The sequence below is a fragment of the Hoplias malabaricus genome, chromosome 16 (assembly GCF_029633855.1).
Source record: "Hoplias malabaricus isolate fHopMal1 chromosome 16, fHopMal1.hap1, whole genome shotgun sequence".
Lineage (NCBI taxonomy): Eukaryota > Metazoa > Chordata > Actinopteri > Characiformes > Erythrinidae > Hoplias > Hoplias malabaricus.
The window spans coordinates 30,149,049-30,221,137 of NC_089815.1; the positions used below are offsets into that span (position 1 = coordinate 30,149,049).

The following is a 72,089-nucleotide window of genomic DNA, read 5'->3' on the forward strand; positions in this document are numbered from 1 at the left end:
TTTTCGTGCTCGGCCCATGTGCGACACAGTGGGAACATTAACTTTCTATTACAATGGTATGGTAAAACAGGGTGGAGTTTTCTTGGCGGATATACTGTTGCCTTGACTAGACCATAGTAATCCACTTCAACTTCTAGACCATATGCTCGAAAAAGCGTCTTCACCTTGGTATCAACCCGCTTTCGCAAATCACCATACAAGACCTTTGACATAGGATGGCTCTGGTTCAGGTTCTAATGACATTCATGACCATGATGCATGCAACCATTACATTCTAAAGGTCTCAGGTCTCTCTTTCTCTGCCTTTGGAGGCGTTTGGACACAGAGGGAAAGTGCTACAAAACTAAACAGCTCGAGTTACACATGAGTTTCGGTGGGAATTCAAACAGTGAATAATCACTTACAGACAATTTACACTTCAGACACCAACAAGATACAGTCACTTCTTACTCACACACACCACTCCACCTTAAAAGATGAGGAGCTTCTGAATGAACACAAGGGGATTTGATTTGCAAGGGTTTGTAAAGTCAGTGTAATGATGAGGGCACTGTGATGGTCATAATGTTTTGGTCAGTCTCCAGAACTCAGGTCTGTGGGGAGTTCCCAGTGTGCAGTGGTCAGAACTGACCCAGAGTCTGTCCGAGGGCCCTGAACACACCTGTTGATGCAGGTTGCCCTGTAGGAGGCGCTGAGAGACCACACTGACCACTTTACTCCCCTCACACATCATAATGTGTGGCTGGAGTATGTAAATTAGCCCTGCCCTGATTGGCTTCTCAGTACAGTGCAGAGAACCACAGAGAGCCTAAAAGAAGAATCCTATCTGTCCACAGCCCAGTATTTAAACCTGTTCCTGAGCTGTAGCGCCATCCTGTGTTCATTTAGTGTCAACAGAGACCTCAGTGTTCTCAGTCCAAGGCACAGGGCTCACTGAGCTGCTGCAGGAAGAACAGAGCCTCTGCTGTTGCTACTCTGGGCTCAGCACTGCAGAAACAGCACTATGTAATTTTTGGAAGAGAGTAGAAATGTATTGATTTGATTTATTTTAATTATATTTAATCATAACTCATAAGGTTTATACAAAATTAAACCTCACAATGTTTCATCCCACTCTCACTGGTGTAAACTCATAGTAATGTATTAATACTATGTCTTTTAAAACACATTTTGAATAATATTAACAGACATAGTAAAGTCAGACGCTAAGGGACCCTTCTCTCTCTCTCTCTCTGAAAGAAAGAGCACTAATTTCTGCCTTTTACGAGGCAGTTCCACCATCTAGTGGTGGCTGGATGTAATTACAAGTGCAGTATTCAGTGAAGCTGAGTGTGTTTACAGAAGGACGGCAAATCAAAGTGAGGGGCTTCATCATTTCAGAGACTTAGTGAAAACAAAGAGTTTAAGATTTAATGTGGGTATTTAAAGCATGAAATATGGTTTTAAGGGGATAAATTATGAACAAATGTCATTGTTTGATGTATGTGTACATTAATGTGTGAATCTGGAGGCCACCAACCCACACACTGTGAAACAAGACCCCAGTCAGTTTTCAGAAACACAGGATAAAACGAGTGGTTCTGATTCTGCTCCGCTTCTGACGTCAAGTGCAGAGACTTTAGAATGGCCCCGCCCCCTCATCCGAGTCTGTCCAATCACAGCGCTGGACCCGTGTTTATGTGAGAGCGCAAAGACGAGGTTAAACTCAGCGAAACAGACACAACGAGCGCGGAGAAATAAGAGCACTGAGTAAAAACGGAGAAGAAAGAGAACAGAGTGAAAACGGCTAAAACCAGAGCTTCTGCTCCTCGCTCCTCACTGCTGTGCGCTCGGGGTCGGGGTGAACAGCGAGCGGCTCGTTATCATTTAAAGGAACAGGTGCTGAAAGCGGGCGTTCTGAACAGGGCTGTTTACACAGGGGGAGAAATGTCCCTAACCAAACTCATTCATTCGGGGGACTCTTTAACAACGCCCCAATGCTGATTTCCAAACACTGCATTCAATCTGTAAATCAACACACTCAGTGGCCCAACCCCTCAAAACATCATGCAGTGCTCTCCTATTGCTCCCCTCTCTCTCTCTCATTTTTCCTCAGGCCCTGGCTCCTGTGTCTCAGGCAGGTGGAGGCAGGCTGGAGCAGTGAAGGAGCTGAAAGTAAAAGCCAAATATCCACAGAAGCCATTAGCCTTCAGCTTAATTAACCCATTTACCTAAGGGGCAGCCTACACTCGCCCAGACACTTCCTCCGTCCCTCCCTTTCTGTGCCAGAGCTCTCTTCCAGATAACCGCCTGGAATCACGGCCTGAGCTCACAGCTCGTAGCTTCAGGAGGTTTAGAGGAAGGAAGGATAAAGAGAAGCAGTGGTTTGACAGCTGTTTACACTGCGCTGATCAGTCCGTTCCCTCGAGGCAGCACCGAGAACAAACTGCCGTTCATCCGTCAGAGGTGTGTTCAGGACAGAGGGGAACCATGCTGAGTTCTGACAAGAATCTCCTGCAGAGGATGAATGTAATACTCCATTCATAACGGCTACACAACAGCTACCACAGCTTACACAACTACACACACACAAAGCGGATCACAGACGCACAGGAACAAAGAATTTCTCAAGGGTTCTTTAGAAAAGGCACTGATTCTGAGGCTGATTCATGCTTCTGTGTTGAATCAAGCCTGTGCATGTGTCCTACGCTGCTGTGAGCGTTTGTGTGGGTTTCCTCCGAATGACTGTCTGCGATGAGTGTGGTGTGTTCTCTCAGTGTCGGCGTGGGTTTCCTCCTGGTGCTCCCGTTTCCTCCCACGCTCCAAAAACACACATTGGTAGGTGGATTGGTGACTCAGAAAAGCTACTAAACATAAGCACCAAGCACCTGCACTTAAAGGCTGAGATTTTCTTTTCTGCCAGTAGGTGTCTCAAAGAATTTCCGAGGCTGGCCTGTGGACCAGTAGAGGGTGTTCAAGGCCAAGTCAGGTGACCTTGAAACATCCTCGGTACATCCACTACCACCTCTGCTTCCGAGGAATGAATTTTGTCGTTTTTTTTCTCAGAGAGCTTTCCGGAGCTCCGCACGCTATCTCCGAACGGGAAAAAGCAGACGCTGCAATATTCCGTGGGAAAAGGCCTGAGAGCAGCCTCTGTCCAGAACCGCTGTTTAAATATTATTTCAAAGGAGGCAAAGCGGAGCATCTCTGAGCACCACGATGCTCACCTCACTCACGAGGCTGAGGCTCAGGCCAAAGGCTGTACATGAACTGCTAATTTAGCTCCAGAGTGTGATATTACAGCTCCTTCCTTTCCCCGTCAACAGAAAGGAGAGACCTCCAACACAAACGCCGTCGGCTGCATGACCCTGATAATGAAACCGACAGAGGTGGTAAATAAATGATGTTCAGCCAAATGGTGTTTTCATTGAAACGCTGTAAGAAACGGAGCAGTCAGGCGAGGGGAGGACCTCTTCCTCTCACTCTCTTTCCCCCTCGCTGGGTTGGGGAGGATTGTCAGGAAGGCCTGTTATTAAAGAGATGTGTACCGGCCTCCCTCACACACACACACACACACACACTCTGAAGTTTAGAGGGTGGTGTGTGTAAGGACCAGAGAGAGAGAGAATCTGAAGCTAAGCAGAGAAACAGCACATTCCTAAATACAAAATACAACCTGTTAGAGGCTGGATTCTGGCTTCATTCACTCATTAATTTCTGTAAGTGCATCATCATTGTCAGTGTGTGGGGGTGTGTTTGGACTGTGGGAGGAAACCCACACAGACACAGAGAAAACACACCACACACACACACAGTGACGCAAGGAGAGGATCCCACCCAGGACCCCAAGACCCTGCAGTTGTGTGTAGGCTAGAGAGGTATAAATCTGTGGAACAGTGGAACTGTGTTCTCTGGAGTGATGGAGTTCCTCTGGTGTGTGGAACTGTGTTCTCTGGGGCGATGGGGTTCCTCTGGTGTGTGGAACTGTGTTCTCTGGGGCGATGGGGTTCCTCTGGTGTGTGGAACTGTGTTCTCTGGGGCGATGGGGTTCCTCTGGTGTGTGGAACTGTGTTCTCTGGAGCGATGGAGATCCTCTGGGGTGTGGAACAGTGGAACTGTGTTCTCTGGAGCGATGGGGTTCCTCTGGTGTGTGGAACAGTGGAACTGTGTTCTCTGGAGCGATGGGGTTCCTCTGGTGTGTGGAACTGTGTTCTCTGGGGCGATGGGGTTCCTCTGGTGTGTGGAACTGTGTTCTCTGGAGCGATGGAGATCCTCTGGGGTGTGGAACAGTGGAACTGTGTTCTCTGGAGCGATGGAGATCCTCTGGGGTGTGGAACAGTGGAACTGTGTTCTCTGGAGCGATGGGGTTCCTCTGGTGTGTGGAACAGTGGAACTGTGTTCTCTGGAGCGATGGGGTTCCTCTGGTGTGTGGAACTGTGTTCTCTGGGGCGATGGGGTTCCTCTGGTGTGTGGAACTGTGTTCTCTGGGGCGATGGAGATCCTCTGGGGTGTGGAACTGTGTTCTCTGGAGTGATGGGGTTCCTCTGGTGTGTGGAACAGTGGAACTGTGTTCTCTGGAGCGATGGAGATCCTCTGGTGTGTGGAACAGTGGAACTGTGTTCTCTGGAGTGATTGAGATCCTCTGGGGTGTGGAACTGTGTTCTCTGGAGTGATGGGGTTCCTCTGGGGTGTGGAACTGTGTTCTCTGGAGCGATGGGGTTCCAGGAAATTGAGTTCAGGAGAAATGTTGGAGCAGTGTTTGTCCATGCTCCTGGAAAGTGTGTTGACCGTTCACAGATGAAGATGCCGTGCAGATCATTTATGACAATGAGGCGAGAGAAACAGCAGAAGGAATTGTGTTCTCTTAAAATATTTCCCACTTAGAGCTTGACGCATATTTTCAGAGCTGTGTCATTGTGACGGTGTAATAGTGGTTTACTTTGTGACTCGACGTGACACACAGTGGTGGTCTGTGCTCATAAAACTGTAAATACATTAACAATAACACATGTTGATTTTAATGATGTTATTAGAATTAGAGTTACAACAATAACACAATACCAATGATAACAATACAACAAAACACACTAACAATAAATTACACAAATACAATTCCAGCAAAAACACTGAGAAAACATAATATTCATTCATTGTCTGTAACCCTTATCTAGTTCAGGGCGGCGGTGGGTCCGGAGCCTACCCAGACTCACTGTGCGCAAGGTGGGAACACACCCTGGAGGGGGCGCCAGTCCTTCAAAGAGCAACACACACTCACACCTACGGACACTTTTGAGTCTCCAACCCACCTACCAACGTGTGTTTTTGAAGCATGGGAGGAAACCGGAGCACCCGGAGGAAACCCACGCAGACACAGGGAGAACACACCACACTCCTCACAGACAGTCACACGGAGGAAACCCACACAGACACAGGGAGAACACACCACACTCCTCACAGACAGTCACCCGGAGGAAACCCACACATGGACACTCCAATACACCAAGAGTAAACACCAGTTAACGTCACCGCTGCTGTTTCCAAAGCCCCCTGTTCCCCTTAGACACAGAGTTTTGAGACGACACCTGATACAAACCAGTGAATAGAGCATCATGAATGACTCCTTGAAACACCAGTGGAATACAACACTTTCACCAGGTAAAGTCACTTACAGCAAGTAAAATCTGTGCAGAGAAGGTTTAATAACATTGCAACATTATTACCCCAGTCTCCCTGTAGGAATACGTACACTACAATGATTTCACCTCCTCTGATGTACAGCTTGCCGTGCAGAAACCAGCCTGGACCTGGCCCTGTGTGAACATCTGGATGAAGTAAATGCATGTGTTTTTCCTCAGGAGCTATTGGGGGCCCCTGGAGGTCCCATGGCCGAGAAAAGTGCTCCGAGCCCGGGGTGAAAGAGAACCGTGAACGCCGCGGTTAAAGACCTCAGATCTCGCAGTGGGCGGAATGAGACTTAAAGGAATGATGACGGAGCCAAGAGGGCCCCCCCCCCTGGAGGCCCCCTGGCCGAGAAAAGTGCTCCGATGCCCTCTGGGCTAAGGGTGGTGGTAAGCCCGGCCCCCCCTCTCTGGAGGTCTAGATTGACTTCCATGGACCCCGGTGAAGCGAATTTCATGCCCGAGGAGTGACGCCCTCTCGGCTAGGGTGGTGGTAAGTGCGGCCCCCCATCTGGATGTGTTCAAAACCTAAGTTGAGACATCCATAGACCCCGGTTATCCGAATTTCATGCCCGAGGAGTGACGCCCTCTGGGCTAAGGGTGGTGGTAAGCCCGGCCCCCCCTTTCTGGAGGTCTAAAATGACTTCCGTGGACCCCGGTGATGCGAATTTCAAGCCCGAGGAGTGACACACCTCTGGGCTAAGGGTGGTGGTAAGTCCGGCCCCACCCTCTGGATGTGTTCAAAAAAGTCGAGACATCCGTAGACCCCGGCGATGCGAAGTGACATGCCCGAAGAGTGGTGCCTTCTGGGCTAAGGCGGTGATAAGCCCGGTCTCTCCTCTGGAGGTCTGTGGTTTTCAAGTGAATTTTTTCCAAGTCCCGCACCTGAGATTAAGAAAAATCAGGACCCCCTCAAGCCTTGTAGTGAGGCCGAGGGAGGTTCATCGTTGTCGGCTATGCGAAAGGGGTTCAGATGCCTCGAATCCTGTGGGCATATGGTTTCTCAGCCTGGTGCCGTCGGGATATTAGGGAGGAATTAAATCAGACATAAGTTTGGGTAACAGCGATGCGAAACGCTATGCCCAAGGGAGTGGTTTCCCGATGGGCTTGAAATAATGGAAATGTCCCTCTGCTTCCCTGGATGTGTTCAAAACCTAAGTCGAGACATCCGTAGACCCCGGTGATGCGAAGTGACATGCCCGAAGAGTGATGCCTTCTGGGCTAAGTGAATATCGAAACCGGTACTTGGAACCGAGATGGGGGTATGCACGGAACGATCTTACATCTGAAGCCCGAAGGAAGTGGCGATCCTTCGGGTGAAATTTTGTAAGTTATAGTACGACTTACCCTCGGATGTCTCCAAGTGGAGACCTCCGTAGACCCCGGTGCGATGCGAAATTCATGCCGAAAGAGTGACACCTTGTTGGGCTAAGTGAAAATCGAAACCGGTTCTTGGAACCGAGATGGGGGTATGCACGGAACGATCTTACATCTGAAGCCCGAAGGAAGTGGCGATCCTTCGGGTGAAATTTTGTAAGTTATAGTACGACTTACCCTCGGATGTCTCCAAGTGGAGACCTCCGTAGACCCCGGTGCGATGCGAAATTCATGCCGAAAGAGTGACACCTTGTTGGGCTAAGTGAAAATCGAAACCGGTTCTTGGAACCGAGATGGGGGTATGCACGGAACGATCTTACATCTGAAGCCCGAAGGAAGTGGCGATCCTTCGGGTGAAATTTTGTAAGTTATAGTACGACTTACCCTCGTAGACCCCGGTGCGAGGCGAAATTCATGCCCAATGAGAGTGGTTCATTTCTAGGCTATGATTGATACATTTCTGCGGTAAAGAATGAATACAATTGGTTTAACGGCATTTTATTAAAAATGATGCGGTTCAATGGGGTGTCACGTCCGGCTTGAATCGAGTGCAGACAGCCGGTTCATCCGTGTATCCAACAGTTGAGGGCCGGTCAATCCATCGCGGTAGAACCTTTGGGCCGTTGCGGGATCATGGCACATGGCAGTGGTGATATTGGTCCGTTGGTCTAGCGGTAGTGACGAAATCTGTGGGGGAAATATAAGCAAATTTAGCCCCAGGAACTGAAACTGAGATTCGAATAGCCATTTAAGATACATTACCTGATTCGAAACAGCGGTCCTAATCAAATTGAAACCAATTCGGCCATTGAGCCTTGCCCTCCGCCAGGCTGCTCTCAGCATGGCGTTCGGTCGTCGTATTTGCCGCCCCCGGGTTTTGAAAACGTAGCGCGGCTTAACCTCGTAGGCTTGTACCAAACAGTTCATCCACGAAATCTCCTTAGGCGACAGAGCCAAAAGCGCGTCCCCGAATGCGGCGTTAGTTTTGTGGGTCCTAACATAAATGACGCACCCCGAATCCAAAATTTCCACATTTTCCAGTTCTTCCACTAACATGTTCGTAATCACAACCGATCTGTGGCCGCTTATAACGGCTATGGTTCCCATCAGAAAGCCCTGCAATAGGTTCATGGTGGAATGGCGTAGCGGCGTTTCCTTAGCCAATAGTCTCGGTATAATCTTGTCGGCCTTCGCTAAGAAAATTCTGAAATGATCGCATGGCGGAATGATTCCCAATTTGAACCGCTTAAAGCGCTGCCGATGGCCGGTTATGTTCCTAGCTATATCACGGTTCGCCTTGGTGAAACTTAACTTAATGCGTTCGAATTCCTTGGCCGTCAGTCCGGCACTGTCGGGTTTAAATGCGGACAGATACCCCATGTACGCCTTTGCGTCGTATAGCAGCATTTTAATCGAGGTATGAGCGTAACCAAGAGAAGTTAATTGTTCCAGCCAGCTCCGAACCTTACGGTGGTTCACAAAACTAACGTCCGAATATGCGCACAGTTTTGGGGCACAGTGAATTAGGAACCTGACCGTATGCGACTCCCGTTGCTTTCCGTTCTCAATGTCCTTAGCGGTCGGATTGGCCCTAAGCTGATATGAAGCGAACTCAGCGATTGACTTACCGACAAAGGTGTCCTTAAATCGGCTCGGGAGTATCAATCGCCCTATCAATCGGGGGAACATTGGTTAGCGGTGCGTCCGTGGCGGATTTGGAAGACACTTGGGTCGGGGTCGCAATGCGGCGATCACCTGTGTCGAGGCCAGAGGTTGATGGGTGTACGTCAGTATCGGTAGGGCCAGTCTCCCGAAATGTGTCTAAGAGAGACAGAGTTCTGGTGCGTTTTGCCGCGGATAAAGCCACATTCAAGGCCAGGCCTTGAAGCGAGTGCTTTGAGCCTAGGTGCGCCGCTAAGCTAACCGGTGTTTTCTCGTAACAAATCGGACAATCCCTGCCTTTCCGACCGTCCCCGGAGCGATCGAGACGAATTATAAACTGTACCTCATAGTTAGCCATAGTTAGTCTATGGAACGATTGTAAGTGATTGCGGTAGCCATAAACCGACTGTTCGCAGAGAGAGTACTCATTAAATCAGTTATGGTTCCTTTGATCGCTCCACATGTTACTTGGTATAACTGTGGTAATTCCGGATACGTGAATTTATCAGAACCGAAAAACCCCCTCCCGACTCAGGTCGGGTCCGCTTTGGTGACTAACCTAGATGATGATGATGTTGGTGATTAACCTAGATAACCTTTGGCCGATCGCAGAGCCCTCCGGGGCGGCGACGTATCATTCGAGTGTCTGCCCTATCAACTTTCGACGGTAGACTACGGGACTACGGTGGTGACCACGGGTAACGGGGAATCTGGGTTCGATTCCGGAGAGGGAGCCTGAGAAACGGCTACCACATCCAAGGAAGGCAGCAGGCGCGTAAATTACCCATTCCCGACACGGGGAGGTAGTGACAAAAAATAGCGGTGCGAGGCCCCGTTTGAAGGTTTCGCGACCGAAATGAACTCAATCTACGTCCGTGGGTTAGGACCCATTGGAGGGCAAGTCTGGTGCCAGCAGCCGCGGTAATTACAACTCCAATAGCGTATGTTAACTTTGCTGCAGTTAAAAAGCTCGTAGTTGGATCCGGGGACGTGTCCCGGCTGCCGGGCTTCTGCTCGTCCGGATCCTCGCGGTGGGAAGCCGTCCGCTCTCTTGGTCCTATTTCGTGGGTTTGATGGACCAAAGGTCATGATTAAGAGGGACGGCCGGGGGCATTCGTACCGCACCGAGAGAGGTGAAATTCGTAGACCGGTGCGGGACGGACGAGAGCGAAGGCATTTGCCAAGAATGTTTTCATTAATCAAGAACGACAGTCGGAGGATCGAAGACGATCAGGTACCGTCATAGTTCCGACCGTAAACTATGCCGACCCGCGATCCGGCGGCGTTGGGCTAACGACTATGACCCGCCGGGCAGCGTCCGGGAAACCACGAGTCTTTGGGCTCTGGGGGGAGTACGGTTGCAAAGCTGAAACTTAAAGGAATTGACGGAAGGGCACCACCAGGAGTGGAGCTTGCGGCTTAATTTGACTCAACACGGGGAACCTAACCCGGCCCGGACACGGTAAGGATTGACAGATTGAAGGCTCTTTCTCGATTCTGGGGGTGGTGGTGCATGGCCGTTGGTAGTTTGTGGAGCGATTCGTCTGGTCAATTCCGGTAACGAACGAGATCCCATCCTTTAAGTAGTTACACGGCCCCTCTCCTGGGTCGGCCTCTTCCCCGAAGGTCCCCGTTCGCGGGGGGTCCCCATCGGGGGTTTGGCGGAGGTCCGGTTCTACCCCGGATCGGTTCGGGGGGTGATGCGATTGACGGGGGTTCAGTTCTGCGTCGAGTGGGTCGCTCCGGCCTCTCCCCTTCGCGTTCGGTTCCCTTCCCCGATGCCGTCCGCACCTCGTTCCGCTCTCTGGGTGTGGGTTGTCCGTCCTTCGCCTTCCCCGGTGCCCTCCCGCTTACCGCGGGCCTGAAGGTTGGTGTGCGGTCGGTGGCTAAACTTCTTAGAGCGATTTGTGGCGCAGAAGCCACTTGAGAAATTGAGCAATAACAGGTCTGTGATGCCCTTAGAAGTCCGGGGTCGCACGTGAGCTACAATGGCTGGTTCAACATGTGTATTAACCTACGCCGAGAGGCACGGGCAATCCTATGAACGCCATTCCCCGCTGGGGACAGGGGATTGCAACTATTCCCCTCGAACGAGGAATTCCAAGTAGGCGCGGGTCACCAGCCCGCGTCGATTAAGTCCCTGCCCTTTGTACACACCGCCCGTCGCTACTACCGATCGGATGCCTCGGTGAGGTCCTCGGACCGTCCCCGGGGTGGCCCTCGAACGGGGGTCGCCTCTGGGTGATGGAAAGTCGATCAAACCCAGACATCTAGAGGGAGTAAAAGTCGTAACAAGGTTTTCGTAGGGGAACCTGCGGAAGGATCAATAACGGTGACCTGGCCGCGGTCGGTGCCCGCCGTCCGTGCCGGTTGTCGAGTCGAGTCTCGAGAGGCCGAATCCCCCCCGGTGGGTACCTTCAAGGTATGGACCGCAGAAGCCTCGTACCTTTCGTCGTGGGCCGACGTGAGTCTCTCCCCCTCCGGGTGGGTGGACGTAGCGAGCCGGCCTCGGAACTCGGGGTTATGCGAGGACCGCCTTAGGTGCATAGATACCCCGGTCCACCACCCCCACTCGCGGGGGGAAGAGTGGTGCCGGAGCCGCCCGCCGGGTCGTTAAACCCAAAAAAAACATTGATCGTTGAAGGCTGTCAAAGGGGCTTTACTGACCCCCAGGGCGTTGGCCCTGAACCCATTCCCCCGGCACAGGGGGGGTGGTGGACGAGAGCGTACCGCCGGGCGAAACTCTTTCCCCTCACGGGGTTAGAGCGGAGCTTAAGAGCGCATGCAATATCCCCGATGTTGGCTTCGCAGAGACGGACCGTATAGTAGTCTAAGGCCGGTGCGCGAGTTGAAGGGGCCCTCACGAACCCCGGATGCGTTAAACACCCGAAGGAGACGGCCGGTGCCCGCTGGTCCGGACTAGGTGGGATCTACCCAGCGCTTCCCCTAAGCGGGGACTTGGGAGCGTACCACCGGGCCTCGCTCATACCCTCCAGGGTGGAGAGCGTGGCTTTGAGCGCACACGCCTGAATGCCTTAGACCGGGACCCGTAACGCAGCGAACCAAACCCTGGGCCTCGCCCGGAACGTAACCACGTAAGGGGCCGTTGCTCGCAACGCGCCCCGAAGTCTCAGGCACCTACTCGGGCGATCGTCCCGGGCCGTAACTCGGTCCGGTGGTGACGCCCAGGTTCCCCGGGGGGAAGGCACCCGGCTTGAAATATTGGCAAAAATTGTCTCGTTGTTCGAATGGCTTCCTTCGCCCGGCCTGTAACGGACCGGGCACAAACCTCATACAACTCTTAGCGGTGGATCACTCGGCTCATGCTTCAATGAAGAACGCAGCCAACTGCGTTAACTGATGTGAATTGCAGGACACAGATCATCGAAATTTCGAACGCACATTGCGGCCGCGGGGGTCCATCCCGCGGCCACGCCTGTCTGTGGGTTGCTTTACCCATCGATCGGTCTCCGCGCCCCCACTGAGAGAGACCGCGGCTGGAAGCTCTCAGGGCCTTTCCCCCCATCAGGAAAACGGTCCTTCGTCTTCCTAAATGCAGACTCGGTTCCGAGCCAGTCCACGCACCCCCGTGTTGCGAGAGAGCTCCGTACCAGTGACGGAGGGAGAGCCGAGTAGGTCCGGGTCCACCCGGCGAACGGGCGAGCGAGCGGCCGGGGTGGGGGAGGGTGCGCGGAATTTGGTCTAGTACCGGGCCTTCGCCCCTCGGCCCTCACCCTGGGAAGAGCCCAGTGCTGAATCCCACTTTCCCCTGACCGGGGTTGGCCGGGAAATGTAGCGTACGGAAGTCCGGAGATCCGTCTCGGTGCGGACGCGGGACCAAGTCCTCGCGAACGTGGCTTCTTCCCATAGATGGTGAAAGCCCGGTAGTGAGTCCCGCGTTCCCGCCCGGGTAGGTCGGGCTTCTCGGAGTTGGGTTGCTTGGGAATGCAGCCCAAAGCGGGTGGTTAACTCCATCTAAGGCTAAATACCGGCACGAGACCGATAGCGAACCAAGTACCGTGAGGGAAAGTTGAAACAGGACTTTGGAGAGAGAGTTCAACAGAGCGTGAAACCGTTGAGAGGTAAACATTCGGGGACCAAGAAGGCTGCCCCGGGGGATTCAGCCGGTGCGGACGGCCCCGCGCTCGTCGGGTTCCACGGCCGGGGGTGCGAGTGCATCCGGGCGAGAGGGGTGGGGTGCCGACTCCACCGCTCCCCGCTTCGGCTCTGGACTTCGGGCCTGTCGGGCGTATGGAGGTCCGGCCCGCCCGGTGTACTTTCCCCGCGTGGTGGTGAGTCGCGACCGGCTCCGGTTAGGCTTGGAAGGGCCCGAGGGTGAAGGTAGGTCCGTCCGGAAAAGGGAGCCCCCCACGCGGGGTCCCCGGACACGGGTGTTCCGCTACAGCCCCTCGCTCCAACTTCGCCGATAATGCCGGGGCCGTGGAGCAATGTCCTTTCCGCGTTCTCCCCTCCCCTCCTCCGGGATGGGGATGTTCGGTCGAAAGCGGGCCGGCTGGGCTGTCCTCAGCCCCGGGCTAGGCCCGCTACGGCGATGCGGGGGGTGATCCAGGCCCACAGCACCCCGAACGCCTAAGGTCAGCGGACCCCGTCTAAGTTCGGACCCCGACCGACCCGTCTTGAAACACGGACCAAGGGGTCTAACGCGTATGCGAGTCGAAGGGGCCATAACCCCCGGAGGCGCAACGAAGGTGAAGGCTGGCGCGCATCGGCTGAGGTGGGATCCGTCCTAACCCTTTGAGGGGGCGGGAGGCGCACTGCCGGCCTGCTCTTCCCACGTGGAGAGCAGAGCCAGAGCATACGCGGTGTTACCCGAAAGATGGTGAACTATGCCTGGGCAGGGCGAAGCCAGGGGAAACCCTGAGTGGAGGCCCGCAGCGGTCCTGACGTGCAAATCGGTCGTCCGACCTGGGTATAAGGGCGAAAGACTAATCGAACCATCTAGTAGCTGGTTCCCTCCGAAGTTTCCCTCAGGATAGCCGGCACCGAAACTTCAAGTTTTATCCGGTAAAGAAATGACTGGAGGCCGCGGGGCCGAAGCGGGCCTCGCCCTACTCTCAAACTTTAAATGGTTAAGAGGCCCGGCTCGCAGGCTTGGAGCCGGGCATGGAATTGACGGTGCCGAGTGGGCCACTTTTGGTAAGCAGAACTGGTGCTGCGGGATGAACCGAACGCGCGGGTTAAGGCGCCCGACGCAGACGCTCATCAGACCCCAAGAAAGGTGTCGGTTGATATAGACAGCGGGGCGGTGGCCATGGAAGTCGGCATCCGCTAAGGAGTGTGTAACAACTCACCTGCCGAATCAACTGGCCCTGAAAATGGATGGCGCTTGAGCGTTGGGCCCATACCCGGCCGTCGCTGGCGGTACTCATCTCCCCCCCAACCCAAAGCCAATGAGAAATGAGTGAAGCCGAGACTCATGGGACCATATGCCGCGACGAGTAGGAGGGGCGCCGCGGTGGCGCAGAAGCCTTTGGCACGAGCCTGGGTCGAGCCGCCGCGGGTGCAGATCTTGGTGGTAGTAGCAAATATTCAGATGAGAACTTTGAAGGCCGAAGTGGAGAAGGGTTCCACGCCGACAGCGCTTGGCCGTGGGTTAGTCGATCCTAAGGGATAGGCGAGCGCCATTCGGAAAATGCTGGGGCGATGGTCTCGTCTGCCTCGTGCTGACCGAAAGGGGATCGGGCCAATATCCCCGTACCTGGGATTGGTGGAGATCGAGCCGCCGAGAGGCGCTCCCGTGGCGGTAACGCAAACGAACCCGGAGACGCCGGTGGGGACCCCGGGGAGGATTCTCTCTCCTTGCTAAAGCGCTGGAGCGCCCTGGAATGGGTTCGACCCCGAGATAGGGGCTCAACGCTCTGAAAGGCTCTCAGGCCGGGACGTTTCCCATCGGCCCTTGAAAATCCGGGGGAGGTATAGTGAATTTACCCTCAGGCCGTACCCATATCCGCATCAGGTCTCCAAGGTGAACAGCCTCTGGCGTGTTGGAACAATGTAGGTAAGGGAAGTCGGCAAGACGGATCCGTAACTTCGGGATAAGGATTGGCTCTAATGGCTGAGCTCGGCTGGGCCCGTGTCTGCTGATGCGGGGTCCGAAAGCCCGGTGCTGCCCGTGCGATGGGGAGCTGTTCCCGGTCCTCCTTCAGGCCCCCCGAGCGGGTCCTGCGTGCGAGGAAGCGCACGGCGAGAGATGCCCCCAGTATCCAACCCCCGTGAACAAGGCTCTGCGTCTGTTGGGGTCGATGAGAGTGGGTCGCGGCGAGCGAGACCTTAAGCGCTTAAGCGCGGTGGCGCTTAGGGGACTTGGTCAGGTCGACAGTAGGGAGGCCGGTCGTCGGTGGGATGCCGGCGGGGGAGCGTCCTTCGGGACTAACCTCCGTCGGATGACCACCTTCGGCCCCCTTCCCTTCCTAAGCCGGGCCGGGCTCCCCGACGCCCGTCGCCGGGTGGGCCGCCCCCGGCTAAGCTCGCGCGTCTGGCCCTTCGCTCTCCCCCGATGGGACGCGGAGGGACGCAATGGAATGTAGGTCCGTGGGGGGGGTCTCTCGTGCTTGTGTGGACTCGTAGCAGGCCGTCGGGGGGCTTCGGTGGGTCCGGGCGGTGTCCCTGGAGCCTCGCGCGCCGAGCCTAGGCTCCGTGGATCTCTCGGGCTTATGAGTCTCTCGCCTCGGGGGGAGACCTCCGGGGCCGGGTCTCTCGGCCGGCACCTAACAGCCGAATTAGAACTGCTGCGGACAAGGGGAATCCGACTGTTTAATTAAAACACAGCATCGTGAAGGCTCTTGGACCGGGTGATGACACGATGTGAATTCTGCCCAGTGCTCTGAATGTCAAAGTGAAGAAATTTACTGATATTCCCCGGATGGTCACTAAGTGCGGACTTAGTTGGGTGTGAATGCATATTGTGTGCCTCCACCTCCACGCGGTATCACCCGGGCAACGGACTTGAGAAATCAAGGACGGCTAAGAGAGGCAAACCAGCTTTCACTCAGTGAATTGACGGCTTTATCCCGCGGAGAAAGTTAAAGGTCACTCTCACCTCGGTGTTTGTGAACCGGAGACCTCTTTTCTGCACGGTCTCAGACCGGTTGACGCTAGGGAATGTCATCCGTAGACCCGGCCCCGAGCAGAGCGGGGGCTCACGGGCCTGACGTGCCCTGTGCAATAGCTCTGCACGATGTCATGAGATGCTCCTGCGTCTCATGTTCGTCCATTCGACCCCAGATGCCATCACCACCCAAAACGCGGAGAGGTTTGGCGAGGGTAACGATACCTTCTCCGCGGAGGGATGGCTCTGGTCCGTCTCGTGGCGTTAAGCGTAAGAGAGCCGGTACCGATGACACTCAAGTGGCAGCAATGCCCCGCCTTTTGATCAGGGAGCCACCTCCCTTGAAGAGCAGGATAATCTGGCTGGGGAGCCGGATCACTGCCTAAAGATAACACTTCCGACCCCGGTAGTGTTTTGCACACTGTGCAAAAAGGATGTCGGTTCGGTACTCGTGGCAGACAACCATTTCAAGTCCACCCATGGCGGATGGAAAATCACATATGTGTGTGACAAGTGTGGCAGGGCCTCCGATAGCCACCATTCCACCTCAAGTCATGTAGCCAAGTGCGGAGGTTTGAGGGTTCCCTCCAGCACTGTGGCCCACTCAGGGATCCGGTGCGAAGAGTGTGGCAAGGACTTTAGGTCTCGTAGGGCGATGAGTATGCACGGAAGACACCGACATCCAGCAGTGCGCAATAGGAAGCGTATCCTACTTGCCGCACAGCAAAAAGGCTCCACAAGGTGGACTGAGCATGAGGTTGAGCTCCTAATACGGCTTACCCTAGATTCATCCGATGATAGGGCTGCCGTGAGTAAAGCCAGAACACTTCTACCGAGTAGAAGTCAAGAGTCGCTTCGGTCCAAAATACGCTGGTTGAGAACTCGGAAGCTCATTACGTCTGCTGGAACTGCGTCTGAACCAGATCCCATTGCTCACCTGCTCTCGACTCCCCCACCTGAGATGTCCCAGTACGGTCTGGAGGAGAGGCTCAGGACCAGAGTTAGAGATGATTTGGAGGGCCTTGGAGTTTCTGATGATGCGCATGACCGCATTCTGAGCTCATGGCTAAGAGGTGCAGACCAGACCCCGATACTGGTCGAAACAGCGGCACAATCTGTGATCTCTGAGATTGGACGGAAAATACCAAATGTCGTTATACCCGGACAGACTGGTGCCCTACGCCGTAGACGGAAGTTCTACAGGCGGGGCTCTCGAACCACATCCAGAGCATACTGGCTTTATAAGCTCATGTATGCCAGGGATCGTAAGGCTCTAGCTGATAGGATCCTGGATGACACGATATCCTCCCGCTGCCCAGTACCACTTTCTGAAATTCAGAATGTGTTTAGTAGGAAATGGGAAAAGCAAGGAGAATACCATGGTTTGGGTAGCTTTACGGGTGCTGCCACCGCGGTGAGCGACCTGTTCTCTCGGAAAATCACGGCTAGAGAAATAACAGATACTCTTAAAGCCACTCGAACGCATGCGGCCAAAGGATCGGGAAACGGGCTCTTCTCGACTGGGACCCTAACGGCCAGAAACTCGAATGAATCCTGACTATGTGGTGGTCCACAGGGGTCATTCCCCAATGTGTAAAGCACTGTCGTACGGTACTGCTACCCAAGAGCAAGGAGGCGGCCCAGCTCCATGACATAACCATGTGGCGTCCGATTACAATAGGCTCCGGCCTATTAAAGCTCTACTCGCGCATCCTTACCAGTATGCTTACCGAGGCATGCCCGATCCATAATCGGCAGCGGGGGTTTATCCGCGCCCCAGGATGCGCCGAGAATATTGAGCTACTGAGAGCGGTCATGGAGCAAAGCAAATCCTTGCGCAAAACAGTGGCGGTAGTATTTATCGACTTTGCAAAAGCATTTGACTCCGTCTCGCACGAGCATATCCTGGATGTATTGCGTGCAAGAAAGGTGGACGATCACATTATCAGAGTCATCCGTAACTCCTATACGGATGTAACAACCACAGTGGAGGATGGACGGGGAGGTACAACCCCCGATATCCCCATGAAAGTAGTATGTTACGAGAAGGACTCGGATACTCTGGCGGTTGCGGCCCAAAAGAAAGTCACATACTACAGAAAGTATGAATCAGTCATAAAGCAGACATTGAACACGGTCGATGTAAGAGTCTTTGGGTTCCCTATTGGGGCTCGAGGGCTCTGGCACCCGGACAATGGCAAACTGCTCACTGAAATCGTGTTAACGGCTCACAGCAAACTCCGACTGGCCTCTCGACTATGCAAAGCGGCACTCTTAGGTTCGGTAAGCCCACTTACCTTAGCCCACTGCTAAGGTTTGACCGTAAGAGCGATGCCACCCTGGGGAGACAAAGCTCACATCAGGCTGGTAACCTACATGACAGTCTGATTGGTTGGCCTAAAGCGGACCCGACATGTTGTGGTCTAGCCTGAGTCAGACTCCCTACCTAGGGAGGGGTGGTGGTAAGCAGGTTCCGTCACGGCCCGTTCTCTTCTGTGAGTGGGAAGGTATCAAGGTATACAGTATCGGTTCCGATTTATGGCGTGCGGGCTCCCCCGCCCTACCTTTCTGTGGATACCAGGGAGAGGTCCCAAGGGCGGGGCCAGCCTGGTTGATCCATTCAGCTCCACTATTTGATGATGTTAACAAATACTGCCGGATTTGACCTGTGTTCAACCCCCTGCTTGTGTTCACAGGTAATCCACCGCGGACAAGGAAACCGGAGAGGGGCGGACAAGGATATTCTATCTCTAGGTCGGGCTGAGATGGATCAAGACATTCAACGGCGCTGCAGGGGGCAGCGTTAAAACCTCTGAATCAGAGTAGCCCGCTCTGTGCGATCTAGCGAAATGCCTCGTCATTTAATTGGTGACCTGCATGAATGGATGAACGAGATTCCCACTGTCCCTACCTACTATCTAGCGAAACCACAGCCAAGGGAACGGGCTTGGTGGAATCGGCAGGGAAAGAAGACCCTGTTGAGCTTGACTCTAGTCTGTCACTGTGAGGTGACTTAAGGGGTGTAGAATAAGTGGGAGGCCCGCCGCTCGCCAGCACCGGGACGGGCCGTCCGTGAAATACCACTACTCTTACACGTTACCTCACTAACCCGGTGAGGGTGTCGGTGGGAACCTTTGCCTTGCTGGGGGTTCCTTGTTCAAAGGTGCTAAGCCCGGGTGGTGGGGTCGCTCTGCGCTGAGTCCTCCTTCGGAGGCAAGCTCCCGCGGGGCTTGGCCCTTCCTCTCCCCGGGGCGAGTTCCTCCGGGGACAGTGACAGGTGGGGAGTTTGACTGGGGCGGTACACCTGTCAAAGAGTAACGCAGGTGTCCTAAGGCGGGCTCAGGGACGGACGGAAACCTCCCGTGGAGCATAAGGGCAAAAGCCCGCTTGATCCTGATTTTCAGTATGAATACGGACCGCGAAAGCGGGGCCTAACGATCCTTCCATCTGCTTTACGGGTTTTAAGCGGGAGGTGTCAGAAAATTTACCACAGGGATAACTGGCTTGTGGCGGCCAAGCGTTCATAGCGACGCCGCTGTTTGATCCTTCGATGTCGGCTCTTCCTATCATTGCGAAGCAGAATTCGCAAAGCGTTGGATTGTTCACCCACTAACAGGGAACGTGAGCTGGGTTTAGACCGTCGTGAGACAGGTTAGTTTTACCCTACTGATGTGGCGTTGCTCCGATAGAAATCCCACTCAGTACGAGAGGAACCGCGGGTTCGGATACTTGGTATTCACGCTTGGCTGTGGAGCCAATGGTGCAAGGCTACCATCCGAGGGCTTACGACTGAACGCCTCTAAGTCGGGCTCATAAATACACTGTTTACTCTCATCACCGTCACCCAGTCACAGTTTTCTTAAAGGGACTGTCTGTGAGTTTCTGTGAAGTGCTGTGTGCTGATGAGAAACTCCTGTGTAACTGTGTAACTGTTTTAATATCTAGAACAGTGGTTCTTAAACATTTTAGACCAAGCACCACCTATTATCAGCCCAAAGGTACCATCTATGAACCTAATCACAGAAGCATGGGCTCCCTGTCCTTCCTCCGTCCCGTCACCACTGAATCTCAGACGTAGATCACTGGTGTCGTAACGTCTGGGAAATGCTTCTTCAGAACTTATCGACACGAGCAGGTGAGTTTGATTATCAGGGTCTGACTCGTTGCTCCTTGTATCTGTCACTTTCTTTGGCGGCACGGTGGCTTGGTAGTTAGCACGTTTGCCTCCCAGCACTGGGATCTTGGGTTCAAGTCCCATCTGGGTGGAGTTTCCATGTTCTCCCCGTGTCTGTGTGGGTTTCCTCCGGGGGCTCTGGTTTCCTTCCACAGTCCAAAAACATGGAGGCTAGGTGAATTGGCTTCTGTAATAACTGTCCTGGTTTGTGAGTTAATGAGTGTGTATGTGTGAGTGAATGTGTGTGTGCCCAGATATGAATTGGCGCTCTGTCCTGGGTGAAATCCTAGTGCCCGATGCAGTCCTCCAGGTGGACGGTCGTTTCTGGTTGAGAGTACGCTGTGCGCGTTTGGCTGCCGCTTCTCTCCAGTGTGTGTGAATTGAGTGTTCTGAGCAGTGTAGATTGTAAAGCGTCCTTGGGTATCTAGAAAGGCGCTATATAAGTGTAACATTAACTAACTAACTAACTTTCTGCTGTGATACAGAGCGGCTTTATTTGAGTTCTTTTTAACCAATGTTTCTGACCGCTGTAAAAGACCTCCTGATAACGTTTGGGAAATTCTGGGATGTGGGAAACACTGAGCACAACTTGGAGACAGTGTACACGTGGCCCATGTAGTATTTTTTAAAAACAAACAAAAAATAAAATATTGAAACATGACATAATTCACACATGAAAACGATTATTTCAGGTTTGAATTATTTTCAGAGGTCATCTGGCAAACCACCTGCTGTTTGGGAACCACTGATTTACAGAAAGAAACTAGATACTAGATACTAGACAGATATATAGATAAATAGATAGATAGACAGACGAACAGACGGACAGACAGACAGATTGATAGACGGACGGACGGACAGACGGACGAACAGACAGACTGACAAACAGATAGATATAGATAGATAGATAGACAGACAGACAGATTGATAGACAGACAGACGGATGAACAGACAGACAGACAAACAGAAAGACAGACAGACAGGTAGACAGACATATAGATAGATAGACGGGCGGACGGACGGATGGACGAACAGACTGACAGACAGATAAACAGACAGAGACAGACAGACAGATAGACAGATTGATAGATGGACAGATGGACGAATAGACAGACAGAAAGACAGGTAGACAGACATATATATAGATAGACGGACGGACGGATAGATAGATACAGGGGTTGGACAATGAAAGTGAAACACCTGGTTTTAGACCACAGTAGTTTATTAGTGTGGTGTAGGGCCTCCTTTTGCGGCCGATACAGCGTCAGTTGGTCTTGGGAATGACATACACAAGTCCTGCACAGTGGGCAGAGGGATTTGAAGCCATTCTTCTTGCAGGAAAGTGGCCAGGTCTCTACGTGATGCTGGTGGAGGAAAACGTTTCCTGACTCGCTCCTCCAAAACACCCCAAAGTGGCTCAATAATATTTAGATCTGGTGACTGTGCAGGCCATGGGAGATGTTCAACTTCACTTTCATGTTCATCAAACCAGTCTTTCACCAGTCTCGCTGTGTGTATTGGTGCATTGTCGTCCTGATACACGGCACCGCCTTCAGGACACAATGTTTGAACCATTGGATGCACATGGTCCTCCAGAATGGTTCGGTAGTCCTTGGCAGTGACGCGCCCATCTAGCACAAGTATTGGGCCAAGGGAATGCCGTGATACGGCAGCCCAAACCATCACTGATCCACCCCCATGCTTCACTCTGGGCATGCAACAGTCTGGTGGTACGCTTCTTTGGGGCGTCTCCACACCGTAACTCTCCCGGATGTGGGGAAAACAGTAAAGGTGGACTCATCAGAGAACAATACATGTTTCACATTGTCCAGAGCCCTAGATTTGTGCTCCTTGAAACCGACGTTTGGCATTGGCATGAGTGACCAAAGGTTTGGCTACAGCAGCCCGACCGTGTGTATTGACCCTGTGGAGCTCCCGACCGACAGTTCTGGTGGAAACAGAAGAGTTGAGGTGCACAGTTAATTCTGCAGTGATTTTATGTTTTTTTGGACACAATCCGGGTCAGCACCAGAACATCCCTTTCAGACAGCGTCCTCTCGCGTCCACAGTGAATCCTGTTGGATGTGTTTGGTTCTTCTTGGCGGTGTGCTGACGTTACCCTGGATACCGTGGCTCTTGATACATCACAAAGACTTGCTGTCTTGGTCACAGATGCGTCAAATTTGTCCTCTTTTGAACTCTGGTGTGTCACCCATAATGTTGTGTACATTGCAGTATTTTGAGCAAAACTGTGCTCTTACCCTCTGCTAATTAACCCTTCACACTCTGCTCTTACTGGTGCAGTGTGCAGTTAATGAAGATTGGCCACCAGGCTGCTCCAATTTAGCCATGAAACCTCCCACAGTACAATGACAGGTGTTTCAGTCTTCATGTGTTCTACAGACTTCATTGTCCAACCCCTGTAGGTAGATAGATAGATATACAGACAGACAGATAGATAGACACTTTATTGGTCCTGAAGAAAATTTTGCAGTCAGTAGCAACAAGCACAACACAGTAGGAGTGTGGTAAAGGAGATATATACGAGCACAACAAAGTAAAATTAAATTAACGCAACGTGTAGCTGTAAGGGCAGAGAATAAAAAGGTATATGTAGAAGAAGAAGAAGAAGAAACACCTTAATTGATCCCCATTGGGAATTTGCATTTCACTGTGGTGTGAACACACAGACACACACTAGTGAACAATTCTTCACACACACACACACACTTGGGGCAGTGAACACACACACAGCCGGAGCAGGGGGCTGTGACCACCTCTGTGCCCAGGGAGCAGTTTGGGGGTTAGGCGCCTTGCTCAAGGGCACTTCAGTCATGGTGTCATGCCCTCGTCCTGTCAGGTCTGTTTTCCCTGCCATGTGCTCTCTCATGGCTCTGTTTGTTGTTGTCCATGTCTCCGCCTATGTCCCGCCTTTCCTCCTCCCCCTCGTTATCTGTCTCAGGTGCGTCTCGTCTGTGTTAAGTCTTTAAGTCCCCTTGTATCACTTCCTCTTGTCGGTCATTTGTACTGTTTCGGTCCCAGTTATCAAGTCTGTCTGTCTCTGCAGTTTCTCCGTCATTGTTTTCCACGTAGTCGTTTCATTTTGTCGTTTCTCTTTAGTCTGTCTGTCCCGTTTGCCCTGTTTAGCTCCCTGTGTCCAGTTTAGCCCGCTTGGCTCCCTGTTTGTTGTCTTTCTGTTAAAGTCTCTTTGTTTTGTTATATTTCGTTAATAAAGTACTGTGTTTTAGCGAGTGTGTCCGCCTCCGTCAGTCCGCCCCGTGATCCTGACACGTGGATTAATTTTTCCTTGAACCGGCGACCCTCCGGCCTCAAGCTCGCTTCTGTAACCTCTGCCCCCAAAGGTCATGGCTGCCCCATTTGGAAACTATAGAAGCAAGGGCTAGGGCGCTGTTGCTACAACTGCAAGAAGGTGCAACAAGAAAACAGGGCACTTACAGTGACAGAAGGTGCAAATGTAAAGGCTGTGAACGACACTACGATTACTACATCAACTGTGAATCATCAGCTGTGGACTTTAGTTTGGATTGAACTGAACTTGAACTACATTAAGGAGAGTGATTTTTGTGGGATCCTCGCAGCGATAGACAACAGGCAGTGCTCAGTTCACCACAGAGAGCGAGAGAGGTGTGAGCTCTTCAGGTTGGACTTGAATGGAGTGTCACCATCCCCATGTGTAAAGTAGAGGAGTTTAAAACCCCACAGCATGGGAGTATGGAGCAGTGGAACTGTGTTCTCTGGAGCGATGGCGCTCCGCCCGGTACCTCTGGGATGATTTGTGATCCAGAACTAATCATCGAACAAGCAGAGACTGTTTCTGTCGTAAAGAGGAACACACTCCAGATGAATGCCCCTCGTTTCAGGAGAAAAGCTGCGCAGACTTTTGGTCGTATGTTGTATTTGCATCAAACTCATTTTAAGGCGCGAGGTCCATTCATTTCCCTGTTATCTGTTCTCTGTGTACAGCATTACTGCCCCAGCTTGTTAATGGCAGTGGAATTGCCCCTGGACTCAATAATGTCCCTGGGCTTTATGGCTGAATTAGACTGAAACATTTGTGCCTAGGATTAAAGCTCCAAACTGCAGGGCATTATTTACGCGCTGTGAGTTTTATGGCTGTGTAAATGTAACGCTGTTTTGACTGTGTAATGCAATTATGCTCTGAGCTGTAGTACAGGAGAAAAAACAGCAGAGAGCTCAAACAAGATCAAGCACGGACACACACACACACACACACACAGACCAGTATGTGATGTTATTTGTTATATGTTATATGTGTTACTTCCTAAACACATCCTCTAGATGTAGCTGAGCCTTTCTGTGAAGATTTGAAGCTGTTCAGCCATTTAAACCCCACTCTGTCTTAGGGCTGGACACGTAGTCGAAAATGAATCGTTATTAAGAATGGATGTAAACGCACCTGTATCGATTATCAAGGTAAAATGTTCAGCTAATCGTGATACTGATTTGAGCTCATATCGCCCAGCACTCATCCCAGAGCCATTGTATGGAGCTGCTCTCTCCAGAGGACACTCCATAACCCAGTGCTGTGGCATTACACTATGGTACATTTCAGCTCATGTGCAGCTGCTCTGAAGCATCCTTCATTCTTGCATGTGCTGTAGAGAGCATTAGAGAAAGCAGAGACTACTCTCAGGCTGTAAAGTGTCTACAACTCCTGAGAAGTCCAATACACACACACACACATACACACACACTGCTGGGACCCATGACAAAACATTACAGGGCTTTGATTTTAAAACCCTGAATAACTGTCCAACGTGGAGGAAACAAGCATTAATTTGGCAGTGAAGCTTTGTTAATGTGTGTGTGTGTGTGTGTGTGTGTGTGTGAGTGAGTGAGAGACTCCTATTGTGTTGTGATGTCCTAATCTCTGTTTGTAAGAGGAGGGGGGCTGAGGGTGTGGGGTTTGTATGAAGCTGTTAATAAAAGTATGTAGAGCTTTATCTCTGGTTTCCAGCAGGTGACGTCCAGCCTGGGCTTTACTGAGCGCGCTCAGACGGACAAAGCTATATCTCCTACACAGTGCAGAGCCTCATTATTTCTGGACGTGAGTGAATTTGGCTGCAGAATTAATTGTATAATTCCTTTTAATGACTGAAGGCAACCGTAATGACTGGTATTAACCCAGCGGCCACATTGGCTCCGCCCCAGACAGTGATTTCTGCTCCTGTCGCTCTTTTCCACCAAAGAACTCTGGTTCTGTTCAAAGTTCTGGAAACATGGTGCTCTCCAGCAAACTGCCCCTGCGTTCCCCCAGTTTGGATGGGAACCAAGTATACATCACCAGCAGGGGGCGCTGTGGGACTGGGTTCCAGCGTTGTGTCTGAATTCTGCTCCAGAGCTAGAGATAAAGAGAGAGAGTCAGGACAGAGTCATGGTTAATCCACTGTTTACAGCGTGGTTAGGTCCCCGTTTCAGAAGGAGAACCTCCACAGATGCGTCTGGTTCTCTGGTCTCTACCCAGAACACCACCGAGGATGATATTACACACTGTGGTGTGTAAATAACCGTCCAGCTCCACTGCACCATCATTCTTTATTTCAGGCTCTGAGCTCTTTCTGGAGCTTCTTTATCTCACACCGCTATGGTTCCTGCTGAAAAACCCACTGTTCTTTGGTTCCCGCTCGGAATGAACTTCTCTGCTCAGGGGCTTTAAACCCCTCTGGCCTACACCTGGCATTAAACATAGTGAACGTAGGCTCATGTGCAGCTGCTCCAGAGCATCACAGTCCCTGAATGTAATGGATGGCGAAAATCAATAATATCCCACTGTTAGATTGGAACACTGGGAAATTCCAGCTCGTTTTCCCTGTTTTTCCGACTCTGGTGTGGTTTGTAATTCCGAGTGAATGCTCTCACCGGACGTTTGGGTCATGAGCAGTGTATTGTCATTTTTCATTCACGACTTCAAACGCTCTGGTTGTTAAAACCGGTGAGTTACACGGCCGCAGAGCCGGGGCAGAGCCGGGGGAAACTCGAGCTGTTTTCTCTGCAGCTCCCCTTCACTTCGCCCCATCCCTCCATCGAGGGAAGAGAGAAGTGTGGAAGGTCAAACTCACCTTGGATTAAACCCATAAACACACTCTCTCATGCTCTGTGGCTTCTGAGGCCAAGAGAAAAGACCAGAAGGAGAAAGACGAGCTTTAACCACAGGGTTTAGCAGCTGAGCTTTTCTGCCATTGGCACAGTATTAACACAATGGATAGCTCTGGTTCTACAATCAGACTTCACTGTGTGATATAAACAATCACTTACCCCTCTGAGTCTGAGGGCTTTATATCTATAATCATTTAGTACTGGGCTAGAGAGAGAGAGAGAGAGAGAGAGAGAGAGAGAAGAGGAGAAGGAAGAGAGAGAGTAGGAGGAGGAGAAGGAAGAGAGAGAGAGAGAGGAGAAGGAAGAGAGAGAGAGAGAGAGAGAGGAGAAGGAAGAGAGAGAGAGAGAGAGAGAGAGAGGAGAAGGAAGAGAGAGAGAGAGAGAGAGGAGAAGGAAGAGAGAGAGAGAGAGAGAGGAGAAGGAAGAGAGAGAGAGAGAGAGAGAGAGAGGAGAAGGAAGAGAGAGAGAGAGACAGGAGGAGAAGGAAGAGAGAGAGGGACAAGGGGAGAAGGAAGAGAGAGAGAGAGAGAGAGAGAGGAGGAGAAGGAAGAGAGTGAGAGACAAGAGTAGAAGGAAGAGAGAGAGAGAGAGCAGAGGAAAAGGAAGAGAGAGAGAGAGAGAGAGAGAGAGAAGAGGAGAAGGAAGAGAGAGAGAAGAGAAGAAGGAAGAGAGTGAGAGAGAGAGAAGAGGTGGAAGAGAGAGAGAGAGAGAGAGAGAGAGAGGAGAAGGAAGAGAGAAAGATAGAAAGATAGAGAGAGACAGGAGGAGGAGGAGGAGAGAGAGGGACAAGAGGAGAAGGAAGAGAGAGAGAGAGAGAGAGAAGAGTAGAAGGAAGAGAGAGAGAGAAGAGGAAAAGGAAGAGAGTGAGAGAGAGAGAAGAAATGAAAAGAGAAGAAACAGAAAGAGAGAGAGAGAAATACAATCAAAGGTGGTGGGAAGCAGATCTTCAGGAAAGCTATTAAGTCGTTGGGAATCACATTAAGACCCGCGTTCTTGCAGCTTTCCGAGGTTCGGAGCCGTTTATCGAGGCCTGGAGCAAACATTTCAGATGCAAATGAAATCCACTCCATTTCAGAGCATTTGTTCTCCGTCTGCTGTTCGTTTAATTCACATTCCTGGAACTCCAGCTTCTCCTTTACAGCTGCTTCTTTAAAGCAAGGAGTGTGATACAACCAGCAGCACACACACACACACACTCTGTGTAGCCCCTTTGCCCCTGTTCTTCAGCGCTCAGGACCCCCACAAAGCACAGGACTAGAGGACACACACTGTGCAGCGACAGATGAGCTACTGTCTCTGACTCTACATCTACAAGGTGGACCAACGAGGGAGGAGTGTCTCACAGAGTGGACAGAGAGTGGACACAGGGTTTAAAAACTCCAGCAGCACTGCTGTGTCTGATCCACTCTACACCAGCACAACACACAGTGAGTGAGGCTTATAAACGATGCTGCACTTCTGACTGTTGATTGCATTTCTGTAATTTCCATGGATGAGGATGCAGTCGTTGTGTCTCGGGGCTGTGTGCGAATCCCACTTAAAGGATCATGAGATAAACATGAGGAGTTAAGAGCTCTGACCTTTGTGTTAAAGATGTACTCAACCTTTAAACACACAGGTCCATGATAAGAGTTCGGAAATGACCCTCTATTAAAATGACTGTAAAAACAGGGCCAGCTTTAAGGACGACTGGACAAACACATTAAGAAACTTATTATCAAACACATGTTTGAGCCTCATACACAATTACATTAGACTCTGGCTCAGGTCTGACTCAAATCTCCTGTTTTGACCACGCACTCACCTCATGGAACGATGGCACTGGAGCCACATCGGAGCCATGTGTCACCAGAGGTTTGGGCCAGGATTTGTTTAGGGACATGTGGCTGAAGAAGGGTTTATAATATCTCTCCACAAAGTGGCCCATATCTGCACACTGGGGAGGACCAGGTCTGACATACAGCTCTGAAATAAGCACTTATCACCATGGTGATAGCACAGGAACTTGTGGTATTTCTCTAAATATTAAATGTTAGGAACCTTGTAGTGTGTAAGTGATAATTCAGTAGCTACAGCTTTAGCTCAGTGTGTAATATTAGAGTTATTACTTCCAACACAAAGCAGTAGTTCAGCTGAAATTCATTCATTCATTCATTATCTGTGGTGTGTTCTCCCTGTGTCTGCGTGGGTTTCCTCCGGGTGACTGTCTGTGAGGAGTGTGGTGTGTTCTCCCTGTGTCTGCGTGGGTTTCCTCCGGGTGACTGTCTGTGAGGAGTGTGGTGTGTTCTCTCTGTGTCTGCGAGGGTTTCCTCCGGGTGACTGTCTGTGAGGAGTGTGGTGTGTTCTCCCTGTGTCTGTGTGGGTTTCCTCCGGGTGACTGTCTGTGAGGAGTGTGGTGGTGTGTTCTCCCTGTGTCTGCGTGGGTTTCCTCCGGGTGACTGTCTGTGAGGAGTGTGGTGGTGTGTTCTCCCTGTGTCTGCGTGGGTTTCCTTCGGGTGACTGTCTGTGAGGAGTGTGGTGTGTTCTCCCTGTGTCTGTGTGGGTTTCCTCCGGGTGACTGTCTGTGAGGAGTGTGGTGTGTTCTCTCTGTGTCTGTGTGGGTTTCCTCCGGGTGACTGTCTGTAAGGAGTGTGGTGTGTTCTCCCTGTGTCTGCGTGGGTTTCCTCCGGGTGACTGTCTGTGAGGAGTGTGGTGTGTTCTCCCTGTGTCTGTGTGGGTTTCCTCCGGGTGATTGTCTGTGAGGAGTGTGGAGTGTTCTCCCTGTGTCTGTGTGGGTTTCCTCCGGGTGACTGTCTGTGAGGAGTGTGGTGTGTTCTCTCTGTGTCTGTGTGGGTTTCCTCCGGGTGACTGTCTGTGAGGAGTGTGGTGTGTTCTCCCCACAGCATTTGACTCCAACCACACACTTGCTTGGGGCAGAAAAACCTGCCTTTTTTAAGTGACACACCCCAAAGCAGCCAGCAGATGGCGAAGAAAGCTTTTCATTCGCCACAGTGTGAAGGCAATGTAAGAGATGGAGATATTGTTGCTGATGTAGTATGTAAACAAAGCACTTGTAAAGAAGCAGTTGTAAATTAAAGCCCATGTAACCATGAAAAAGTCATCTGAGAACATATTTTCTCAGTTTTTCTGGTGTCATCCATCCGAGACATCCTATACAGCCTCAGCAGTTTAGCCCCGCCCCCTCACACTGAGGTTACAAAGGGTGTTTCTAAGCTCCAGCTCACTGTAAATCTCCAAACAGAATGTGGGACTGAAGCACAAGGAAACAGAAGAGTGGAACGAGAATATTTTTAATTTCTCTTTTGTTTCTCCTTCGTGAAGAGAGTGTTTTACTGCTGTGAAACTTTCTGACAGGAGAACAGGAGCCAGCTGCCTTCCTCTGAAGGGTTCTTGGTCCAGGTTCAACCCTCAGAACAGTTTATTAATGCACCTCCAGGGAAATAACCTGCCAGATCTGTGTAATTACTGAAGATAAATATAAAAATAACAGGGGCAGCCCCCTCCTGTCAGCCTCCACCTGACATTAATCTCAGCACACAGCGCTAGCATTAGCATTTCAGCTAAAAACAGTGATGATGCTGCTGTTGTTCACAGGGGGTGCAGTAATCTTGACCTGGAGCACATGCCACGCGTGGACTAGAGGGGTGCAAATCTCCTGAGCATTGGTTGGTGAAGCAGTGGAGTGGGCGAGAGAGAGAGAGAGAGAGAGAGAGAGAGAGAGAGAGAGAGCTATATCCCATGTCTTTGGAACAACTTGGAGTGTTGTTTATGGTCCGTAACTAATCCATCATCAGTTTCTGTTCAGTCGCTACTGAATACCTTCAGATCCTCACAGAAATGTTCCAACTATGAGCTGTTAAGTTTTTCCAGAAAAGCAGAGAGTGTCTGTGCTGTACAGAGGAACACACTTGTGATCCGTACTGTTCCTGGAGGATGGACTGAGGATCGAGGTCAAAAGAAAAACATTGGTATGAAGGTGTGACCTGCTTCGAGTGTTTGAGAGTTTATTGCCAGTTTTGGGTGAAAAGCAGAGGAGTGTGTGGAGCATTTGTTTGTTCCAGAGGTGTGTGTGTGTGTGTGTGTTTGTGGGACGTTTTCTCTGTGTTTCAGAGCAGCAGGGGGAAGCTGACGGCTCCTTTCACTCCCTTTTGGCTGAAGCCACTCTTTCTCCTCCTTTCTGCTGCAGTGATTGATCTCTGCTGGTGATTGGTCACGGCCTGGACCACAGGGAGGTGAAGATTTAAAAAAGTACGAACAAAACGTCTGCGTTCTCTCTGGGAAAGTGAACGAGGGGCTGAGTCAGCCAGCAGTTAGCCAACGCAGCTAAAGAAAAGAAAGACTGCATATTAAATTTGACCGGTTTCCCGCCTTAAATTAAACACTGTACATTAGACGAGGCCCGATTAGTGTCCGGACTTTGCTTTTCTAGTTTTACACTGAAGCCACAGGGCTCATGGAGCTAACAAGGAACAGAAAAATACGCTCCCACAGCTGGCATCACACACTCGCCTACAACTCTCCAGAGCCAGGGTGGACAGAGGGTCGAATTAAGGCCAGAGAGGCAGTTCCCACTTCTCCATCGGGCACAGTGCCAGGACGGACTCTTAATAGACCTTCTTTTTAGAGTAAACTTGATAAACATTTCACTTTGGACTGGATTTATATTTTGTCAGTGTCATGTGATAAAGAAGTAAGTACAATTTATTTATAGAGCGCATTTCACATGAAGCTTCCAAATGAAGTGAGATACAAATTTCAACAAACATACAACGTGATTACAACAGAAGCAGCATGTGCTGCTCTGCAGTCGGTTTGCTCTGGAAACCGCTCTAATGTGTTTACGAAGCCCCAGTGTCTGTAAATGGGTAAAAAAACAAAGTGTCTGGGTCCGGTGCTAGGCTTTCTCTCTCTCTGCTCACGGCAGAGAAACGCCATCTGGAGGTTTTTAGACAACGGAGAGACTCCAAACGCTGAAAAGCACCAACCGAGATGAGGATATGGCTCTATTCCTGCTCCATAGGGGGGTAACACTGACTTATTTTTGCTGTTACAGTTATATTACTTAAGGTGGAACTGACTCTAAATTCAGGAGAGCGCTAACTGCATGAAAGTAAACACAGAGGGAAAGTGCTACAAAACTAAACAGCTCGAGTTACACATGAGTTTCTGTGGGAATTCAAACAGTGAATAAACACTTACAGACACCAACAAGATACAGTGGTTTTCTTCACTTTTAAACGAGGCAGAGCTTCTGAACATAAACAAACAAGAGAACAGTGTTTCCCCACAGTCGTAGACGTTTTAAAGACAGCGTATGTGCAGAGCAACTCCATGAAATATGATGGTGCTTCCCCGTGTAAAGCACTGTTTTCATTCTCGCTTTGATGATAAAATGAGAGAGGGTGAGGAATTGTGGAGAGGGATAATGGATTAATGGATGTGAAGATAAGGGGGGTATTGTTTTTATCCATGGCTCTGCTGGGTGTCTGTTGGCCTTTGAGGAGAGTGTTAAATATGATTCAGAAAGAAAGAGTGGTGACGGAGGCAGCTTTTGTCTGAGTATGATACACGTATCGAACTGAGTCTGGAAAGGTCAGTGCTCCGACCGGACAGAACAGAGATAAATAAATAAAAATAACCCCCTGCGTCTGTCTCTGTGTGTTTCCCTCTCTGTCTCCACACGTCTCCGCTGAGATCCCAGTGCTCACGTCACGAGAGAGAGAGAGATCAAAACACGTTCCATCACTTAACGTCTCATTTCTATCTCTATATAAAGTTAGTTTCAACCTCACAGTGCAATCAGCCAATCATCATTCAGTGTCCGTATGACTCCGCCCTTTTTTGTCTGCGTCTTAGCAACCACAAACAGACATTAATAAAGGTACCAGTCACACCCATTCATTTGTTAAGCAGGCCTCATGCCCATATAAGGAGATCTGGGTCTGTGTTTCAGTTACAGCACTGTATTGAAACCATTGGTGAGGCGAGAGGGAAGGGGTTGATCCCCTACCCTCCTCCACAAGTTACACAGTGCAGTTTCTTCAGTGCTAAGCCCAGTGTAGCAGTGACAGAGGCACTATTCTCCCTATTACAGACCAATGAAGTGTCACAAGGATTTTGAAGCTGTAATTTGAAGGTAAAAATATTATGTAGTGTTCCTTTAAGGTCAATATAAATAATGCTACGTTTTATCTATCTTTATTAAAATCCAATTCCAAACTGGTTTTATTCCATCCTGAACAGACTGCTGCCGTTAAGATAAAAAAACAAGATATAAATATAACATCATGCCTCTGTCTCTCTGCGTTTCTCTCTCTGTCTCAGCACATCTCCGCTGAGCTCATCCACGTGCCAGCACTCACCTCATGAGCTCAGGGATGTCTCGATAAAGTCGTATGTAAAATGTGTGTCTTGCTGAAATACAATAAGCTGAATGACTTCGTTAAATTAAATATAACTAAAGCTACAGGTGTGTGTTTGTGTCTCAGGGTGATCACTGAAGGTGTGGGAGGGTTTATTATGAAGAGTTCAATCAGATCCTACAGTATATTTTGGTGAGAATAATCCAGAGAACAGTCCTGTACTTCCTCTCATCATATCCTCTCACCACGGCGTTATTCACAGCTCTAGGTGCTCGTGCTGAAAAATCAGAGGAAGGACTAAGTGGATCTGAAGGATCTGGCAACCCGGCCTCTGGCAGCACTCCTTGAGTGTGAGTTGAAGAAGAAGAAGGAGGAAAGAGGAATGACAAGGAAGATGAATGCCACTCTGAGGACGTAGAGGAGGGTAATTTTAGCGTGGGATGCCGATCTGAATGTAGATCATTTCCACTCACGACGAGAGGAAGGCGTGACTAACACGATTAAAGCCCAAGCTCCAAACATTCAATCTGGCATCTGATACGGCGCGGATATGCCCACGTTTCAGACCCCAGCTACACACGGGCCACGATATCTTTAGCCGAAATAACGTAAAAACATCACGAACCAATCGGCGGCGTGTCTCCGAGCGGCCCCTGGACGAGGGAAGTGAGGACGAGTGTGAAAGAGCAGAATGAGGTCATGTGTAATGTCTAAATGGCTGTTTCTTTTTCCTTTCTCTCTTTCTCTCTGTCTCCCAGGCCCTGCGTCTCCGGAAAGGGCTCAGTGTGTAAACCTCAGCGGGAGCAGGAAGCAAGGACCCGGCCGCTGCCCAGTTCCACAGCTTCAGAAGAAAAGGCTCTTCAGAGTCAAGCCACCAACAGGGACGTGTTCAGAAACAAAACACAGCCCGAGGGAGGAGGGAGGACAAAGCCAGGCCGAGTCCAGGTGACCTCTTGACCTCTGGATGAATTCACGGTGGACAACACAGTGCTTCCCTCCCAAACCCAGTCACTCTCTGAGCTAGAACTCATCCCTTTAATCACTACTCCCTACATTTCAACATTATACACAGCACTATAGACCTGTAAAGTCAGGGGCACTCCCATATAAGGAGGTGTGGGTGTGGCTGGATACCCATATAGGGAGTTGTGGGCGTGGCTGTGTCCCAACGAGATGTACTTCACCACACCGGCTTTACCCAGAATCCACTGCATTACAACAACATTAAGGAGCCAGTATATAACTCCCATAATGCCCCACACACCAGTGCAGGGTCTGCAACTCCATATAAGGGCATGAAGCCACGCCCATACCTTCTTATATGAGCAGCAAGCCACACACACACACACACACACACACAAAACCCAGAAAAACACAACACCTGAATCTGACTAGCTCTTCAATAAAATCTGTCATTTTAACAGTGTGTGTGCGTGTGTGTGTGTGTGTAAAACATAAGCCCCACCCACTTTACTCTGATTGGCTGCAGGCAGATGCCTAATACTGATGACTGTCAGTGTCTTGTCTGAAGGTAAATTAGAGTCAGACGCTTCTTTGGAATGAAGCCGATGTGAAATAAAATTGTCTGATTGGTTGCCTTCAAAAACCCAGCCTCTTAAAAACTGTAATGAAAATAAACTGATTTAAGATTCACGTCACAGACGCACTGGATGTTCTGGAAAAAAGCGAATGTTTCTGTTGTACAGGTCAATGTCCACGTTGAGATTCCCCCTGTGCCTGAGCAGGACGTTTAAAGCCCTACGTAAGAAGTGACATTGAGAGCGTAGAGCACCGAGCTGAACTCAGAGACGCTCGGGACACGAGGACGCAGCACTAACGACCCATTCAGCTCCGCAGCCTGCATTAACGCTAATCACAGCCTTCTATTAGCACGCCGTGACTCAGGGGTGGACAAGACCCAGCAGAAAGATGGAGAAAGGACATTAATCCCCTCAGTTTTTCCCTTTTTCTTTTCCCAAGATGGCAGTGCCACTGCTGGAGCCCCCTCAGAGGGTCTGCACTCACACCAAAGACCAATAAATCTCAGAGTAAAGAGCACAAGTAACTACCAGTGAACTGCAATAACTCAGGTTTAATACGTAGAGGTGGAGCAGTAATAGTCGTTTGAGTAAAGCTTGTGGGGAGGGGTGTGAGGAGGCATTGCAAAGGAATCTAACTTCAAAGAAGTGGACCAGTGGGGTTGCCGTACAAACTGATGTCAGCAACTCTGCAGCTGCCTTCTCCTGCATTTAATTATTAATTTATTTTTTGTGTAACGGATAAATCATTCATTCATTGTCTGTAGCCCTTATCCAGTTCAGGGCGGAGGTGGGTAGGAACACACCCTGGAGGGGGCGCCAGTCCTTCACAGGGTGACACACACTCACACATTCACTCAAAACACTCACACCTACGGACACTTTTGAATCTCCAATCCACCTACCAACGTGTGTTTTTGGAGCGTGGGAGGAAACCGGAGCACCCGGAGGAAACCCACGCAGACACAGAGAAAACACATCACACTCCTCACAGACAGTCACCCGGAGGAAACCCACGCAGACACAGAGAGAACACACCACACTCCTCACAGACAGTCACCCGGAGGATACCCACGCAGACACAGAGAGAACACACCACACTCCTCACAGACAGTCACCCGGAGGAAACCCACGCAGACACAGAGAGAACACACCACACTCCTCACAGACAGTCACCCGGAGGAAACCCACGCAGACCTAGAGAGAACACACCACACTCCTCACAGACAGTCACCCGGAGCGGGACTCGAACCCACAACCTCCAGGACCCTTAAAACTAAATGTATGTTAACGCAGTGAGGTTTGTTTTCACAGTGTTTAACAGCAGCCAAAAAACAAGAAACCCATCCTGAACCTGTGAGAAACCCCAGGCAGTGGAATCTCCTCAGATTCTGGCGCTTTACCTGCTGAGCTTTTACAGCCAGAGTCCCATGTAAAGAAAAGGCCAGAACCTACAATCCCTCTATTTTTAGGAATCCAAATTACACTGGGATCGAAAAACCTGTGGTAAAAAATAGCTCAGTAAAGGGGTGGTTTAATACCTGCGGGGCTCGTGTGTGGTCTCTGTCTCATTATTAAAGGCTGATTTTCCACTCCAGCGCTGGAAAGTCGGCACATGGAGCGGCTGCAGGAGATCCTGATGATCATTATGGAGGGCCAGGGGGTTTTGTTTTGGGAAAAGCCCTGGAGAAAGTCCTCCGCTGCTAAAGAGAGCACACTGAACTCGCCAGGAACGCCAGCCAGCTCTGAGTTTACTGCTGGGAGAGTATGTGCTGATTCTACGCTCGATTCTAGCCCTGATCCTGAGTGCAGCTGAGTCTGCGCAGTGCTGCTGTGGTCTGCAGATGTGTGGTCAGTCAGAGTGGACAGCTGGAGGGAGAGTTGTCTTGTGTGAGGGACACAGACTCCCAATTAATCATAATGTTAGTGCTACAGTGGTGTACCTTTACAGTTACAGCTGCTTAAATTAATCAGTACACTCTTAAAAATGATGGTTCTACAGGTGTCCTTTTGTAAAAAAAAAACAGTTCTGTAGAGAACCATGAACACTTTAATGAAATGCATTGTGAAAGTCTTTATTATATTCATGGAAAATGTACTAAAGGGTTCTATACGGCATCAAGAAAGGTACCACACTCCCCACATACACTCACCCAGAGGAAACCCACGCAGACACAGGGAGAACACACCACACTCCTCACAGACAGTCACCCGGAGGAAACCCACGCAGACACAGGGAGAACACACCACACTCCTCACAGACAGTCACCCGGAGGAAACCCACGCAGACACAGAGAGAACACACCACACTCCTCACAGACAGTCACCCGGAGGAAACCCACGCAGACACAGAGAGAACACACCACACTCCTCACAGACAGTCACCCGGAGGAAACTCACACAGACACAGGGAGAACACACCACACTCCTCACAGACAGTCACCCGGAGGAAACCCACGCAGACACAGAGAGAACACACCACACTCCTCACAGACAGTCACCCGGAGGAAACCCACGCAGACACAGGGAGAACACACCACACTCCTCACAGACAGTCACCCGGAGGAAACCCACACAGACACAGGGAGAACACACCACACTCCTCACAGACAGTCACCCGGAGGAAACCCACACAGACACAGGGAGAACACACCACACTCCTCACAGACAGTCACCCGGAGGAAACCCACGCAGACACAGGGAGAATACACCACACCACAGGGTTCTATACGGCATCAAGAAAGGTTCCTCTGTTGTAACAATACCAAGCTTGTTACGACAGAGGAACCCTTTTCTAAAAGGTGCGAAATTGGACCATCTAAAGCACATTCTCTATCAATCTAAAGAACCCTTTCACTGTGCAGAACCCTTTACTTATGCAAACGGTTCTTTGAGTGTTCAGGGTTCTATATAAATCCATTTTCTTACTAAAGAACCCTTGAAGAACTGTCATTTTGAAGTGTGTATAAGATATTTGGGCGATATACAGACTATAACCAGAACAATCTTATCAGAAAAACCTAATACTAAAGGTGCTACTAAAGGTTCTTTGAGCGATAGAAGAACCACTGTTGGTTCCATAAAGAACCATTTTTGCTGACACTTTGAAATGGGTATAGAACCTTAAGATCGAGTGGTGGGTTTTAAACCTTAAAAGGGTTCTTCACACACACACATCCCTTAAACAAACACGGTTCTCATTTATAGAATCAAAAGTGGTTCTTCTATGGCTTTGCTCAAAGAACCCTTTGTAGCACCTTTATTTTCAGAGAGTATCGTTACAGAAAAGTTAAGCAAATAATAAGAGTGAGCTAAGACTGTATAATGCACCCAAAGTGAAACAGATCTTTCATGAAAAACACAAGATGATGTTCAGAAGTGTGGGTCTGAGCATGTGCAGAACCGCTAAGTAACTCATAGATTGGGAAGGACAACTGGACAGAACCAGCACAGAACTGTTCCACAGGCCGCGAGACTGTTTGATGTTGGACAGTCATCCACCGCACTTCTGCAGATGCTGTGTAATTATCACTCACAGCTTCAGAGGCAATAAACACTCAAACGTGGAGGGTGAGCAGAAGTGAATCTGATCTGAGTAATCAACCCGACTTCCACACTCAGAGCCTGCGAGCGGAGACGGAGACAGAGACTGAGACGGAGATGGAGACGGAGGGAGTGATAATGTGATGATGATTTACTTTGTGGACGAGTGTAAACTGCTGTGTCTTCCACTAAATGAGTGCAGGAGACTTGTCTTGACTCGTTTAACAAACATGAAATCAGCGCTAAATCACTGACAAAAGAGCGCCTCGAAAGCAGATGTTATTAACCCTTAAAGCAATGTGAAGGACTTCCTGACTGATCTCAAAAGAGTAGCAGACTCACTCCAGAATTTATTGCCTTCTATTTTCTGCAGAAATGCTCCAGATTGATCTTATCTAAAATCTCTTCATTAATGTTTCTTCATTCATTGTCTGTAGCCCTTATCCAGTTAGGGCGGCGGTGGGTCCGGAGCCTACCCGGAATCATTGGGCGCAAGATAGGAACACATCCTGGAGGGGGCGCCAGTCCTTCAAACTGCACACTCCTCACAGACAGTCACCCGGAGGAAACCCACGCAGACACAGGGAGAACACACCACACTCCTCAGACAGTCACCCGGAGGAAACCCACGCAGACACAGGGAGAACACACCACACTCCTCACAGACAGTCACCCGGAGGAAACCCACGCAGACACAGGGAGAACACACCACACTCTTCACAGACAGTCACCCGGAGCGTGGCTCGAACCCACAACCTCCAGGACCCTGGAGCAGTGACTGAGACACTACCTGCTGCTCCTTGGTGCCCCCCCCTCCCCCCCAAACCCACCCTTGGTGACCCCCCCTCCCCCCCAAACCCACCCTTGGTGATTTTAATGGAGCACATTTACTGGGGCACGTGTCTCAGTAAACTTGGGCTAATGATGCCCCTGGTGCAGGGAAAGTACAACAAAGAAAACCCTGAAAGACTTGTATTATGCATATTTCCGATTAAATCTAAATTAAATGTGATACACACTGGGTTTAGATGAAGAGAAGAATTTGAAGAGAAGAAGAACTAGAGAAAAAAGGGAATGTAATTTCCATATTGTAAAGTTAAGGTCTTTTTCCCATCTCCTGGTAAATTGTGTAGTTCTTTGCTTTTCTGGACAGTGAGGGTTCACATGTATCTTTGATCAGGATCAGTAAAGCTGTAATTGATCTGTATTCCTTCCCCGGGCCACGCTCCCTGAGCACACTGCGTTTACATCTGCTGCCACGACGAATACCACCATTGCCTTTCAGCGTTCTCATCCCAACGCTCCTCAGACACAGGAGTGCCAACAGATTCGCCTCGGAGCCAAATCAGACGCTTTTCTCTTTTCTACAAGAAACTGGGGAGAAAGTGGAGGCCCCTGTAATATCCCCCAGCATGCATCTGTTCACAATCAGTTCCTTCACCCAGAGTCTATGTGCACCATTCTGATACAGTGCACATCACATTTATTGGAATATTTCAGCACAAAGGGCAGGGCCTCGTCATCGAGACGCAGAACAGGAGAGAAGAACAAAGTGGGTGTGTTTCTGATAAAGTGGCCAGTGAGTGTCAGTAGAGGGGGGTGTTTCTGATAAAGTGGCCAGTGAGTGTCAGTAGAGGGGGGGTGTTTCTGATAAAGTGGCCAGTGAGTGTCAGTAGAGGGGGGGTGTTTCTGATAAAGTGGCCAGTGAGTGTCAGTAGAGGGGGGGGGTGTTTCTTATAAAGTGGCCAGTGAGTGTCAGTAGAGGGGGGTGTTTCTGATAAAGTGGCCAGTGAGTGTCAGTAGAGGGAGGGTGTTTCTGATAAAGTGGCCAGTGAGTGTCAGTAGAGGGGGGGTGTTTCAGATAAAGTGGCCAGTGAGTGTCAGTAGAGGGAGGGTGTTTCTGATAAAGTGGCCAGTGAGTGTCAGTAGAGGGGGGTGTTTCTGATAAAGTGGCCAGTGAGTGTCAGTAGAGTGGGGGTGTTTCTGATAAAGTGGCCAGTGAGTGTCAGTAGAGGGGGGTGTTTCTGATAAAGTGGCCAGTGAGTGTCAGTAGAGGGGGGGTGTTTCTGATAAAGTGGCCAGTGTGTGTCAGTAGAGGGGGGTGTTTCTGATAAAGTGGCCAGTGAGTGTCAGTAGAGGGGGGGTGTTTCTGATAAAGTGGCCAGTGAGGGTCAGTAGAGGGGGGGTATTTCTGATAAAGTGGCCAGTGAGTGTCAGTAGAAGGGGGAGGGGCAAGGCCGTCATGTTTTTTCAGAGTAGAGTTTCTCCTCAGTAACATGTATACGGAACACACTTCAGTTCTTGTGCTGAGCGGCGCTGGACGTTCTGAGACTGTTCCACCACAGAGCGGCCACTCAGGACTGAACGAACCTAGAGATTTTAGAGTCCTGGACTGAAACATGATCGTAATCTCAGTCAGAGAGAGAGAGAGAGAGAGAGAGAGAGGGAGAGAGAGAGACAGAGAGAGAGAGACAGTGAGAGAGAGAGAGTGAGAGACAGAGAGAGAGAGAGAGAGAGAGAGAGAGAAAGAGAGAGAACTGACACAAACTCCATCCCTGTTTGTTTATGTACTGCAGTATTTTAATGTTTATCTAATCCTTGTTAGGATCTAAGCAACAGATTTGTGCTGCAGTTCACATCGGTTCCTTCACATCATCCTTTCACTGTGAGTTGTTTATTTACCAATTACATCATCCCTGGGTGTGTCAGTGGAACAAGATTATGTGATGTTTACAATGTGGAGAGTGAGAGAGAGAAAGAGAGAGAGAGAGAGACTCTATTTTGTATCAGTAGCTGAATGTAAAGCACAGATTAATTGTGTGCATCAAAAGACAAAAACACGGCTCATAAACACAGACTAAAGCAGCAGCCGTAATGTGGATGGGGTTTACACCCCTCTGATGGACTCTTAGCATTGAACATTGTGAGCTGAGGCTCATGTGCAGCTGCTCCACAGGGTCCCATTTCAGTGTGTGACCCCCCTCACCCCCTCCCCCCCCACTGCCAGTGTTCACACCCCACTCTGAGCCCAGACACCAGTCGAGGGGTGATATGATGTCATTTGCCGGTGTATATAACTTTACAGTAAATATAACTGACATAGACCCCCCCAAAACCCCCACACTCCACCCCCCCCCACACACACACACAACCGCCCCGACCCCCCCATCCTGCCCCCAGGGTCTCTATTCAGCTCCTTACACACTGTCACCCAGCGCAGCATCCACACACTCCACTGCAGTATGGTTTTACTTTGGGCTTCACCACACGCCGTGTCACAGCCAATCACATCAGCCGCCAAACACTGCCCCCACCAGGCGGAGGACTGCTCCACCCACTACACCTCTCTCTCTCTCTCTCTCTCTCTCTCTCTCCATTCCTCCATCCAACATTCCTCTCTCTCCATCTCTCTCTCCCTCCCTCTCCATTCCCCACCCTTCTGTGTTCCTTTATCCATCCTTCTCTCTCTTTCTCGCCATCCTCCACCCCTCTCTATCCCTCGCTCTCAATTCTTCAGTCCAACGTTCCTCTCTGTTCTTCTCTCCACCCACCTTCCTCTGCATCTCTTCATTCCTCTCTCTCTCTCTCTCTCTCTCTCTCTCTCTCTCTCTCTCTCTTTGTCACATAAACTTTACATTTTTAACCAGTTTACATTTTTAACCATGATTTAAATCATTTTACAGATTATTTTACATATTTGTTGAGGGCTGTAAGGACACACAGAAGCGAAGGGCACAGTCTCAGATGTTGAACGTTGTCCTGGAAGTGTTGGCGAAGGCAGTGTGTGTCAGAAGGGCTTCGTGGGGGAGAACTGTGGCTGTTTTTAAGAGTTCCTCCCCTCGTGGGAGTTCAGAGTCAGATTATGATCTCTCAGGAGAAAGGGGGGGGGTGTATTTTGAGGGGATCTTGGTGCAGTTTATAGTTTGAGAGACACAGCAGCAGATACAGGCCTGATATGAACTCTTTTCTCGATGTCAGCGCGTGTTGGAGATTGTCCCGTGAGATTTATCTCTCTCACTGAAGCTTGGAGGGTGGGGTGAGAGTGAATGGAACTTATTTATGCCACAGTCGCGTAAATCAGCCTCACACTGTCAGGACAAACAAGCCTCAAACCTGCTGGGACACGAGAACAGCATTACCCAGCATGCCCTGGGCCTCAGCCTGACTCAGCGCCGCCGCTCGCAATCAGCTCACACACACACACAAACACACACACGTTTATTTACAGTGATTCAGCAAAGCTCAGATCATGCAGAACTTGTCTTACCTCATCTCACTGAAGACAAGAAGTAACTCTTTGATCATTCTGTCAGTTACAGTTACAAGCATTCAGTTACTTTGGAGGAGGGTAGGAAACCACTTTTTTATTTTATATAAAACTCCCTTGTTCTCTGCATGAAGGATCTGGAGGCCACCAACTCACACACTGTGAAACAAGACCCCAGTCAGTGTTCTGTGCGCTGCCTGAGTCAGAAACACAGGATAAAACGAGTCGTTCTAATTCTGCTTCGCTTCTGACGTCAAGTGCAGAGACTTTAGAATGGCCCCGCCCCCTCGTCTGAGTCTGTCCAATCACAGCGCTGGACCCGTGTTTATGTGAGAGCGCAAAGACGAGGTTAAACTCAGCAAAACAGACACAACGAGCGCGGAGAAATAAGAGCACTGAGTAAAAACGGAGAAGAAAGAGAACAGAGTGAAAACGGCTAAAAAACAGAGCTTCTGCTCCTCGCTCCTCACTGCTGTGCGCTCGGGGTCGGGGTGAACAGAGAGCGGCTCGTTATCATTTAAAGGAACAGGTGCTGAAAGCGGGCGTTCTGAACAGGGGCTGTTTACACAGGGGGAGAACACTGCTGTGGGGCTCGTGGGGTTTGGACCAAAGCAGGTCACAGACGTTGTGTTCCTCTGTGGAGACTGGGGGAGATATTCTGATTATTATCTTGACATTTATAAGTACACTACATGTTGAAACAGTTTGGTCTCCTATGCTGTCTCAGTGCTAATATTCTCTAATAAAGTGGTGGTTATTGTCTGCTGCCCCACAGAGGGGCACTTTCCCGCACCTTCCTCCCGGGGTCTTTTCTCAGGGAGGGGTTTCTGGAGAGCGGAGAAAGGTAGATTGTTTTTGATTGGATTACATTAAACGCTGCATGAATGCTCCACAATATGAGACATCACTCAGTCACAGAATAAAACAAAACCAGCGCCAGCTCAGTGGGGCTGGAGTCTGGGGGACGTGACCTCCGCTGTGGTCCGCTTTAGAAACGCCAGCGCTTTCTTTTTTTTACCCGGGTCTAATCTGCAGTCCGTCACTGTTTTGGTCCGGCAGCGGGAACCTGGGAACCCACCTTGGAGCGGAGAGCAATAAAATAAAATCAGACGCCAGAAAAAGGCTAGAGAACAGAGGTCTGAAAGGCAGCGCTGGGGAAAGTGAGGGTGGCATTGTTGGACTGTTTTATTTTTCGGGGAACAGCAGGGGGAGGTCAGGTCAATCCGCCGAAAAATGGGGAAACTATAGCTGTCCCGAAAACGGCTCCCAGTGCCTTTGAAGTCAAAGAAAGGCTCCTCATCGATCATTAATTTAAAGGCCTTCTTTTCTCCCTCACTGCTCTTTTCACTGGAGCTTTCCTCTCTCTTCTTTTTATTTCTGGAATAATGCAGAAACAACCACATTCAGGGCAAACTCACCAACTATTTAAACATATCATGCTTTTAACTCCCCAGGGTTCAGAAAGACTGGCCGTTCTGCTCAGTGTTCAGGGTCTCAGCGCTGCAGTAATCATAATCATAAAGAACTGTGTGTGTTTCTCAGATCAAATTCAAACCCAGACAGAAAGTGACTGAAGCCTTAAAGACCTACTGACCTGTGTCCAGTGCTGATTGAGATGGATGGTTGTGTGCCTTAAATCAGGGACGTCTACAATTGTGGGGAAAAGCAGTTCTCTTTGGGTTGTTTACGTTCGTAAGCTCTTTTAAGGTGGAGCGGTGTGTGTGAGTAAGAAGCGACTGTATCTTTTAAGGTGGAGCGGTGTGTGTGAGTAAGAAGCGACTGTATCTTTTAAGGTGGAGCGGTGTGTGTGAGTAAGAAGCGACTGTATCTTTTAAGGTGGAGCGGTGTGTGTGAGTAAGAAGCGACTGTATCTTTTAAGGTGGAGCGGTGTGTGTGAGTAAGAAGCGACTGTATCTTTTAAGGTGGAGCAGTGTGTGTGAGTAAGAAGCGACTGTATCTTTTAAGGTGGAGCAGTGTGTGTGAGTAAGAAGCGACTGTATCTTTTAAGGTGGAGCATTGTGTGTGAGTAAGAAGCGACTGTATCTTTTAAGGTGGAGCGGTGCGTGTGAGTAAGAAGCGACTGTATCTTTCAAGGTGGAGCGGTGCGTGTGAGTAAGAAGTGACTGTATCTTTTAAGGTGGAGCGGTGTGTGTGAGTAAGAAGCGACTGTATCTTTTAAGGTGGAGCAGTGTGTGTGAGTAAGAAGCGACTGTATCTTTTAAGGTGGAGCAGTGTGTGTGAGTAAGAAGCGACTGTATCTTTTAAGGTGGAGCATTGTGTGTGAGTAAGAAGCGACTGTATCTTTTAAGGTGGAGCGGTGCGTGTGAGTAAGAAGCGACTGTATCTTTCAAGGTGGAGCGGTGCGTGTGAGTAAGAAGCGACTGTATCTTTTAAGGTGGAGCGGTGTGTGTGAGTAAGAAGTGACTGTATCTTTTAAGGTTTCTGTGGGAATTCAAACAGTGAATAAAAACTTAGAATCAGAATGTAAACAACCAGAGAGCGATGCCTAGAGTTGTATACATTCCCTTTAAAGCTATAGAAACTAGATCCTGGATGCTTTGTACTGTTGCTTAGTTCGACCAAAACACAGCTCAGACAGACCTCTGCTTCATAGTAATGCCTTGGATACAGTGCAGCCCGCTTTTCTATAATTCTCCATTTCCCCAGAGCTGATAATACGGTAAATCGCATGTAAATCACATAACGGCTGTGGAGCGAGTGACCTGTGCTCTCCCAGGCTTCAGTCACCTCAGATATTCCACATGAGCTTTACGGACAGGCTCCACGCCTCTGACACTGCTAAGTGATTTAACTGGAGGAGGACATCTCGGGCCTCAGGAGACGGTGATAATTGAACGGACTGAGGGACTCATATCGAGAAATGGACGGAAAAGTTAGTTCTTCAGATTGTGAAGATTGAGACGTCCATTTCTGGTCTAATACTTTCCGTCTTCGTCTCTACGCTGTCAGACCATAGCTGCTGTAACTGAAACCCTCTTAAATCTAGTTAATATTAACTGATATATTCAACTGGAGATGGTAGAATATCGTTGCTGTCCAAAGAAAAACATGTATCTCCAAAACAGTGACTTTATAGACGAAGGGAAAAAACCTTCTTCACTTTCAGTGGCAGTGAATGTAAAAAGATTAATTCCAAGTAATTTTGGAGCATTTCTATTGGTCCGTTCTTCGTGAGATCTTCACACAGTGTTGCTGCTGTGTTCGGATAGAAGTAAAGAGGTAGTAAATTAACATCCACACTAAAGAACATGGTTTTATTCAGAGAAAGGGTCTTATTCCACTAAAGATCCTGTGATTTGTTTTAATAATTAAAGCAGATGATTTCTGTGATGAAGGAGAAAGATCTGTCTGTGAGGACAACAGAAGATGAAAGGATGGCAGAACTGCCCTTCTACACCTTTAACCACGGGTCGGGCCAACAGTGAGCGTACCTAAGTGGACAGTGAGACTTCCTTGGATTTCTAAAAGGATCAGGCTCAGAGTCTGAGGTCGGGGAGATTGTGGTTAGTGGTGAAGAGAAGGAAGCACGTGTGTTCCTGGAAATGGGCTGTGGGTGATTGAATGAAATCACAGTCGAGATGCCTGGTGGAGATATGAGGTCATTATGGGCCTTTTCCTCCTGACCCCTGGCTGAGCTTCTCGTCCAAATTCGGCCGATCACAACTGGAGTCAGCTCCAGAAAATTGGACCACACCGCTCGGAGAGATCAGACGCTCCACTGGCTGTTCTGCCTCTGCTTTACGACTGCAGTCAGACTCAGGGGCGGAGACCAGAGCCCTGTCTGCTGTTTTCAGGGTTCAGGGTTCGCTACATAGTTGTTGATCCGACTAAGGAGCGAGCACCAGACCTACAGAAAGAAAAGAGTTTCCAGACACAACATCAAACATTACTACTACTCCATGAAGATGTCCTGGGTTTTCTTACTGCATCAGATACAAATCTGTTGCTCTGCATACTTTGTTTTCCCCCTTTCCCCCTGTTCCTAAACGGTCAGGACCCCACAGAGCAGGTATGATTTGGGTGGTGGATCATTCTCAGCTGAAGTTTTTCACAGAGCCCACACTGTGGTCCTGCACGTCCTGAGCTATCCGTCCCGAGTGCGTTAAAGACTTTGGACAGTAATGTGTTATTTGAGACAGTGTTGTGACTTCACAAGCATCAAAGAAAGAATGCACACCCTCTCAGATTAAAGACAGTGGCCTAAAGAAGGGGCTAGAGTTTCACCCTGCAATTACGCCATCGCGCCGGAGCTGGAAAATGACAACAAACCGGGTCAGAAAGTTCACATTTGGCAGGAAACAATGTAAACACAGCATTTCTGCTTTTCCACAGATTAGTTTTTTTGGTTGAATCCAAGTATGAACCCGATTCTTGGGCTGGTTCATGTCCAGTGCAATGTACTTTTTCTCACTCGTCTCACTCTGTGCTCTCTTTATAATCTACATAAGCTTGTACACACATGGTCCTCCAACATTCATTTATTCATTTATTTGTTCATTAATTTTCTGTTAGAGTGGTGTGTGTGAGTAAAACAAGTGACTGTATCTTTTAAGGTGGAGCGGTGTGTGTGAGTAAGAAGCGATTGTATCTTTTAAGGTAGAGCGGTGTGTGTGAGTGAGAAGGGACTGTATCTTTTAAGGTGAAGCGGTGTGTGTGAGTAAGAAGCGACTGTATCTTTTAATGTGGAGCGGTGCGTGTGAGTAACAAGTGACTATCTTTTAAGGTGGAGCAGTGTGTGTGAGTAAGAAGCGACTGTATCTTTTAACGTGGAGCGGTGCGTGTGAGTAAGAAGCAACTATATCTTTTAAGGTGGAGCGGTGTGTGTGAGTAAGAAGCGACTGTATCTTTTAATGTGGAGCGGTGTGTGTGAGTAAGAAGCGACTGTATCTTTTAAGGTGGAGCGGTGTGTGTGAGTAAGAAGCAACTGTATCTTTTAATGTGGAGCGGTGTGTGTGAGTAAGAAGCGACTGTATTTTTTAATGTGGAGCGGTGTGTGTGAGTAAGAAGCGACTGTATCTTTTAAGGTGGAGCGGTGTGTGTGAGTAAGAAGTGACTGTATCTTTTAAGGTGGAGCGGTGTGTGTGAGTAAGAAGCGACTGTATCTTTTAAGGTGGAGTGGTGTGTGTGAGTAAGAAGCTATCTTTTAACGTGGAGTGTGTGTGTGAGTAAGAAGCGACTGTATCTTTAAAGGTGGAGCGGTGTGTGTGAGTAAGAAGCGACTATCTTTTAAGGTGGAGCGGTGTGTGTGAGTAAGAAGCGACTGTATCTTTTAATGTGGAGAGGTGTGTGTGAGTAAGAAGCGACTGTATTTTTTAAGGTGGAGCGGTGTGTTTGAGTAAGAAGCGACTGTATCTTTTAAGGTGGAGCGGTGTGTGTGAGTAAGAAGCGACTGTATTTTTTAAGGTGGAGCGGTGTGTGTGAGTAAGAAGTGACTGTATCTTGTTGGTGTCTGAAGTGTAAATTGTCTGTAAGTGTTTATTCACTGTTTGAATTCCCACAGAAACTCATGTGTAACTCGAGCTGTTTAATTTTGTAGCACTTTCGGTCTGTGTTTACTTTCATGCAGTTAGCGTTCTCCTGAATTTAGAGTCAGTTCCACCTTAAGTAATGTAACTGTAACAGCAAAAATAAGTCAGTGTTACCCCCCTATGGAGCAGGAATAGAGCAACATCCTCATCTTGGTTGGTGCTTTTCAGCGTTTGGAGTCTCTCCGTTGTCTAAAATCCTCCAGATGGCGTTTCTCTGTCGTGAGCAGAGAGAGAGAAAGCCTAGCACCGGACCCAGACGCTTTGTTTTTTTACCCATTTACAGACACTGGGGCTGTGACAGAGACACTACCTGCTGCTCCACCGTTCCGCCCACTATAAATAAAGTTGTGTGTGCAGTTATACACATGTCCACAAAGGTTCATAAATTGTTATTTGACTGTGCAACATGTAGCTTGTGAAATCTGAAAATTTGATTCTTCACCGAAACTTGGTTTAAAACATGGGGTGTTGTTTATCTGATGTTTCACTGATGTCTATCTCATCAAGGTCTTGGCATTGTGCTCTTGTTTAGAGCTGCTGGATAATACCAGGTTCCCAGAGGACGGCAATAACCAAACCCTCCACATTTTCAAAGCCTGTGGACGAAGCAGTCAAAAACATCTGTGACCAGTGTTCTCCCCCTGTGTAAACAGCCCCTGTTCAGAACACCCGCTTTCAGCACCTGTTCCTTTAAATGATAACGAGCCGCTCGCTGTTCACCCCGACCCCGAGCGCACAGCAGTGAGGAGCGAGGAGCAGAAGCTCTGTTTTTTAGCCGTTTTCACTCTGTTCTCTTTCTTCTCCGTTTTTACTCAGTGCTCTTATTTCTCCGCGCTCGTTGTGTCTGTTTCGCTGAGTTTAACCTCGTCTTTGCGCTCTCACATAAACACGGGTCCAGCGCTGTGATTGGACAGACTCAGACGAGGGGGCGGAGCCATTCTAAAGTCTCTGCACTTGACGTCAGAAGCGGAGCAGAATCAGAACCACTCGTTTTATCCCGTGTTTCTGAAAACTGACTGGGGTCTTGTTTCACAGTGTGTGGGTTGGTGGCCTCCAGATTCACATGTTAATATGAACATGCACTGAACAATGTAATTTTTTTATATAACGTTTCCTTTAATACACATCATTTTCATCACAGAAACATCACGACAGCTGTATCTCACTGACACACAAATCTTTCCTTCCTCTCCTCCTCACTCACACACCAATGTCAATATTTACTGCCCTCACAGCTGGAGAACCTGCCTCTGGTCCATAGCCACAGTTCCCTCCGACATTTCCCACTTTGATCAAGACGTCCCAAGAGACACGAGGAGCGCTCCGGTGTCCCGAGTCCTTTCCACTGTGGGAGCGAAACCAAAACATTAGGCTTTTCCAGACGAGGATATCCCTCGTTAGAACGGACGGGTTTCCACAGGATGTCCCATTTTCTCATGTCGTTAGAGGTACTGAGTGAGGTAATGACCAGCCTTTGTAGTGGAGCTGGAACCGAGCCTCGGATCAGACTGATCTCCTCAAGGTGGATCATTTTGGGAAGATGGCTTTTCCATGGAATGTCAAAAACTCTTCGTTTAGCCACATGCTGTGTGGACAATCTCTGTAGGAAAGCATGCAATGATATGGAATGCTCTGCAGCAGCTGCACATGAGCCTAAGATCTCCATGCTCAATGCCAAGCATTGGCCAGAATGTTATAGAGCCTCCCAGCTTTGGAGCTGTGTTCTCTGGAGTGAAGGTGCCTCATCCAATACCTCTGGAATGAGTTGGATTGCTGTTTGTGATCCATAACTAATCATCAACACCAGCACCTGACTTCACTAGGTTTATGTGGCCGTAGGCCATCAAATCCTTGCAGCAATGTTCCAACTTCCATGTCATTTTTACACTGGAACTTGTTTCCAGATCCAGGTCCACTTGCTCTGCAGGTTTGGTTTGTTTGGTCAAGTGTGAACGCTGTTTTCGAGCCCAGGTCTCTGGTCCTGTTGAAAGCAGAGGTCTGGGGTTCGGTTCTGGTGGACCCTGGTGTGGTCCCCTGCAGGTGTGGAGGGTTCCCTGGGCCCCCTGGGTGTGTGGAGTCCTATGATTGGTTCAGATTGCACTGGGACTCCTGCAACTGGTTACTTCCCTTTCCTATGTCTACACTGTCTCAGGACTGGAGCTGGGAGACTGTAATGAGCTCAGTTCTGTGGAGTGAGAGCGGGGAGAAAAACACAGGTCTGGGGTTGGGAAAAACTCCAAATCTGGAGCTGACGGGGTTAATGTGGACTGATGGAGGAGACACAGCGAGGTCAGTATTTGGCGAGATCTGAGGTTTAACTGTAGTTGGATGAGGGTTCACTATTTGGCAAACATCAGGTCACTGTTGAATGTTCTATGTGTGTTTTATAACGGATTATTAATGAAGTTTAATGCCTTTTCAACCTACTTAATAACCATTAATAACCAGACTGTAAACTATTTACAAATCTTTTTGTGGTACCCACTCCTGAATATTGTCCTTCAGTTCTGGAGATCTGTTGGAGCCCGAGACGTAAACGTGGATGAGGTGGAGGAGTCAGGACGGGAGCCGAACCCCCCCTCTGTCGCCCAGGAGACAGCAGCGATGGAGGAGGGGAACGCAGGGGACGGAGGAGAGCTGAAGGGAGAGAGCAGCATGTCCAGGGCATGGTCTGTGAAGGAGAAGGAGATTTGGCCGTGGCTGTTTCATAACTCGAATCTGTAGGATGCCACATATTTCATCATCGTGTCGTCATCCTGCGGTGGTTTACAGTACACACTGAGTCAGGTTCAAACATGGCTTCATCTCTCTCCGAGTGGAGGAGTTGAGAAACAGGGGAAGACCTGAATGACGCCATGTGTCTGAATCTGGGGCGTTATCAGGAAGTAAACCCTTGCTGCTGCTGAGTTCGTGCAGCATCTCATGGACTCATGGACACAACTGTCTCATGGAAGGAGGAACTCTCTACTCATCAGGCTTCTGTTTCTCCATCCATCTCTCCCTCCATCTGTGCTCTTTAATTAGAGGAACACTATGTAAGGTTTGGTGTTTCTGCTCCTGGGCTCCCCCTACAGTTGCAGAGTGTAATTCACATTCACAGCTGAAATCGAAGGAGAGGTGGAGAGAGAGGGAAAGGGTGTTATCCTCTTCCAAAAGTTACATACTGTAGTTTCTGCAGTGCTGAGACCTGAAGGATAATAATTCAGGGGAAACTTCTGCAAAAAAAAAAACGTGGTTTAATCAGAATGTAACAGTGAAAACTTTTTTCAGCGCATACAGCACACTGCACACGCTCTAAACAAAACAACCTCACATTTATAGTGTTACGACACGTGTGTGTGTGTGTGTGTGTGAGAGAGAGAGAGAGAGAGAGAGAGAGAGAGAGAGAGAGAGAGTTTATGCACACACTGGTTCAATTTGACTTTGTGGCATCTGGCTTGAAAACAAACAGTTGATTTCATGGCAATTGCCTCAGAAACAAACGATGTGATAAGCGCTGGATGTTGTTGATCTTACAGGTAGAGAGATAAGGACTTTATGGGAACAGTGTAGTGTGTGTGTGTGTGTGTGTGTGTGTGTGATCTGTAAAGGAGCATGCTGTCATTGCTGAAAGTTTCTGAAGACAAGTGCAGGCTAAAAACACGAGCCAAAACCACACAAAGCAGAACCTGGGCACTTTCAAATACAATCAGTTACACAACGTCTGTCCAAAACTTTGTGGACACCTGCTCCTCCAGCACTGCTACTATAATCAGGGGTGTGCACTGTTCACACTCAGATCTGCACTGTTCACACTCAGATCTGCACTGTTCACACTCAGATCTGCATTGTTCACATTCAGATCTACATTGGTCACACTCAGATCTGCACTCTTCACACTCAGATGTGCACTCTTCACACTCAGATCTGCACTACTTCTGCTCAGATCTGCACTGTTCACATTCAGATCTGCACTGTTCACACTCAGATGTGCAATCTTCACACTCAGATCTGCACCACTCCTGCTCAGATCTGCACTGTTCACACTCAGATTTGCATTTTTCACACTCAGATCTGCACTACTCCTGCTCAGATTTGCACTGTTCACACTCAGATCTGCACTGTTCACATTCAGATCTGCACTACTTCTGCTCAGATCTACACTGTTCACATTCAGATCTGCACTGTTCACACTCAGATGTGCAATCTTCACACTCAGATCTGCACCACTCCTGTTCACACTCAGATTTGCATTTTTCACACTCAGATCTGCACTACTCCTGCTCAGATTTGCACTGTTCACACTCAGATCTGCACTGTTCACACTCAGATCTGCACTACTCTTGCTCAGATCTGCACTACTAACAATCCTCACAGTCCAACAGAAAAGCCGTGGGGTGTCGCCTGGTTCTGGATCATAAAAGGTTTGGGAACCTGGTCTAGACCGCAGTAACGGAGGCAAACGCTCCCCAATGGCTCACGTCCTTCACAGCTGCTGCTTGGCAACACATTTTCATTAATGTACTTAGCTCGGGCTAAATGTAATATTACATTATGTTTAATTAAATAAATTGTCATATTAAATTACTATAAAATGATTTGATATATTTACAGTTAATCTTAAATACGAGCAAAACTGTCACACTTTATTGTCATATTAAAACTTAACAGCACTGTCTGATGCTGATGAGGAAAAAGAAAGCCAAGTGTGTGGTGTGTGTGTTTTATCACAGCTGCCAGGCACACTTCTTCAACCTAGAGTCAATGCTGTCACACTTACACACCCGTACACTCTGCTCCACTCCAGTGGCTGTGTGTGGGAGTGATGAAGGTTACAGACGCCCCTCAAGGTCACACCCAGTGTCACTGAGATAAACACTCTACCAGCCCCACCACCGCCCTGAACCGGATAAGGGTTACAGACAAAGAATGAATGAATGAATATTAGTAGTGATTGAGTACAGTCAAAAATCACTGAAGAATTTTATTCTAAACACATCTTTAACCAATTCAATCCATATCCAGCACTTCATTCAAAGATGAGCAGTCACATGTTGCAGGGCAGAACAACGCCGGGGGTATTTACACCCCTCTAGCCAACACCTTAGGCTCATGTGCAGCTGCTCCAGTGCACCTTGTTTTTTCTATGGAGCTTAGACACTGTGTGTGTGTGCAACTGACCATCTACAAAATGAGTATGACTACAAATATCTACTTTGGATGAATCCCCTTTCACCCCTTTGCCCTACCCCTCTGTTTTACCCAGGGGTGGGGCGGAGTCTCAATTCTTGTCCAGAAAGAAGGGTAGGGCCAAGGGGGAGTTCTATATGCCCCTTCAAGATGATATTTTTCAGAGGCACTCTTCAAAATTTATGATGCTTGTGGATCAGCAGCAAGACTGTGGCACAAAAGAAAGCCAAAGATGTATGAGGCCCTAAATGTGACTAAAACAGCTCCTCTGATATCACTGCAGACTGGTGTAGGACTGGTGTAGAGCTGCGTTTCATTCCCAGGCGACCAGTGCCGCTCTGTAGCAGCTCTGCACCAGTCTGCAGTGATATCAGAGGAGCTGTTTTAGTCACATTTAGGGCCTCATTCCTCGACCCCCCCCCCACCCCCCACCCCCTTGTTTTGGAGCTTCCTCTCGCCCCTTGGAGCCATGTTACAGGGTGTGATGTTTAAAACCTCACCCTACCGAGGCTAGTCGCCAGGGAATGAATCGCTGCTCTTATTTGTTTTCTGATGATGTACCAGGATGTTGAAGGGTCGTCCTGTTTCACTATTTAAACACTACACCCTTTAACTCAGCTCCAAGGGGCAAGAGGACACTCTGAAACCAAGGGGAGGGGTTAAAAATACAAAATGGCATCCACTCTTTCTTTTAACTGGATATTCAAGATGGATCTGAGCTCGTGCCTTGGTTTGAGGAGGTGGTTGAGGTCTCGCGTCCGTGACTCACCCGGGATCACCTTGGTCTTCACTTTATTCACGGAGCAATGTCCGAGATTTATATCACGGCTCGGACAATCCTTCACTCGGCAGATTGGTGTCTCTTTAAAGGTTAATAGCCCTTGATAATTGTTCTCTCTCTCTCTCTCTCTCTCTCTCTCTCTCTCTGAAACTAATGACATCACTCCTCAGGAAGACGTCATGTCTGTGAGCAACACTAGCTTCATGCCATTAAACTTCAGAAGGGCACTGAGAGCGGAGAACGCTGCAGGAGGAATGCTTTTCATTCTTCCGTTGTGTTTGGAGGCCGGCTGCCATTCAATGGTAATGCAATACACACGCCACAGGGGTCAAGTTCAGCTCATGATAATCTTCAGTCTGGCACAAGGTTGGAAAAAACCAGAAGCAAAAGAAAACAAAACTCTGATTCAATTTAAAGTTGCTCCTCCAGAGATGCCGAGGGCTGATGGAGGAAGGTTTTTTCTGAGCTAAATGATGGATGGAGGCTCCGCAAACACAAGCAATAAATGCCGGTGATAAGGCGCCTCTCTGAGAGACACCTCTCTCTGAGATAAGGGCAACAAAGAGAAAGGCGCAGTGTTCCCTAGTGTTCACTTTCTCCACGCAGAACCAGCCCTACCCACCGGGGGCGCCACCACGCCATTCAAACTCAGCGAGGCCGTCACCCTGGACACGCATGGCTGTGATTCTATGGCACGACCTTTCCCCAGCAGCTGAGGTAGAGGGGGTATTCCTCTGTGATAAGACGTGGTGTTATCTGTTCCAGACATCAGCAAAAGTACACTGACATTTCCATCAGCCTTTTTTCACACGCAGCTGTGTGTGAGGAGCTCAGACTGGAGATTGATTTGTTGTTTGTCGTGTTGGGTACAATCCCACAGCGCGGAATTCATGATGTTTCCAATTTGTGTTTTCATTCCTCACCACTGTCCTCAGAATAGCACTGGGAATCCCTCAGTCCTCCGGAGTCGTGTTGTTGTTCTGTAGACTGCGCCGTGCCCATGGAAGGAATTCCGGGCCTGAGCTGGATTTCTCTGACAGAAATGAATGGGGTAACTCTAAAATCACACCCTGCAGCGAAGAAAACACTTCCAGACCTGATATATTTAATTCTGTTTTTGTCTGCCACTGATTGTTGTACATAATTCAAGCATGTCATGTTACAGTGACTGTTAAAAATCACATTCTCATTGTCTTCAACAGAAAAGAACCCAAGACTGAAGCCGTGTGGAGAGTGAAGAGTTTATTGGGCGCTGCGTTGGTTCTGAGCTCCATCAGGAAAAAGCTGCAGAAGACTGTGATGGGTTTGTTCTGTTCTTGGGGACAATACTGTGTCCAAAAGTCTGTGTGAGTGTGGGTTTAGACCAGTTACAGATGGAGTCAGTGTTAGAGTCGGGAACGGAGCACAGTAACACTTTTTTTAGGCTAATTTTTATTAAATAAAAGGTCCAAGATAAAATAATTACAGAGATAAAGACCTCACATGTGTCATTTCCACAAAAACTCAGGATTTGACAGGTTAACTAAAGCTTACGCTCTCATTAATGTCTCTCGTGTCTCATGTCTCCTTTCTGTCTCATTCTATTTCTCTTGAGGAATTTTAAAAGAATCACCATTATGTCTCCTGAGCCATCACTGAGCAACTTATGAGCAATATTTCCTCAGAGCTGTTCAGTTGGATTTGTTTTTGTGAAGTGCTGAGCGATGGGAACTATGTAGCGAGTCTTTATCAGAGGTGAGAGAGTCAAGCACCACTTAGAGGAGACATCGGGACATCAGGACGAGCCAATTACTGAGAAGGCATTAACCCTCCGAGCGCCTCCCCGGTGTACACGCGACACACAGGGACTCCGCTCACGCTCGGCTCTCCCTCTTTCTCATCTGTCAGAGATTCTGAGGACGTTCTCACAGAGGGATATTTTATTGCTCATAGGTTGCTCTGTAACAGCTCAGGAGATATAATGGGGATTCTCCTTCTCAGGGGAAACAGAATGAGACTGAAAGGAGACATGAGACACAAGAAAGATAAAGGAGAGAGTAAGGGTTGGTTCATCTGTCAGATCTGAGCACAGTGCGACTTTACCGAGATCTCCACTATAACTCCAGGGGAGACACCTGTGAGATCAACAAACTCCTCGTTCCATATTGACTCAGATTTTTATTTTATTTTATATTTAATCTTTATTTTATGTATTTTCATTATGTTATGCTTTGTTCTTATTTTATCCATTTTATTGTACAATGTCCTTGTGTGTTTTGAAAGGAGCCAATCACATGTTTGTTTTAATTATTATTATTATTTTCATGGAGGTCTTTATCTCCGAAGACACATTTAAGCAGCAGGAGACTTGTGCTTAAGTCTCCTTTGTCTTTCTTATCTGACCATTGTTTTTGTATTCTAGGAGAAACTACAGAGACATTAGGGAGATCTCCTTTTTGATTTTACTTTCCTCCAGGAGGGTCCAGTGAGACATGGACACAGTCTCAGTCTCAGCTCTGTTCAGCTTCATGCCACTAAACTAGAGCCCGTTTTCTTCTATAGAATAAACACTGGAGGGTAATTAGAGGCAGGTGTGGATTCATTCGGATCGGACCGGGCCTGGCCAAGGCTCAGTCCACAATCCCACCATTTCCCGGGTTTATTCACTGCTGGGTGTAGTTTGGGACACTTCCGTCGCTGAGATTATCCACAGCTTCAAGGCTTTGAGGTCAGGAAGCTGATAAAAATGTACAGGAGGCTCCCTGGAAACTGCCGATTAGTGTCCTTTCATTTTTTAGGAGCAATGTTGATATGCAGCTCAGCAGACATCTGTGTATGAGGTGTCTTATTGTTTCAGAAATTAAATAAAGGAACATGTCCCATGTCAAAAAGCGTACTCTTAAATTGTGCAGAAGTAGTTATACACTTATGTTATTTTGGAACAACGGATTTGTACTAAATCACTACTAAGATGTAATTTAAGTTACAAGTAGAGCATTCAGGCTTTTAATCTGCAGTCGATTTTAATGCTCTGCAGTCGGTTTGCTCTGAAACCGCTCTAATGTGTTTACGAAGCCCCAGTGTCTGTAAATGGGTAAAAAAATAAAGTGTCTGGGTCCGGTGCTAGGCTTTCTCTCTCTCTGCTCACGGCAGAGAAACGCCATCTGGAGGTTTTTAGACAACGGAGAGACTCCAAACGCTCCTCACAGACAGTCACCCGGAGGAAACCCACACAGACACAGGGAGAACACACCACACTCCTCACAGACAGTCACCCGGAGGAAACCCACACAGACACAGGGAGAACACGTCACACTACATGAAGCTTATAAATATATTTAATCTTCATCAGAGGAGTAGCAAAAATAACATATGACTTGTATACAGAGTGAATATTAAATGCAACTCACAGTTTAAGAGTGATTTATTACAAATTATTAATTCAAAAAATAACAAGCTTTAAACGCATTAGAAAAAAATGAAAAAGGAACATTTAGAATCATAAAGAAGTGAGCTGCTCTGTTCACTCCCTTCCCTTTGATGTCTCCAGATCAATAGACTCTTATTTGAAGGGTTTTATTAAGTGTTAATGATAAGCCACTGTCTGCATCAACATTAATCAGCAGTGTTTCCTCTTCTCTCCTCTTCTCAGAAGGCCATAGACCACTTGCAGGAACATTTCTGTGAAGGTGTGATGGCATTCGGCCATGTAAACATCAGTGAGGTCAGCTCTACTGCGTCACAACCCAACGTCCTCATGGCATTCTCCACGGGGACCTCAGGCTCATGTGCAGCTGCTCCAGTGCTGCCTTCATTACATTGTGAGAATATTCTTTTCCTGTGTTTCCTCAGAGGATACAACGTAAACAAAACAAGTGATTAACCTCTGTGTCACGGCTCAGGTGACTTGGAGCAGGAGAGAGTTTCCTGACGATCGTGTGTTTGTACTTTTTATGGCCTAAGTCACTCACACACTCACCTAGTCACTCACACACTCACCCAGTCACTCACACACTCACCCAGTCACTCACACCTGTGGACAGTTTCACACACTCACCCAGTCACTCACTCACACACACCTGTGGAGAGTTTCACACACTCACCCAGTCAGTCATACACTCACCCAGTCACTCACACCCTCACCCAGTCACTCACACACTCACCCTGTTCGTCACACACTCACCCAATCACTCACACACTCACCCTGTCCCTCACACACTCACCCAGTCACTCACACACTCACCCTGTTCGTCACACACTCACCCAGTCACTCACTCACACACACCTGTGGAGAGTTTCACACATTCAGCCAGTAACTCGCTCACACACACCTGTGGACAGTTTCACACACTCACCCAGTCTCTCACACACTCACCCAGTCACTCACACACTCACCCAGTCACTCACACACTCACAGACTCACCCAGTCACTCACACACTCACCCAGTCCTCACACACTCACCCTGTCCATCACACACTCACTCTTTCGCTTACACACTCACCCCATCACTCACCCAGTTCCTCACACACTCACCCTGTCCATCACACACTGACCCTCTCGCTCACACACTCACCCCGTCACTCACCCAGTCCCTCACACACTCACCCTGTCACTCACACACTCACCCAGTCCCTCACACACTCACCCTGTCCATCACACACTCACCCTCTCGCTCACACACTCACCCCATCACTCACCCTGTCCATCACACACTCACCCTCTCGCTCGCACACTCATCCCATCACTCACCCAGTCCCTCACACACTCACCCTGTCCATCACACACTCACCCTCTCGCTCGCACACTCATCCCATCACTCACCCAGTCCCTCACACACTCACCCTGTCCATCACACACTCACCCTCTCGCTCGCACACTCATCCCATCACTCACCCAGTCCCTCACACACTCACCCTGTCCATCACACACTCACCCTCTCACTCACACACTCACCCTGTCACTCACACACTCACCCAGTCCCTCACACACTCACCCTGTCCATCACACACTCACCCTCTCGCTCACACACTCACCCCATCACTCACCCTGTCCATCACACACTCACCCTCTCGCTCGCACACTCATCCCATCACTCACCCAGTCCCTCACACACTCACCCTGTCCATCACACACTCACCCAGTCTCTCACACACTCACCCAGTCACTCACACACTCACCCAGTCACTCACACACTCACACACTCACCCAGTCACTCACACACTCACCCAGTCTCTCATACACTCACCCAGTCACTCACACACTCACCCAGTCACTCACACACTCACACACTCACCCAGTCACTCACACACTCACCCAGTCCTCACACACTCACCCTGTCCATCACACACTCACTCTTTCGCTTACACACTCACCCCATCACTCACCCAGTCCCTCACACACTCACCCTGTCCATCACACACTGACCCTCTCGCTCACACACTCACCCCGTCACTCACCCAGTCCCTCACACACTCACCCTGTCACTCACACACTCACCCAGTCCCTCACACACTCACCCTGTCCATCACACACTCACCCTCTCGCTCACACACTCACCCCATCACTCACCCTGTCCATCACACACTCACCCTCTCGCTCGCACACTCATCCCATCACTCACCCAGTCCCTCACACACTCACCCTGTCCATCACACACTCACCCTCTCGCTCACACACTCACCCCATCACTCACCCAGTCCCTCACACACTCATCCTGTCCCTCACACACTCACCCTGTCCCTCACACACTCATCCTGTCCCTCACACACTCAACCAGTCACTCACTCACACACACCTGTGGACAGTTTCACACATTCACCCAGTCACCCACACTCATCTTTCCAGCCATGGCCCAGTTTAATCTTGTCCAGATACACTGGAGCTGGGCTGTAGATTATTTTCAGTTCTGAACGTGACACTGTGAGAATTCAGTAGTCTTGATCTTAGATACGGACAAAATCTCAGGCCTAATTTAAACTCAGCTACAATCCTCTGGGTTTCAGATCTCTACTCGGACTGGAGCCTGCTCTGAACCTACGTTATTCAGAACAGCACACAGCTCAGACCCCTCTGATCTGCCCAAGACCTTCCCTCACATCTGCCGTGTGTCACCGTGGCAGGAGAAACGAGGCTCTGAGCTGTAGTAGCGCCCGCGGAGCCTCTGTTTACGGCTCCAATCAAAGACTCTTACAGTAAATGTGAGAGGGTGCTGTACTCCCAGGGCACACCGTGTTTAACCTTGCTTTGGTTTGCTTTGGTGAAGTCTAAACTGAGTTTGGCAGTTTGAGTTTTCACTAAAACAAGGACGCAGGCCGAGCGAGCGCATTTCAAACATCTTACACCGAGGAGAAGCTTCGGCAAATAAACACGCACAACTCAATTATCTGGATCTGCGTCACCGGCTCGTGGGAACCAGCTGGACACCAGTTATACAACTGGACGCATACTTAACTCAAAGTCAATTTTACACCCATTCTACTGCCCAGCGCTTGTCTATGGACAATTGATCAATTATATCACCCTTAAAGGGGCTGGAATCTCTCTTTAGATCCTCCACTGTCCACTCCGGTCTCTCTGTACCTCTACCGTTACAGACTGTAGTCCATCTGTGGCTCTGCATACTTTTGTTACCCCCCTTTCCCCCCTGTTCCTCAGCGCTCAGGACCCCCACAGAGCAGGTGTGATGTGGTGGTGGATCGTTCTCAGCGCTGCAGTGACACTGACGTGGTGGTGGTGTGTTAGTGTGTGTTGTGCTGGTGTAGAGTGGATCAGACACAGCAGTGCTGTTGGAGTTTTTAAACCCTGCGTCCACTCTCTGTCCACTCTGTGAGACACTCCTCCCTCGTTGGTCCACCTTGTAGATGTAGAGTCAGAGACAGTAGCTCATCTGTCGCTGCACAGTGTGTGTCGCTCGTCCTCTAGTCCTTCATCAGTGACACAGGACGCTGTCGGCTGGATGTTTTCGGTCGGTGGACTGTTCTCAGTCCAGACACTGAGGGGTTTAAAAACTCCAGCAGCACTGCTGTGTCTGATCCACTCTACACCAGCACAACACACACTAACACACCAACTGGATGTGCTCAATGAAATAACTGAATGAGCCAGTTCAAAGGTCGGCTGTGTATTTCAGTTTCATTCTTTGTGTATAATTTAAACAGACGTGGACCTCCGTTCAGATTCAAGGGGCCACTGGGGCTCTCTGGTGTTTTCTCAGTGCCGGTCGGGTGGTCTCGGTGCGTCTGTGGATGTTAAATGTCAGCGCCTCTGTCCCTTGTGACGGAGACCTGGGACATTGACTGACAGCTTAATTCAAGTGGCGTTGCTGAGCTTATCACACTGAGGACAGGTGTGTCGTCGTCATGGCGACTGATTGTCTTTAGCTAGGGATGCTGACGTCATTGCGTCCTCTGTCCATTCATCCATTCATACCAGGCTCATTCAGATCCGCGCTAACGATAACCTCATTCACACCGGAGGACTGAAATATATCACTGTGTCCATTGTGCAACTCCATCGCACAGCAACAAACAAAACGAGATGCTCTGAAGTAGCTGCAAATGAGCCTAAGCTTCCCTCTGTGTCCTCTGGAGTGATGGATGGAGATCCAGTCAACACCTCTGTCCTCTGGGTGGAGCCGATCCGACTCCCCCAGCATCAGCACCACACCTCACTGATGTTTATGCGGCTGAATGGCATCTGAACCTCACAGCAGTGTTCCAACAGCCAGCCTAAAGCCTTCCCAGAAGAGTACAAGCTGTTACATAACGTTTCCACCTCATTAAATGTCCAGATTGCCTTGTGTCCTCTCCGTGTTGAAGGATAAATGATTGAGGGACATTTCTGAGGTGATTGTGAACATATGCAAAAGTGGAACTGCTCCTAAAAAAGGATATAAGGCTTCCCAAGAAAAACCATGTGCACAAACACAGGCCCGGTAACACAACGCCACTCCCCCCACCCCAGCTTCACACTTCAATTATTCATTTCCTATTTTTATTTTCCTTCAGATTTAAAGAAATTGTGCTGTATCTGCTCCATTTATTCCTCGATCCTCGGTTTCCTGTGAGAGGAGATTCCAGGGCAGGTCTGGTTTTACTCGTTTTGACAGACTTTTCTGTTTTAAAATCTTGTGCCTTGCTTTTAAAAATGTCCCTGTTGCCACAGGCTTGAAGCGTTACTGTGAGAAACAGCCTCGAACAGGACCCAGATGACCCCCCCGTAGCTGAGCATCACGACATTCACGTACTGAAGCTAGCACTGAAGCTTGGGCCTGGCCACTACTTGGATGGAAACCGCTAAGGAAAGTTTCTGAAGGTGGTGTTGGTGTGACGTGGTGGTGGATCATTCTCAGCGCTGCAGTGACACTGACGTGGTGGTGGTGTGTTAGTGTGTGTTGTGCTGGTGTAGAGTGGATCAGACACAGCAGTGCTGCTGGAGTTTTTAAACCCTGAGAGTGTGGACAGTGAGTTTAGAAACATTTTGTTGATTTTAATGTTATGGCTAATTGGTATAGGGACAACAGTTTGAGGGGGAAACACAACTTTAAATTCCCACAGAAACTCATGTGTAACTCGAGCTGTTTAGTTTTGTAGCACTTTCCCTCTGTGTTTACTTTCATGCAGTTAGCGCTCTCCTGAATTTAGTCAGTTTCACCTTAAGTAATGTAACTGTAACAGCAGAAATAAGTCAGTGTTACCCCCCTATGGAGCAGGAATAGAGCAACATCCTCATCTCGGTTGGTGCTTTTCAGCGTTTGGAGTCTCTCCGTTGTCTAAAAACCTCCAGATGGCGTTTCTCTGCCGTGAGCAGAGAGAGAGAAAGCCTAGCACCGGACCCAGACGCTTTGTTTTTTACCCATTTACAGACACTGGGGCTTCGTAAACACATAATAGCGGTTTCCAGAGCAAACCGACTGCAGAGCAGCACATGGATCATGTCCATGGATGAACGTCACCTTTAAGTACAGGTGCCTGAGTAAACGTACTCACTCCACACCTCCACTGGGCGCTTGATTAAAGAGACATAAGCTTAAAAACCTGATTTACTTCACTGTGACGTTCCTTTGATGAGACTTTTCTGAACGTAAGGTGCAACAGAAATGTATCCGTGCGGTTTGATGTGAGATTAAAGGCCGTGGCGCCCTTCTGAACTACCCTCGTCACATCGCAGCAGATCTGATCTCCATTTGTAATGTCTTTTCTGGTTACTGTGTTCCTCTGAAGTTCCTGAGCAGCGGTAACAGATACAGAGGCTTTAATAGAACTTCCCTCGAATCCCTCCATCTCTGAACTTCACAGGAATTACTGTGACGGACAGTTGGATACCTTGCCTTTTTCTCGTCTAATCTCAGGGCTCTGAGATCAGATCCGAGTAGAGGAGAAGAGGCACTTTCGGATGAGAAAATATTCATGGTGTCTTCTTCTCTTTGTCTGTCAGCATTGTTTACCAGGGTTTACTGTGATGAAGGAAAGAAGATAAAGAGTTAAGTACAGAATCAGTGCAAATACAATGCTTTTGGACCAGTACTGAGTGCTCACTTCAGTGGTTGAGAAAGAGACAGGACTTCAGTCTGCGTTTGTGGAGACAGTGAGAGAGTCACTGTCCGGACCGTGAAGGACAGTGTTAGTTCATTCCATCATCTGGGTCCAGGACAGAGACGAGTCTTGACGCTTGTCTTCCACGTATCCGCTGTCCTCTAATCGACATGGTTTGGACACTACCATTTGCAGTTCGTTTTGGGATCATTTGAGTGCACTGCAAACTGTCCTCTATGTTTTCAGACACCGCTACAAAATGGTGCACTGTAAGAGTCACATATATTTTGGACACAGGGAAAGAAGCTGGAGAAGTGCCTCACACCCCCCTCACCCTGGACACGGCCACCAGCTGAAGACTTTCTCTTTGAATACACTCAGAAAAGCCTGGACTCCTCAGCCTCCTTCAGCTCCTTCCACTCAGCGCAGGACAGGGAGACAATAACGAGACGACAGAGAGATAACAGCTGAGGTGTAGGGGTTAATGAACTGTGACAGATGGGGATTCTCCAGTGAAGGAGTAGCAGACAAACTTATCTCACTGGAAGCAGAACCATCCTCCATCTGTGTGTCTGTTTGCTGTTGAAATTTTAAAGTATAATTTTAATTCAGAATTCAATCATTCTCTGCTCTTTTGTCATTTTACAGTAACTTTGTTTCGTCTTAAAAATCACATTCTCATTTTATACAACAAAAACGTACCTAAAAATGCAGTGCTAATGCGCTCCGTTCCTCTGTAAATCGTCTAAACCCACACTCACACGGACTTTTGGACACAGTATTATCTCCAAGAACAGAACTCACCCTTGAGGGGGCGCCAGTCCTTCACAGGGCGACACACTCTCACACCCACGGACACTTTTGAGTCTCCTATCCACCTACCAACGTGTGTTTTTGGAGCGAGGGAGGAAACCGGAGCACCCAGAGGAAACCCACGCAGACACAGAGAGAATACACCACACTCCTCACAGACAGTCACCCAGAGGAAACCCACGCAGACACAGAGAGAACACACCACACTCCTCACAGACAGTCACCCAGAGGAAACCCATGCAGACACAGGGAGAACACACCACACTCCTCACAGACAGTCACCCGGAGGAAACCCACGCAGACACAGGGAGAACACACCACACTCCTCATAGACAGTCACCCGGAGGAAACCCACGCAGACACAGGGAGAACACACCACACTCCTCACAGACAGTCACCCGGAGGAAACCCACGCAGACACAGAGAGAACACACCACACTCCTCACAGACAGTCACCTGGAGGAAACCCACACAGTTTCCCTCATTTGCATTGCTTTGTTTTGTTTCCAGTTCCCTTTGTCTCCGCCTTTGTCCCACCTTGTAATTAATGTTCCTACCTGTGTCTCGTTGTGATCCTGCCCCCTCGTTATCCTTCTCAGGTGTTCCTTGTGTATATCTATACACCCACATGTTCTCAGTGCTCCTTTGTCTGGTCTTGTTTGTAGATGTGTGTTTCTGTCTCCGTGTGTTTTACGTGTGTCTACACCTGTTCATGGCCTTTCCTTTTCCTTTTTTTCCTTGTGTGCTTGGTGTTTCCTTTTGTGTGTGTTAATAAAACTATTCATTGCGTGTGCATCCACCTCCTCATCCTCCCTCAGCCGCGACTACTTTAAAACCTTGTTGTACATCTATAAAAAAAGTTTCAGGTTCATTTTTAAGACAACGTTCAACAACTTAATAATGAAACCCAGTAAGTTCCTCCAAATGTTCTTTAAACAAAAGTGGACATCAGACATGAAAGGGTTAATGCTTATTGGTGTTAGTGTGAATGTGAAGAGCGTCAGAGAACTAATCTCTGGATGACTTCACGGTGTCTTCCCGAGTGTTTCATAAACCCCAGTGAATGTCTCTGCACTGCAGTAATTAGGAGAATCTGAGGAAAGCCATATATCATGTGCCCACCACCGTGGCAGGACCTCCAGCGTAACGCTACCCTCCGTACAGCGCCCACGTCACCCTCGGATATTCACCAAACACACATTACAAAACTTTAAATGCATGAATAATGGCGTGTGAACGACGGACGCTGTTTACGACCCAGACCGGCGTCACCAGGGAAAACAGAGCCTCACATTCATCACAGTAACGAAGGATGAACAGCGCGAATTACCGCATAAACAAGGCGTAATGCTTTTATGTGACAGAGGACAGGAATGGCAGGGAACACCACAGTCACGTCCAGAAACGCATCATCCAACGTTAAATCATATTGGGCTTCGTTTTCCGGACACTCATTAAGGCTAATCTTTAACTGCATTACAGTCGTACCCAGGACTGTACAGTCTTTACTCACACAGCGCCCTGTCCATCTCCCAGACCTCTAATGACCTCTAATGCTATTTATTATTTACTTAATTACAGTTCTCTCATTAAATACGGTAATATACATAAGGCCCTGAGGTAAATTAATACTCAGAAGTATCTTGTCGCCACATTCACCAGCAGATGTTCTTCACATTGTCTCTAAATTTTCTGAACTGGTCCTGGAACTGATGCTCTTCACATAAACATTTCAGAAAGTGGTGGGCTGTAGGTGGTGGTCATGGGGCGTTTCGACCCATGCTCTGATAGAACCGGGTCGAAACGCACTGCTGAAAGAGTTAATGCTCATGTGGACAGTGCCGACCAGTGGAAGAGATGACCCCAGGTGCACCATGGGAAGGAGCTCTGGGTGATGTTCTGCTGGAGAACCTTCTGGAGAACCTTCCAGACCCCCTCCCTAAACCTGCAGACCGAACTCACCCTTCACAGCAGCGGTGTTCCCTCTCAGCACCACACTGTTGATTCTGTTCAGGTCACGTTTGAGGAACAGGACCAAGTTCCTTCAGACTTTGGATGAACCAGTCCGATCCTTGGAGGCCCACGGGGAACAGTGCCGGAGACTACAGGACGTCCACCGAGGTCTGTGATTCCGCAACCCGACGGTTCGAAGCTGTTTTGACGGCACGAGAGGGACCTGCACACTATAAGACGGGTGGTTTTAATGTTATGGCTGATCTGTGTGTAATATACTGTGCACAAGTCAGAGACCACGCTGCATTCCGCTGCATGGTCTCTCTCACACACTCTGTTCTAAACTTAAGATGCAGCATCCACCCAGATGTTATTATTAATGCTGTGTTTGCGGTGGCCTGTGATGACCGTGTGACCCAGAGCTAACACTGACCCAATTGCGCCGGATCCAAGCGAACGATTACGCAAGGAACACAGAGGAAATACAGCAGTGCTCAGAAGCACCGACATCAAAAAGCTGCACCTTCTTCCAGCCCAGCTCCGACTCTGCCCTTAAAACGGGAAAAGAAAACATCTCAATGATATAAATTTCGACTTCAAAAGGCGCCTGAAAGCGAGGGGATGACAGAGGAAATGAAAAGAGTTTCTGGGCAGCCCCTGAGTCTCGGGTTTCATGAGAAAACCTCGCTGTGCGCGCTGCTCCTTATCTCCTCAACTCCGGGGCTTAGGAGGTCAGGGCTTTCTACTGAGTCCACTCTCCGCGGACGGGAAGAGGAGTCGGTATCATTTTAAGGGGGCACTTTACTACCCTTGTATTGTCCTGTTATTTACAGCAGGGGGAGTGTTAGTTCAATGCTCTGAACTGGCAGGAAAAACTAGGGAGGGGGGAGTGAACGAACAGCACTGTCTCCTCCCTCAACATTCACAAATGAAGTGCGTTTGAGCAGGACGACTAACGCCCTAATTGTGCCCTGGCCTTTGAGATGGCTGCCCTCTACACCAGGTGTGTGTGTGTGTGTGTGTGTGTGTGTGTGTGTGTGTATCACAAACACCACTCCAGCTGATCCCAGAGGAACTCCACAGTGCATGGTGACCTTGTATTGTGCTCATGTGCAACTGCTCCACAATGTGACATTTCTACGTAAAAAATAGAGAAGAAAAGGGGAGAGAGCGAGAGACAGAGGAGGAGAGAGAAAGAACTGACAGAAAGAAAGAGGTAGGGACTGATAGAGAGAGACTAAGAGAAATAGAGAGAGAGAGTGAGACAATTGAGAGAGAGAGAGAAAACAGTGAGAGGGGAAAAGATGAGGGAGAGAGACGTAGACAGGAGGAGAGAGAGAGAACTGGCACAAAGAAAGAGGGATGGACTGACAGAGGGAGGAAGAGACTGAGAAAAATAGAGAAACCGAGAGAAATAAAGAGACAAGGGGAGGTGAGAGTGAGAACTGAAAAACGGAATGAGGGAGAGACTGACAGAGAAGGAGAAATGAACTGAGAGAAACAGAGAATTAGAGAAATAGAGAGAGAAAACAGTAAGAAAGACATGTGAGAACTGAGAAAGAGTGACAGAGAGCGAGAAAGAGCCTGAGATAAAGGCAGAGAGAGAGAGAGAGAGGGAGAGAGAAGGAGGGAGAGAGAGAAGAGCCTGAGAAAAACAGGGAGAAAGGGAGAGAAAGAAAGAGAGGGTGGGAGTGAGAGAGAGAATGAGATAAATAGAGAGAGTAACATCACGCAGTGGGAAAACACAGAGCAGACGTGAGTTTGGAGTTTTCCGCTGGACCACCAGGAACACCTCTCTATAAACTCAGCGTGGTCCCTCAGAGAACACACACCACCACCACGTGCTCTGAGTAAACTGTGTCCAGAGGTTTGTAGACACCCCCTGACACTGAGAAACGAACACCCAGAAATCTGTACAGAAATCTGAGCCACCTTTTGTACTTTCTGCTTCAAGAGCCTTTCCTTTGTCCCACAGCAGTGTTCTCCCCCTGTGTAAACAGCCCCTGTTCAGAACGCACCTGTTCCTTTAAATGATAATGAGCCGCTCGCTGTTCACCCCGACCCCGAGCGCACAGCAGTGAGGAGCGAGGAGCAGAAGCTCTGGTTTTTAGCCGTTTTCACTCTGTTCTCTTTCTTCTCCGTTTTTACTCAGTGCTCTTATTTCTCCGCGCTCGTTGTGTCTGTTTCGCTGAGTTTAACCTCGTCTTTGCGCTCTCACATAAACGCGGGTCCAGCGCTGTGATTGGACAGACTCAGACGAGGGGGCGGGGCCAAGTCTCTGCACTTGACGTCAGAACCGGAGTAGAATCAGAATGACTCGTTTTATCCTGTGTTTTCTGACTTAGGAAGAGCACGGAAAACGGACTGGTGAGTCTTGTTTCACAGTGTGTGTGTTGGTGGGCTTCACACAGTAATGTGAACATGCACCAAACGAGGGAGTTTTTCATAGTGTTTTCTCTTTAAGGGCCTGTGTGAATGGGAATGGAATTAATGGAGGATCTGAGTGCTGTGTATTAGTCTCAGTTTCCTCTGAATGGAGTGGCCTCATCTTACTCTATGTCTGTGTGTGTGTGTGTGTGTGTGTGTGTGTGTGTGTGTGTGTGTATCTCATCCCTGTAGCTTTTCTTAGAGCAGAAGTGGTGTGTGTTTACAGTGTGCGGCAGCTAATCCAAAGTCAGAGTCCAAAACTAACATTTAGAAACGAACAGCGCAAATTACTACAAAAACAGACGGCTGCTTTAAAATAAACCCAGCTGATTTCACATTCCCTCAACTATTAGGTCATCTGAGAGCCTTTCCTTGGCCACTTCTGTGCGCTTGTGGTGAAGAATACGTGAGTAAACACTCCCAGAAGTCTGGTTTTGCTCTGTCGGAAATGACTGGGTTAACGTTTCCTCTCAGAGAGAGAGAGAGAGAGAGAGAGAGAGAGAGAGAGAGAGAGAGAGAGAGAGAAGAGAGAGCGAGAAAGAGAGAGAGAGAGAGAGAGAGACAGAGAGAGACAGCGAGAGAGCGAGAAAGAGAGAGAGAGAGAGAGAGACAGAGAGAAAGAGAGAGAGAGAAAGAGAGAGAGAGAGACAGAGAGAGAGACAGAGAGAGAGAGAGAGAGAGAGAGAGACCTGCTCAAGGCCCCTCACCTCATCCAGGTGGGGAGACCCTCCACTCGTCTGGGAAGAACTTTATACTAGGTGTTGGAACATAGTTGTGAGGATCTGATGGAGTTCAGCCTCATCATCATCAGTGAGGGTCAGGGGCTGGTGTTGGGGATTAGTTCTCGATCAAACTCACCACTCCAACTCACCCCAGAGGAAAAATGTATTGCTCATTAGTTGCTCTGTTGATCTGTAATGGCTCAGGAGACATAATATTAATTCTCCTAAAAATCCTCAGGAGAAGCTGAATGAGAGAAATTTGAGACATAAGATAAAAGCAAGAGATTAAGGAAAGAGTAGTTTGAGATCTAAGGATAGTTTAAGAGTTTACTGAGATCTCCACTAGAAGAGACACATGTGAGATCATTGAGATCATCCATTTATCGATCCGTTTTGATCTCAATGTCTCAGAGTAAACCAGAGAGACATAAGCGAGATCTCCTTTAGGATGTTTCTGTCCTCTGAGTCCAAATCTGACCGAATTCCCTTCGGGATCTTATCTCTCTCTCTCTCTCTCTCTCTCTCTCTCTCTGTCTCTCTCTTGCTGTCTCTGTCTCTCTCTCGCTGTCTCTCTCTCTCTCTCTCCCAAATGCACTGGACGGAGCTCAACTACTGCTAAGAACATAGTTCCAAGTGTGTGTGAGTGTGTGTACGTGTGTGTGTGTGTGTGTATGTGTGTTTGTGTGTGAATGTGTGTGTATGTGTGTATGCGTGTGTGTGTGTGTGTGTGTGCACGTTCACCAACACAAATGAATTAAATGCAGAGGCACAGTGGTTTGTTCTGCTGAGCAATGACAATAAAATTACACAACACAAAAACTCATTTAAACATGCTGGCCCTCATATGGGGGACCCACTCTATGGAGCATAAACAGGTTCATTCAGGAACAACAGAGAAGCTTGATTCTTAGCCTCAGATGAGCCGTGCAGTAAAGAGAAGGTTATATAATAAAAATAACACACATTTCTCTGATAAACACCGTGAGCTGCATCTGCTGAGAATGAGTGATGCTGCGAGGAAAGAAAGCAGGTGAGTGAAAGAGGAAAGCGGTGTGTTTGTTTCCTCTGGTCGGAGGTGAAGAGAGGTCAGAGGGGATCATGTAACTCGTCTGTTTCACTAATGACTTCTGTCTGTTTGCTAGTTGCTGAGCTACAGACGAAGCACTGACCAGAAACCTGCAGCTCCAGCACTTTCTGCTCCTTCTCTGATACTTAACTCCGCGTTTCCTCCTCCTTCCTTCCGTGGAAAACCTTTAACGGGGGCTTGCTTTTCAGTTTAAAGATTACAGATGTGCTCCGGTGGCACCCCACTCTCAGCAGTGTTTACTTCATCAGGAGGGTTTATGAAGGACTGTGATTGGACTACAACTTTACAACAGATGAGAAAAAAGAGTTTTAAGGATGTTTTAGATGATTTCTGTTGCCCCTAGTGATGTGTGACAGTCACTAAATGTGTGTTGTAGTATGTATGACAGTGTAATGTGTATGACGTAGTATACTGTATATATTCATTCATTGTCTGTAGCCCTTATCCAGTTCAGGGCGGCGGTGGGTCCGGAGCCAACACAGAATTACTGGGCGCAAGGCGGGAAAACACCCTGGAGGGGGCGCCAGTCCTTCACAGCGTGACACACACACACACACACACACATTCACTCACACACTCACACCTACGGACATTTTTGAGTCTCCAATCCACCTACCAACGTGTGTTTTTGGAGCGTGGGAGGAAACCGGAGCACCCGGAGGAAACCCGCGCAGACACAGGGAGAACACACCACACTCCTCACAGACAGTCACCCGGAGGAAACCCACACAGACACAGAGAGAACGCACCACACTCCTCACAGACAGTCACCCGGAGGAAACCCACGCAGACACAGAGAGAACACACCACACTCCTCACAGACAGTCACCCGGAGGAAACCCACGCAGACACAGAGAGAACACACCACACTCCTCACAGACAGTCACCCGGAGCGGGACTTGAACCTACCTGCTGCTCCACTGTGACGCAATAATATGGTTATCATATTGAATATAATTAATTAGAGTGTTCACAGTAAAATACAGTACAGTGTAATGCAGCAATTCAATAAATAAAGTTTAGCGTATAGAAAAATAATGTAGTAAAATAAAAATAAAATAAACACAGATCTTTGCAGATTGTACAATGAAACTTTAACACATTTATTTATATAATTTCAGTCGTGGATGTTGAAGGAGGACAATCAGATCCACCACATTTTTCCTGCTGATGAAGGCTATCCAACACATGACCTTCCTCTCCAACACATATCAGCTGCACCGCTGATTAAAAATATAATCTATGTGTTATGTTACAGTGTAATAAGGTATAGCATGATATTGTACAGTTTAGTGTGAGCTCATGATCTGTTCTGAAGACGGGGTTAAAACTGTGTAGACTCAGATCTAATTCACAAATCATGTTAGTTACTGTGGTTATAAAGAGATGGATAAATTAGTGGAGGGATGATGCAGGCTGTTGGCTTAACTGAGCTCAACAGGAGCGTGATAAACTCATAAAAGTGCTGAAGGGAATTTAGGATTTACTTGGAGAGCATGTGTTGGGTCGAAGCGACCTCAGGGAGTAACGTGCAGCACCAGTAACGTCCCCCCGGCTCCCTACTGTGTTTACATGTTGTTTTGTTTGTGTTTGGTTCAGAAAGAATGCAGCAACGTTAAGGGAGATGCTTCTCAAATACAGTTTTGATCCTCTGGGCTGCCGTATCACCTGTGGCATGTATTTACTTTTAATTTAATGTTCTCGTGATCTTCCTTAAAGATTAAGTTCAAATTTTTAATTAAAAAAAAAATCCTGTGTGTCCTCTCCATGTGCTGCTCTGCAGTCGGTTTGCTCTGGAAACCGCTCTAATGTGTTTACGAAGCCCCAGTGTCTGTAAATGGGTAAAAAAACAAAGTGTCTGGGTCCGGTGCTAGGCTTTCTCTCTCTCTGCTCACGGCAGAGAAACGCCATCTGGAGGTTTTTAGACAACGGAGAGACTCCAAACGCTGAAAAGCACCAACCGAGATGAGGATGTTGCTCTATTCCTGCTCCATAGGGGGGTAACACTGACTTATTATTGCTGTTACAGTTACATTACTTAAGGTGGAACTGACTCTAAATTCAGGAGAGCGCTAACTGCATGAAAGTAAACACAGAGGGAAAGTGCTACAAAACTAAACAGCTCGAGTTACACATGAGTTTCTGTGGGAATTCAAACAGTGAATAAACACTTACAGACAATTTACACTTCAGACACCAACAAGATACAGTCACTTCTTACTCACACACACCACTCCACCTTAAAAGATACAGTCGCTTCTTACTCACACACACCGCTCCACCTTAAA

General features: G+C 48.8%; 1 non-coding gene across 1 annotated transcript; it reads left to right on the forward strand.

The window, feature by feature from the left end:
- The first annotated feature begins 11,992 nt into the window (after positions 1-11,992).
- On the forward strand, positions 11,993-12,146 carry LOC136672483 (5.8S ribosomal RNA). The gene has a single exon (XR_010795864.1). It is a non-coding gene; the product is annotated as a 5.8S ribosomal RNA (ribosomal RNA).
- Positions 12,147-72,089: the final 59,943 nt, after the last annotated feature.